Source organism: Charadrius vociferus, unplaced genomic scaffold (assembly GCF_000708025.1).
Source record: "Charadrius vociferus isolate BGI_N301 unplaced genomic scaffold, ASM70802v2 scaffold1041, whole genome shotgun sequence".
In the NCBI taxonomy this organism is placed as follows: domain Eukaryota; kingdom Metazoa; phylum Chordata; class Aves; order Charadriiformes; family Charadriidae; genus Charadrius; species Charadrius vociferus.
Window position 1 is genome coordinate 56015 of NW_009646843.1, and position 58557 is coordinate 114571.

The 58557-nt window shown below is 43.7% G+C and overlaps 2 protein-coding genes across 2 annotated transcripts; both read right to left on the bottom strand.

The window, feature by feature from the left end:
- Positions 1-27517: 27517 nt before the first annotated feature.
- Positions 27518-52769, bottom strand: LOC104293871 (T-cell immunoglobulin and mucin domain-containing protein 4-like). The gene is given in 15 exon segments (XM_009893412.1): positions 27518-27590; positions 28673-28703; positions 29183-29264; positions 29905-29960; positions 32653-32742; positions 33699-33996; positions 34069-34106; positions 35248-35592; positions 39553-39616; positions 45958-46089; positions 46844-46900; positions 47164-47243; positions 49111-49161; positions 50364-50708; positions 52721-52769. Coding segments are annotated over 15 exon segments (1791 nt in total).
- Positions 52770-57277: 4508 nt separating this feature from the next.
- On the bottom strand, positions 57278-58093 carry MED7 (mediator complex subunit 7). The gene has a single exon (XM_009893101.1). The coding sequence runs from the start codon at positions 58076-58078 to the stop codon at positions 57386-57388; it is 693 nt and encodes a 230-aa protein (XP_009891403.1). The 5' UTR covers positions 58079-58093; the 3' UTR covers positions 57278-57385.
- Positions 58094-58557: the final 464 nt, after the last annotated feature.

A 58557-nucleotide genomic window follows, 5' to 3' on the forward strand; every position in this document is an offset into this window, starting at 1 on the left:
CCTGTTGTTGTTACTTACAGCTGTGACTGGGTCACTTCTTAACCTCACCTTGGATAAAACCCCTAAATATCTTAGCTTTATCAGGCCAGCACGTTTATGTTTTCAACTTTTGTTGTTCTTTTTTAACTCGCTATGATTTGATGGATAGTTTTGGGCAGGTGGAACCAGCCCAAACGCTCCCTTCCCTTGCTGACTTATTTGGGATGGTGGAAAGAGGTCCCACCACCTCCCTCCTCCTACCGGAACACTATCTGATAATTGTATTTGCTCCACTAACTGCTACTGGCTTCCTCCCTCCCACTACCTCAACAGAGCTCACAAGGGAAAACAAAGCTTCATCTGGATTTTAAGAAATGTAAGAAATCTGGCTGCCCAGATTCTGCCAGGGAAATGTGACCTTGACCGCCCTATAGGCATCACCCTTGTGATGGGTCCTGGGGATCTTTTGCATTGTACCTCCAGCACATCAGCCCGGAGGAGAGGAAGCATCACTGTGATGATAAGAGGGCTAATTCCCATTATGTCCTTAGGGAAGTTAGGACAAACCTGCTGGCATGGACCTGTTGGGGGACTGGTGCTGTGGAGAGCTGCTCCTCCAAGCCAGGGTGCAAATGATGAACATTAAGTCTGAAAGGGTCCCCAGCATGGAGCCCTGAGTGCCAGACTGCTGCTGCTCAGTGTCAGCTGCGAGGCCAGTTGTGAAGTCCCGAGCCAGCCGAGCACACACTGTGTTTGTGCAAACACTGTGGAATTCTTCTTCTTTTTCCACCTGAAGCTCACTGCTTTTGCCAAAAAGACTTTTCTGATTCCTCTCCATGCCTCTCCCCCATAGCCATTACATGCAAGTTATTTGCTCTCAGTAATTGAGAAGGGATGGGCAGGGCAAGCAAGTCACTCACATTTTGTTCAAAATCCTTTTTGTGCCCTTCTGGTTTAGTTAAATTTGGTCAGGCTTTTCTGCTGCCCTTTGGACCATAGCAAATAACTCATCGCTTCAGATTTGGGACGGTTAAAAGAAAAGGAACAGTAGTGCCACCTGCAGCAGAAAGCCTAAAATGTAGGTCTCCTCCAGCCTCAGGGATCCAGGTCTGCAGGCTGAGTATCAAGAAGGAATTTTCATTTGGTCCACATATAGATCAGACTTTCAGGGAAACCATCTCATGCAAAGATAGCACGCTCAGTGCTTTTTAAACCTGCGGATCTCTGCATTGCTATTTTCCTAAAACGCTGGCTGAATGAAGGCAGACTATGATGCCTGCAGCAAATTCAAAGCGAGCTCCAGCCAGCCGTGCGCGTGCTGATTTTGGGTCGTGCCTGCCCAGACCAGCAGTGGCTTTGCCGGCACCCAGCTGCGCTTGGACAGGCAGCACATCGCAGCCAGTTTGGGGACAGGCAGCACATCGCAGCCAGCTCGGCCCCGGCAGCCCGCGAGCGAGCAGAGCCCCAGGGGCTTCGGCCCCAGCAGCTGGACCATCCCTTCTTCCAGCACCTGTGGGGAAACGGTGGGCCCTCAGTGATACTGTGAAGACCATCGCTTCTGAATAATTTCACAATGGAGCGAAAATGAGCGTGACCGTGAACAAACCTTCCCGCAACACTTTCCACAGGCGGCCCCCTGCTCGCTGGGGGACCTCCACTGATCACATCTTTTTCTCACATTGTCTCCTTAGGTCTCAGGTGGCTTTTTGCCATCAAGCGCTTATCTTTGCCCAACCAGATAAAGACTAAGATTAAGTCCCAACACTGCTCCTCCTGTACTGGCCTGTAGGACTGCAACTTCTGCCCAGGGCTTTCAGAAGAATAAGCAGTGATTGCACTTAGAGCTGCTACTGCCTTGACTCTGTTTAATATCAATTTGCTAATGTTAATCTCTTTAATTTAGCGAAAATAGACTTACACAGTAACACTTTAGTTATGTTTTCAATCAATCAGCAGGCAATTAATGGACAATCACCATTATCCTCTGCAGTCATAGGTAGCACAGAAGAACAGACACAACACAGCCACAGTGAGAAAAGATACCACTCTGACCAGGTTTTACATAACACAAATATGTCCTTTTTTTTTCCCTTTTTTTTCTGAAGTATAACAGTGCAGAGCACTTCTAAGTTGCCCAACATGTCCCAGCCAGCCCAGCTCCTGCTGGCTTTGCAACAAGACGTGGTCACAGAGAGAACCCACATGTGTTGTTACACAAGGTTTCCACAAGCAGCCCCTACAAAATAGTCCATGGGGTTCACCCCAGCTCCAGCATCTGATCACAAACCTCCCACACTGGTCCTCGGGGACAGCTTTCCACTAGTGCTGAGGCTACAGCCAACTGATTTCTAAAAACACAATTCACTTTTATTTACAGGCCAGCACAAATCCCCTTGCACCATTTGGGAAAGATTGGACAGCTCTCAGAGAGCATCTCCATAGAGCAAAAAGCCCTGGGGATGCGGCATAGAGGAGTATGCAGAGCAACATCTTCTGGGAGCAAGATGCTCTGATCAAATCACACAGGCAGGATTTATGCACAGAAAGGGTATGCCAATTAACTGCCAAAAAAAGCAACAGTAAGTTTCTGTAAAACATCTTCTATCAGAAAAATCGCATTTCATTAAAGTTCAGACCCTTCTGTGGACATTTGCTTGCTACTGATTTTTCATTAAAGGAAAACACAGGCCATCCCATAAACATCTTGGTAACATCTGTCTTCTATTCTGAAAATGTCAAGATGGAGCACTCCAACTGCTTCAGCAGCAGTGTGGCATGGCTTTTCAGTCCAATATTTATTTTGCATTATGGAAAAGATCAAATGTTTCAACTGACCAGCCAAAAAAACATAATCCAAAAATACAGCTTTGTGGGACATGAACTTTGCTCTTTAAAGCTCATTTTGCAACAGGAATAAGTATTCTAAAAACATACAATTTCCCAGGTTTGACAATCCCACTTTAGCCCATGCTACTAACAAGGGGAGCAAAACCATCTTACTGAAAGACAGAATCACTACACGAGGGAGGACACAAATCTTGTCTAACCACCAGTCTAGTTCAAGTTCATAGAAGAAGAGCCAAATAGACATAAGTCTTTAAAAACTCACTGAGGTCAATAATTCAGCCCTTGCTTCCTCTTATCTGGGAGATCAGGTCAGAAACAAGGAATCCAAGAGGACATTAAGTCCATTTTCTCTTGTATTTCAGGATCTAATACACCAGCATTTGACAGGTGATGGCATAACCTGCTGCCAAAAGCCTTCTTCAGCTTGTTCCAATGAGCTTGTAATTAGAAAGTTTTCCATAATAGCCAATCAAAAAACTACTGCAAATTAAGCTATTTTTTTCCTTTTCTTTCCTGAAAGGATCAGAAGAACCCATCCAGATTATAGCCCTTTTTTATGTACTGGAGGACTCAAGGTATACAGCTGGGTCCCTAAGACGACCCTTTAAATCTTTAACATGCCTTTCAAGCATGTGTATGGCTTTAAATGTGCCTTCCCCAGAAGCAATTCAAACAGAAAATTGCCTTGCCTACTTCACACAGCTGCAGAAAGGAAGACAGCCAAAAAAAAAAAAAATAGCACCTGAAGTGTTGCAAAAAGGTAAATACAAGTATGCCAATGGAATGAAAAACCAACACAAAGTCATTGCAGATTAGTGGAGCATATCTGCAAAGCTGATTTTTCTCTGAAAACTTGTAAGCAAATTTATGAATACCAGCTAGGCTGGAGCAGGCATGTGAATCCTGTTCTGCGCTGGCTCCTCCCAGAGAGGAGGTGCTCAGCAGGAGGATGATGAAGGCTGGTGGCTGCTGCAGAGGGTGCATTCACGCATCTTTTCGTATTTCTTGTTCTTGAGTCGTAGCATACAGATACTGCGATGGGAGTCTGCGAAAGACCCAACTCCCTCTGCCATGCAACCAGAAATCTGGCATAAAAGAAAGCATAAGACCAGTGTGCTCTTGTGTTTATGGACAACATCGTGAGTGGGAAGCTCTTAGACAGACATATTCTCAATCCTGTAAAGACAGAATATAATCATCTGCACTGCCTCCTCCAAGTCCAGTTCAACCACCCTGACTTCCCATTGAGCAGTGCTTCACTCCAGCATCAATGACCCAGTTAAACCTGCAAAGCGGGCAGGATCTGGCCCTAGGCAGGGAAACCAAGCCAAAAAGGAACAGAAGCATCAGAGTATCCTCCACCACCACGCCCCCCCCCCCAGCAGAAATTAAATCTCTGTCCGTCACATCTTCTCAGGTTTCATTGTCTTGAAGGGATGAAGAGGAAGAAACACTGGGATGGGTCTGGCAGCCTCCTGTTAGGGCCCTGTTCCCTCTCCTGTCCTCACTGAGGGTAAATTGCTGGAAGACCAATATTGTTTGGGTGCACGCTGGAACCCCGGGTTGGCATGAGGTACCCTGTGCTCTGCACTTCAGCAGCCTGAAGCTGATTGCAGCCCTGAGCCCTGGCTGCTTCCCGAACTCATTAAAGAGGGTTCCTGGGCCCAAGCGTGCTCGTGAATTATTCAAGAAGATAGGTGGGCTCCTGAGCAAACAAATAGAGGCATAAATAAGTGACCTTGAGCAGAGGCACTCTGTCACCTGGGGAGAGGTCACTGCAGGCTCTGCGTCCCTTATATGTGGGTATTAAAAAGATTAAAAAGGAATGTATAATGCCTTCCCGAGCAGTCTTCACTTCTTATGTTGACAATTTTCCTCCCAGCAAGGTACACTGCAGAAAACAGGAGCTTTCCATTTGCTGACTGCAGCAACAACAAACAAAACCTTAGTCGGGAGCAAAACAACCAGGGAGTTTTATACTTGCAATCCATAAGTGACTGTTTTTTTAAATCTAAAATATAGTCTTTAATTAGTACTAACCTAGTTACTTCCCTAGAAATAAGATGTAAGTTTGCTATAAATCTTTCAAATGCCCCTGAAAAAAAATTAATGCTACTGCTTTTTCCACTTAAGCCATCATTCTCAACTGAGTCATTATGATGTGGATGTAATCTGAGAAAGTCAATGCTGCTCTTTCGAGGGATGGCCAGGCATGCGTTTATCTTTCGTTATAATAGTAGAAGACAGTGGAAAAGTAGGTGGAACAGATGCGCTTATACAGGCTTTGCTGCCAGAAAATGGCCACCTCATCTCTCTGACTTCGGGATTATTCTGTGCTGCTTTCAGAGTCTTTGTTTTGACCAAAGTCATTAGACAGATCACTGGCACAGCCAGACATATCAGCAAAATAACTCCCTGACTGTCCCTCTCTTTCTTCTTGTTATGCATGTATTTTTCTTGGACTCCTTTACCTTCCACGGTGGTGAAGTGCCACCCTCTGCACAAATTAAACAGTTACACCCAGGAGTGCATGGTTGAATTATCTCACAATACCTACCTAAAGAGTTTTAAACCAAGCGAAATATATTGGTGGTTATTATTCTGAACACAAGGGAGCTGGTTCCTGAATTTTCAATCGCATTAAAGTGGAGAATAAAATTAATCAGGAATTGGACGAAGTGGAAGGTTGTTGATCAGAAAATTTCTCGTAAAGTTCCCATGTTAATTAAACCTGAAGACTGAAGAAACAGTTACACTTGGCTTACCTAAAATAAGAGTTTGTCTCTGTCTAGTGTTTTCCACCTGCATCGTTGGCTGTTGGAAACGTAGCAAAAGAGTGTCACCTAACGGCCAAACACTTTCAAGGCGCTGCTCTGTCCCTCCTCCCTTATTGTTCCTGGTATTCCCATGTTACCCCCTATCCCATTCTGCACGATACAAACAAAAAGACACTGCCTTTCCTTTCACAGATTCTATTTTGTCTTCACTGCAGAGACAGTGCCCATATGTGTGAAATCAAAACAACCACTCTCTTACTTTCTCGTCTATCCAGCGTGTGACATGGTCTAAATAACACACAGCTCAGCTTTCCTCTGCCCCAACCTGCGTGGCATTGCCAGTGCGTGCTGGTACATGCCACCACTGGGACGTCTGAGGCAAAGACTAACTCCTCCAAGGAGGGTGGTCTCCAGCCCATTTCTGGCTGCTACGGTTTAGTGCTTATGGCAAGACACTCCTGTGATCGCTCGGTGGATTTTTCTCCCCTTCTCATGAGCACTCTCCTCTAACGTATTAGCAGCTCTTGCTGCATTAAAGTCTTCTGAATTGTATGAGCCAACACAGACTTCTTGTCCTCATAACAGTCAAGCAAGGTGTGACGACAGCCAGATACTTCAAAGAAAGGTACAAAACCTCCTCAGTAGTCAATCCCTGGATAAGCCCGGTTCCAGGGGGGTTTCCTCCTAGCATCCCATAACTACAAGTGATTTATGCCGAGAAAGGCAAGACTTCATGCCTTCAGCACAGAAGAACAGGAAAGGCAGAGCCAAGCCTACCTTCACTATCCCAGCAACGTGCACTGAATTGCTACCTCTGCAATTGCAAAGTGAGATCTGAGGGGGTTTCGTTGCCTAATGTTCCTTAACCTGAACTGAAAGGGCAATGAAGGCATGCTGCGACAAAACCCTAATAATGTGTTCCCATTTTCTTGGTGCAGTTTTTGCTGCAGGTAGTTTTTGTAGCAATCTAAATATTAAATGCTTCAGCAGCCTATTCCCAGGAGAAGGTCAGTTCCAGAGGGGAATGTAGACACCGAATTCATCCTATCAATGTTTTATAACAAATGAAAAATTTGCAAATGTAAACCCCATACATAGCGTCTGAAACTATGATGCCTTCATTCTTTTGTGTCCAGAAACTGTATCATATTTTTGCAGAAAGTGGCTTTAGACAGAAAGCAGTATTTTTTGTCCTTCCTTGGAGGTCACTAAAACCATGAAATTCACCCAGCTATAGTTGCATAATTCAAGAATCTCTCAAATCTCCTATGATTTAAGGGCTAAATTATGCTATCTTTATTCAACAGGACTCTGCTCCTGTGACCAACTCCTTATTAACCCAGCCTCCGGTACTCTGGCTTTGGACAAGCCAATGCACAGGGGTTGGAAAAATCGCTGGGCAGAGGTTGTCTTTTCATTTATACTCATTTGCAGACCTACAGAACAACAGCACGATCAGGGCTCATTTGCAAAATAGTTAGCAACACCAGGAAGAGCAGGAAGAAAGAGGGAAGGGCAGGGAGACAAAGAGGCCAGGAAGGGACTATGAGACACCTCTTTGGATGCCTACCTGCCTGTCCGCTGAGTCCCTTCGCAGTAACCTGCTTCCTCCCCATTTTCACCCTCACCAAGTGCTACACCTCAAGAACTTCCTAGTTTAATCACTTAGTCCTGTTTTCTAGCACATTTATCATCTCATTAACAGTAAATGCCTTTATTAAGTTAAATATGAAATGCACACTAAGCTGTTCAATGGGATTTTAGGGGCATAGACAGGTTTCCTTCTTCCCTCCTCCAATCTTGTAGCATCCGTATTCAAATCATTCTTGTGTATATTCACGTAATTGGCTGGTTTCAATCTTTAATTAACTGTATTTGTATGGAATCTCAATTTCCTCATAAGAAAGTAATATTTAATGTAGTTTAATGCTAACCTGCCTTTTCATGAAGGAGATGGATGAAACAGCGCCTGATTAATTTTATCCATTAGTTCTCTGTTAATTTGAATCATGGAGAGGGGAGAGAGGAAATGTATTTAAGTGTCCGATCCCTCTTCACAGTTCATCTATTTTGGGTTTCCAGAAAGTGGGCCAAGAACATAAATATTTTCTTTTTATGTGATCTCTGACCTGAACCCTGCTGGCCTGTCCTGACCCTCATCAGGAAAGCTTGCCTTGCAGTAAGACACCAAAGAGCTTCCGTTTATTTGATTTCACCAAGAGAAGGTTAAGAGGTCACAAAAGTATCCATATGCTTTTCTATTAAGAAAGAGCTCTTTCATCTGGCAGACAGGGGCAGGATAAGACCCAATGGCTGGAAGCTGAAATTGGATCAATCCAACCTAAGTATGGGGAGTCATTTTCTGGTTATTTTTTTTTTTGCAAACCAAAGAGAGTAATTAACCATGGGAACATCTTCCATTAGCGCCCGATAGATTTTCTATCATAGGAAGTATTTGAATTAAAGACTGGGGATGTGTCCAGCTCAACCACACAGGAGCAAGCAGAAGGAGGAAGGTGAGTTTTACTCCCAACTGTGCCACTGGCGAGACAAACCCAGGATGTTGGTTCAACTCTGGTGCCAATGGTGTTTTTAAAAGCAAATTAAAAAAAATGAACTGGCTGAAAAAGAGGAGCACAAAACAATTTAAGGTTTAGAAAAGTAAGAAGGTGTAGGACATTTTAAAGGTCAACTTTGTTTATCAAAAAAGTCAAAGCCAGTCAGTATTGGAAGTGAGTGTTTTCATGGGGAAGAAATACTGGTGCTGGCATGAGAAAAGCACAGTAAAAAACTACAGCTTTGATTTGGATACAGTCAAACCATAAATGAAACAAAGAGAGGTCAGACTAATCCTGGTGGAGTTCCCACACCCCTGATCAGTATCTCCAAAGCACAATTGACTGCATCACTGGAAGACGGTTTATTCAAGATCCCACTCTTCTCGCAGGAGAACTGAGTCAAAGCTCACCTCACCACAGCACGGACAGGTGTACACCAGATGCCACCACAGCCCAGCAGATAACAACAGCACTTGCTGGGAGGTCAGCACTGGTGCACCAACACCTGCATCACTCTCTGGGAGTGCAGCCCTTCTTGGATGAATGGGAGCCAAAGTCCGAACAGGGCTGGCAGAAATTGTTACTACGGACAACAGGACCTCATTTCCATTCTGGTTAGGGATGCTGTACAGCTGAGGCCCATGTGCTTGATAAGGTGGAAAATAAAACAGAATTAAAAATTTGAGGGCTTTTCATTCTCCTAAAAAGGCTTGAGTGGATTATCTGCAAGACCTCTGTGTTCACATTATCAGTTGCAGGGAACACAGTAGAGGTGTTTCTGAGCAACGCTTATTTCCAGCAGCCCAGCCTCTCCCAAACCCTGCTGTGATGCCTCTCCAACAGCCGACCCTTTTCTATCCAGCGGTGGGATGGGGCAGTTGTTGGCATAGTCAGGTTACTGAAATCCTGGAGCTAAGGTATTGCCACGTCCTCAAAACTTGCGAAACAGGACGTGCTGGCCAAGCAAGGAAGGATTTACACAGCACAGTCCAGCTGTCCTTTATTATTGTTGTGAATCCAGAGGAAATGAGAGCAATAACTGCAATTTAGGGAGCTCACAGGATTTTCTAATTGATGGAGAGCAGTGCTAGAGGTACTGCCGTTGTTGCTCAGGCAGTCCAGCAAAAGAAAATGAGGAGAAATCCCGAGTGGAGACTGTTACTCTGCATCTGCGATGCATTTCAGGAAGGGCCAGTCAGATGAGAGACACCCTGAAGGGACACAGCTGAGCCTGAGAAAGCATCCTGCTGAGAGGGGTCGCCGTGCTGTGCTGCTCTGAGCACCAGAGATGATACAGCCCAGCTGTTACAAGTAGATTTGAAACTAAACAGAAGTGCTCTGCAGTCCCTTGCAACACCGTTTTTACAAGCCTGGGAACGTGGAAGAAAGGTTTCATCACCACTGGGGCTGATACATGTTCTCTAACAGTTTAAAATATTAAAAGCCCATCACAACCGATGAGAGGCAGCAAGTGGGTCATGCCCAGAGAGACATGGAGCAGTCCCTCTTCAGAGGGACCAGTGGTGGAGAAAGACGAGGGCTGTGCGGGCAGACAGCTGGAGGCCAGGTCGCTCCGCTGTGTCTGTGCCAGCAATGCCGGCTCACGTCTCTACTCAGCCCCAGCAGGAGCACAGCACTCGGCTTGCTGTTTGCTGCAGAGGTTTGCTCCTCACTAGGAAGCGAGAACCACTTGCTGGTTTCCTCCCATATTCTTAGAGACAAGTATCTGGGATTTGCTGGGCTTTGGGAAAAGGATTTCCATTTGTATTAAAATAACACTAACGAACCTCAACCAGGAAATTAGGTCCCACTCTCCCTTTCTTAGAGGGAGGGGAATCCCTGGCTTGAAATGTTTAATCAAAAATATATCGATGAAGAGAGAAAATAGGCAGAAGTCCAGTCTTAACACATTGGGTCTGTGTGGCACTCAGTCTGGGTAGCTATTTTCTTGTAAAGCTCCCTAAATGTCCTGAGTACCTCAGTCCAGTGGCTGAATGACAGCCTAGAGGTATGCGATAGCAGGGGAGAGCTCTCTACTCTCCATCGTAATATGTGAATTCCCATGGGATGACACCACACATGGGGTTTGTATCACTTGGAAAGTCAGAAGAGATTAAAAAAAAAAAAACTCCTGATAACATTTTGCAGGTAGTATAATGGAAAGAAAAGAGAAGGCACAAAAGAGTTAACTTCGGATTCAGGCAGAATATAACCAGCTAATGGACCAGTAGGATGTTGGTATTATCAAGGAAAAAATTAAGGTACCATCATTGAATAAACAAAGAGGAGTCAACCATACTAACAGATGCCACCAAATACCAGAGAGTCAGGAGACCGCAAAATAATGTATTGCAATATCAGACACACACTGATGACCCAATGCTGCAACACGAAATGGAGATGAATCAATACAAAGTAATGAGAGAGAATAATATGAGGATTAGTGAGGACAGAGGTGGATTCCTGATCCAAGATTTTCCCCAAAAGAGGTCTATGTGCTCTAAGAACTATAATAAATCTTTAATCAATACATCAAGTAGCTCACTGATTCCTGTGTGCATACATTCAGGGCTGGATGAAAGTACCTTCAGCATCTGAAATTTAGGCATAGCAGTTGCTGGGGTTGAGCAAAGGTGTGTGGCTACTGGGGTGGATCCAGATCCTGGACTGAAGGGCCTGGAAGAGGAGCATTGCGCAGGGATTAGTAGCTGCCTTGGAAATTATCTGGTCAAAGCTGAGCCATCCAGAGAGATGATCCACCTGCAATCTTCTTAAAAGGCAAAAGGGGCACAGGATCTACGTGGGTATAAGCTGCTTGGTAAGGCGTTCACAGAGACGGGAGAGGACTTTGTTCCTGGTCCAAAAGCTAATGTACTTGGTTGAATAGGTGTTGATGGAAAATGCAAAGCAATGGTGGGGTACGGTCCAGAGCCTCGGTCTCCTTTTCACTGGATCCTGCTTCTTTCTGACAGCACTTTTTCTCTCTCTGCCACCAGTGGGACCCAAATTTTTATTTTTTTTTTTATACTATCCTAGCTCCAGATGATGGAGGAAAGTGTCCCTACTCCAGAGCAGCCACTGGCTTGGCCACTCTCTTGGGAGAATGTGGGTTTAGACTCCCTCAGGAAAAGGGTGGAAATGAATTCCCGATTTCCAATGCACTCAGAGGTTACTTTACAAAGAAGAGATTTTGCCCTCAGCACCTCTCCTTCCTCTGGTCGAAAGAAAGCAGCAGCAATTACATTTTGTAGGAACTTGGTACCGAGGCACGGTGTCACCCTGGGAGCAAGTCGCAGGCTGAGCCCCTCGGAGGTGACAGCCAGCTGCGTGCCTCACTTCTGGATCTCAGAGGGGTTCAGAGATGGTACAGCAGGAGGAAAGCAGCCGAGTCTGTTAAGACTGTGGATTTTACTAACTCACAAGTAGAAGTGCCGAGAAGTAAAATTTTCTGATGGTTGGGGGGGATTTAATGTGGGAAAACAACACTGGTTGATTTTGTTATCATGTGGCAGCCTGGGTGAGGAGGAGGCACAGAAAACTTTGGCTCTCAGTTTCCAGCTTGCTTTGACCCCACTTGTGTATCAGATAAGGGTCTTTTAGAAAAACTTTCTGGAGTCAGGAAATTTCTATCTTATTTTCAAATGGAACAGACTTTGCTGAAAATGGCATGGATTTTACCAGGTCAATACTATTTATGAGTAAATAGGAGATGTTTAAATCTAGTTCTACATAAATAGCCCCAGCAGGAAAGTAGTGGAGCCTGCTAAAAAAAAGTAATCAATTTTTAATGCATCTCCATCAGAACATGTAGCATCGGCCAAGGAGATCTCAAATCCTTCCTGCAGAGGGTAGGAAAGGAAACCCACTGCACAGACAAGCACACGTTTGGGCAGATGTTTTCTAAAAGGATTCATACCAGCCTCTCCTGAAGCAAGGTTCACATTCAGTGCCAATATCATATGCAGTCAAGCGACCACAGTTTGGAAAGCGATCTTCCAAACTATGAAGCAGCTGGGCCAATCTGACAAGTGCGAGTGCAGCAACCGCTGCCTGCGAGGTGGCAGGGGGCACGGGGTGAGGGCACCAACCTGCTCTGCTGTGACCGCCTCACAATGCGCTGGACCCAAAATCCAGACCGCGAGAGGATAGAGACCAGGCGCAATAGCAATTTGGCAATTTTATACACACATGTTTATAGAAATAGAGGAAATGGGTTGCTCTAACAAGCATTCGGCCAAAGCCCCATCGGGCTTTCACAGCGAGCGCCCTGCGCTCCCTCGCTCTGCTCTCCAGCAAGAGAGGTTCCATCATTACCAAGCAGCTTTATGACCATCCAAAAGCCCTCAGATCTCTATCCCTTGAAATTCTACCCCTTTCAAGAAGGAAACAGGGAATAAACTAGCTTGGACGCTGGGCTTTACTACCTTGAGCCAAGATTCACATGATGCTCGCCTTTTAACAGCCTTTCCTTCCCTGGTTTTCAATTAACTTCTCTACACTGAAAATTGCAGTCTGTCGACTAATGCAAAGAGTAAACCCTTTCCTAGAGCTTTTAAAAAGACTCTCTCAGGCTCCCTGACTGCAGAGGGCTTTGAACTGTTTCCAGAGAGGAAAAGGAAAATCAAGTGAATTGGATGTTGGTGTCAGCAGTATTTCTCCCAGGCTCCGGCGCTGCTGTTCTGCTCCGGGCAGGAGGAGCTGTCACATTACAGTGGACTACTTCCAGACAGAATCATCAGTTTTGACTTCATATTTCTTTGTGGGTAGATGGCAATTTTTCAGACTGAAGGTGGGAGGTGGGTAGGTAGGTAGGTGCCTTTCTGTGACAAACAGTCTGAGAGAGGTGAGGCTTTACAAGAAGGTACTATGGAATTTTTCCAACTTGTTTCAGGGCAAAAAGATTCTGAAAGAGCGAAGGGGAACTGAACTGCTTTTGTAAAATCTGATGCTTCTTATTTTTTAAGCAATGAACAAATGGAGTTGAGACTTGAAAAGGATGCCTGCTTTTTCAGGAATTTTTTTGAAAACTAGATGTAGCTGTACTCCAGTAATTGAGACCTCCAAACAGTTGGTGAGAAATACAGGGTTTAAAGAGAATCCCCAACTCTGGGGACATGAAATGAGCTAAAGCAAAGTAAAAGCCTTTTGAAAATTGTAAAATTGGAGAAACTGGTGAAAGTGCATTTTGAATTGTGTTAGCAATTTGCAAGAGGGACCCGAAAGATAGTAGCTGGATATTGGGAAAAGTTTTTTGGTTTGTTTTGGGGGGGTTTTGGTGTGGTTTTTTTTAACTTTAAAAAATATATAGGTTTTATATATATATATATATATATATTTATATATATGGATTTATATAAGCATATGCACATATATAAAAATACATATAAAACAAAATATAAATTGTACATGACTTTCCAGACGTGACATTCCAGATTAATTTTTAATTCTCTCAGAAAGAGGCAAATAAGAATAAATAAATAATGGCTGAGGAAGCAAAACAAAGCACACTCAGAATCACTGTTGCCTCTGCAAAAAAAAAAGCTGTATAGAATAAACTTCCAATCCCAAATCAATAAAGCCAGGTTCACCATGGATCATAAGGCCTTTTGTCCTACACTCCAGCTTTCTGTGCTGAATATCCCTTTAAGAACTCAAACTATAGCACTCTCCTCTTGAATTTTGCAGTAGCATCACACGCAGAGCTCCAGAGGTTAGAAATACTGTCTCAGGGGCAAAATGCCATGAAATAAGATCACACTGCCAGACACGGCTTATAAACAAGAAAATCTGAATTCTCAGCAAAGCCTGGGATTTTTCAAAGCACCCATGCACACACGGGGAAGCCTACACACATTTGAGGCTCTGCTCCTAGAAACTCCTTCGCTAGAAAAGAAAATGCCGCAGCCATAGCACTATTCCCTGCATCCTTGCAGAGACACAGCTCTGAAGACTGCTCAAAGGAAAATGGCAATGTTAAAATCAGGTATATTTTCCCGTTTCTGTTATTGTTTGCTTCCAGATAAAGAAAGGTACTACAAAGTCACTTTGGAAGTGGCCTTTAATGTACCGCCAAGACTTCCTGGAGTTTAACTGGCCATTTCTTCACCGAGAGATGCTCCTCACAGTACCACACTGGGGCAAGGCAGTCTGAGCACCCCTCCCATTGCAAATTAGCATTTGTTATTCATTTCCCCATTTTACTCATTTCCCCATTAAAGGAGGCTAGGAATTTCTCCAAAAAAAAGAGGGAACAGAATAAGGAAAGGGAACTCATCGTCCCATCAGCCCTAGCAGATTCCAAGGAGCAGGGACAGAGATAGGTATGTATATACATACACCCATACATTTATATATATGTACATATATCCCTCCTGAGGGGTGACAAATTTCAGTAAAACAGTGACATATATATATGGTTTACTGCAATTTGCCCCCTCCTCAGGACATTTCCCTCTCCAACAGGAGGGGCAGGAGTCCTCCCATCTCCCTCGCTGCTCCAGCACCATGGCTCTAACCTGCCAAAAACTGCTCGCTGCCTTTTACGTAACTTCATTGGTCTGACTTCCCAACTGGTTAACAGCCCTTATCAGCAAATAAAAGCCTCCAGCAGCAGATGAGCAAAGTGATTGAGAAAGCCATAAAAACTGAAAGGAGAAAGCTGTCTGTAGTTAAAACAAGCCTCAGCTCCTGCTCCCCAGCAAACTCCCCCAGTAAATATAGAGAACTAGCAGGTTTATTACCCTCCCTTTGATTGTATGTCATTATTACAGCATTGTTTTCCCACATACCAATTCTTTCTTAGCTCCCACTTGCAATAAAAAACAGAGATTTGGGTTCTTTTTAAAGATTAATAGACACAGCTGCCCTCATACTCTAAACTTGTGAAGTGGCTGAATATCACTCTTGAAATTCCTCATTCAGGGCCCTGACAGTTATCTGCTGGGGCTGGAAGTCAACTAAGTTGTGGATTACAGCAGGTTGGATTACAGGGAAAGGGTTGGTGGTGGACTAGGAGCACTGCGGAGAAATGAGACCTGTTGAAGGACAATCCTTCATAAAGAAACTCCAAAAGTAGCAACCACTTTTGATGAAAACAAACAAACAACAAAACTAACAGCTGTTTCCTTAGAAGTTTTCAAAAGAAAAAAAAAAAAAAAGAAGTTTGGCACAGAATGCCTTGAGACGAAATTTGTCTGGGCTCCATTTTGCGGACAAGTAGGAAGCACTTCCCAAACCAAAGCATGAAATCATTACTCAAACACAACGGTTCATTCATGTGGGTGCAAACCTTCCCTTGGGGTTTGGTTTGGAGGTGCATGGGCTGGAGTGGCTGGGACATGCAGGATGAGGGTGGGAAGCCACATGCCCAGTGCTGTATATAAACAAAATATAAATTGTACATGACTTTCCAGACGTGACATTCCAGATTAATTTTTAATTCTCTCAGAAAGAGGCAAATAAGAATAAATAAATAATGGCTGAGGAAGCAAAAAAAAGCACACTCAGAATCACTGTTGCCTCTGCAAAAAAAAAAAGCTGTCTAGAAAAAACTTCCAATCCCAAATCAATAAAGCCAGGTTCACCATGGATCATAAGGCCTTTTGTCCTACACTCCAGCTTTCTGTGCTGAATATCCCTTTAAGAACTCAAACTATAGCACTCTCCTCTTGAATTTTGCAGTAGCATCACACGCAGAGCTCCAGAGGTTAGAAATACTGTCTCAGGGGCAAAATGCCATGAAATAAGATCACACTGCCAGACACGGCTTATAAACAAGAAAATCTGAATTCTCAGCAAAGCCTGGGATTTTTCAAAGCACCCATGCACACACGGGGAAGCCTACACACATTTGAGGCTCTGCTCCTAGAAACGCCTTCGCTCTGCATCCTTGCAGAGACACAGCTCTGAAGACTGCTCAAAGGAAAATGGCAATGTTAAAATCAGGTATATTTTCCCGTTTCTGTTATTGTTTGCTTCCAGATAAAGAAAGGTACTACAAAGTCACTTTGGAAGTGGCCTTTAATGTACCACCAAGACTTCCTGGAGTTTAACTGGCCATTTCTTCACCGAGAGATGCTCCTCACAGTACCACACTGGGGCAAGGCAGTCTGAGCACCCCTCCCATTGCAAATTAGCATTTGTTATTCATTTCCCCATTTTACTCATTTCCCCATTAAAGGAGGCTAGGAATTTCTCCAAAAAAAAGAGGGAACAGAATAAGGAAAGGGAACTCATCGTCCCATCAGCCCTAGCAGATTCCAAGGAGCAGGGACAGAGATAGGTATGTATATACATACACCCATACATTTATATATATGTACATATATCCCTCCTGAGGGGTGACAAATTTCAGTAAAACAGTGACATATATATATGGTTTACTGCAATTTGCCCCCTCCTCAGGACATTTCCCTCTCCAACAGGAGGGGCAGGAGTCCTCCCATCTCCCTCGCTGCTCCAGCACCATGGCTCTAACCTGCCAAAAACTGCTCGCTGCCTTTTACGTAACTTCATTGGTCTGACTTCCCAACTGGTTAACAGCCCTTATCAGCAAATAAAAGCCTCCAGCAGCAGATGAGCAAAGTGATTGAGAAAGCCATAAAAACTGAAAGGAGAAAGCTGTCTGTAGTTAAAACAAGCCTCAGCTCCTGCTCCCCAGCAAACTCCCCCAGTAAATATAGAGAACTAGCAGGTTTATTACCCTCCCTTTGATTGTATGTCATTATTACAGCATTGTTTTCCCACATACCAATTCTTTCTTAGCTCCCACTTGCAATAAAAAACAGAGATTTGGGTTCTTTTTAAAGATTAATAGACACAGCTGCCCTCATACTCTAAACTTGTGAAGTGGCTGAATATCACTCTTGAAATTCCTCATTCAGGGCCCTGACAGTTATCTGCTGGGGCTGGAAGTCAACTAAGTTGTGGATTACAGCAGGTTGGATTACAGGGAAAGGGTTGGTGGTGGACTAGGAGCACTGCGGAGAAATGAGACCTGTTGAAGGACAATCCTTCATAAAGAAACTCCAAAAGTAGCAACCACTTTTGATGAAAACAAACAAACAACAAAACTAACAGCTGTTTCCTTAGAAGTTTTCAAAAGAAAAAAAAAAAAAAAGAAGTTTGGCACAGAATGCCTTGAGACGAAATTTGTCTGGGCTCCATTTTGCGGACAAGTAGGAAGCACTTCCCAAACCAAAGCATGAAATCATTACTCAAACACAACGGTTCATTCATGTGGGTGCAAACCTTCCCTTGGGGTTTGGTTTGGAGGTGCATGGGCTGGAGTGGCTGGGACATGCAGGATGAGGGTGGGAAGCCACATGCCCAGTGCTGTGCACAGTTTGCATGGATCAGCATGGGAGGTGCAGGGATGGAGCGGTTCCCAGCTAGAGAAGCCAAGGAGGGGGAAAAAAAAGGACCTTTTGGCCAGAAAAAAAAACCCAAAACCAACAGAAACTTGGTAACTTTCTTTTGCTGGTGGCAGACAGTTTGGAAGCAAACCCTTGCAAGCAAGAGTTGACTTTTGTTTGGCTCTCCCAACCCCAGGGGGATCGGTGATTGCCCTTGCTCCTCAGCAAACCCGTCATTCCTGCACAACGTCCATGCGGAGGCTTCCTGTGGAGCTGCATCCCTTGGTGCTCCCTCGGCTCCAGTCTAGGCACAGGCTGACAATTTGTAAAGGAAGAGGACTCACTATAGCAAGCCTTGCTGCTCACAAGGTTTAAGGGGAACAAGTGTGTAACCCTTTCAGCCCCAGGGTAACACAAGGGGCTGGTAGGTAGCTCTGCCAGGGCAGCACAGGGCACCCTCATGTCCCCAGAGCTGCTGTCCGGTTTCAATGCTGGCCACGTGCCTGACCAATTCCCAGGACAGGGCAAGCTGGGACTGCTTGCTGGCTCCATTTTGCAGGGAGGGACAAGTGAAAGTAAGCCTAACATGACCTTCGCTGCCAGCCAGCGCGGGCTGTCAGGACACAAAAGAAGAAACACACATCCATGGAGCAGCAGCAAGTCCTCAGGCTCTAGGAGCTCTCTTGCCAACATAGAAATGCTTCATTTTAGCTCTAGTTATGATGTCTGCATTTAGTATTCATTGCCGTGTCACTGATCCTCATGAATTCTTCCCATGTGCATGTGCCTCTCTCATCCATTTCTATCAGCATCCCACTGTAATTTATTATTAGTTAAGAATTAATAGACACTTGGAAGTATAATGTTACATTTTTCTCTTATCTTCTGGTGCTCAGAAGCATTTCATGCAGCAGATCAAGCATTAAATCTGTCATGTAAACACATTATTTTGTCATGTAATGCATTATGATTGCACACTACCAGGAAAATGAAAAGCACTTAATGGTTTGTGTTTGATGTGTACTGTCAACAAAACTCAGGAAGAATTTATAAGGTGTTGTAGTTTAATGAGTACCTGTTTAATAGGGTTTGCCGTATCATTCAAAAATGTGGCTTTACAGGAGACACGATACAATGAATTTCGATGTGAATTATAAAGCCCAATCTAGATCTCCAGGCTTCTACACAGCAAAGATAATAAGATCCAGGGAGCTGTTTATAAGCAATATATCATGACCTTTTCTCGTTTTCTCTTGGAATATTCCTCTCTCCTTCATCAGGTTTTATGAAGCTGCAGGCATCATGTCTGAAAGTGCCATCCAGTATCTTTGTATTATAAAATTAATGTCTTTTGTAGAATAACTCAGCTATAGACAGGAAATGAATGAACTAAAGAGGGAAGAACAAGCTGATAAATATGAACCCTACCAAACACCCAGGCGCTGACAAGCCTAGCAAAGTTTAAAGGAAAAGAAACAAAGAGTTTGTTAATGGCTTGGGAAAGCTTCAGTGGGTGTATATCTAGGGGGAATCTCAACCCAGCAGACTCCTAACAGAAGCCCCCCACACCTGGACAGAGGTATCACAACAACAGCACAAAAAAGGCACAAATCGGAACACAGCTAGAATTCCTTCTCCCTTTCCTCCCCAGGATGCTGCTGGGAGCACCTCCCACAAAACAAAACAAGATGCGATGTGATATGACAAAACACAGAGAGAAGCCTGAAGACAAATCCCAGCCCTGCCATTACCCCACAGAAGAACTGTCCAAGCAGTGTTTAGGCTGCAGAAAGGGAGGCCCTGTAGTTTCCCAGTATCTTGCCACCAGTATTAAAATTGGTTGAAACCATTCTGGTGACACTGGAGCCACAAAACCTTCCTGGGGTTCATAGTCCATACATGCACATTGGACATCTCTCAACAAGCTTAATAAACCAGCTCCATTCCTCTTCAGCATTGGGTTTCATTCCCCTTGAAGACTGTCTGAAGGAGGCAACCACAGCAGAGCAGACTCCCAGGGAAAGCAGAAGCACTTAGTCATCACCTGTATCTATCTCCAGCTCACACAGCTGTGCCCTCTGTGTTCCCCATACCTGTGCTTAAGATGCAGTTATGGTACCAGTAAACCACCCGGGAAGGATGAACCCATTCCCCAGATTTGTAAACTAAGCAACCTAGAAAGAGAAGGGATCAAGCTGGTCAGAAACAGCACTGAAATTCACGGTCAATGGCCTCTCATTCCAGTTTTATGACTGATTCATTTAGCGGCCTTCTGCAAGTTCCAAGTCCTCGGCAGGCTCCAGTTCTCTACCATCTCCTCTGTGCTGTGATACAGCCACCACAGACCCTATAGAGATGCTCAGATCAATGATGCTGATGGTGTCCAGAGTATGACCATCAACACTGGAGATCCAGTGTGGAACAAGCTTGTCAGAAGTGCCGGTAGACTGAGAAAACTGGCATAACTCAGCAGGTTGATGACATCTTTGCCCACAGCTCTGCTTTCTGCAGAGATGATGCACTTTACCAGAGATCTTCACTTGATAGCCTACTGCATACTCTTAACTATTAGCAATGCAACTAAGAAAAAATTACTTTTAAAAAGCTAGAATGACACAAACATCCTGTCCTAGAGAAGGAGATGGAGACCTGATCCTACCTCAGAGACAATCCACTCTTATTAACTCCAGAGATAGCCATGCTCCCCAGCGCTGCTCCAACTACAACAGAGCCTGGGTGTCTGACAAGGCAATGAGGTTTTAAACACCCAGGACATTTTCCCCAACAGTGCTATTTAACCTAACTGTACTGTCAAAGCCACACAGCACACACAAAGTCTCATACTGTGAGTCCCTATGATATGAGTCCGGGGTCTTACACATAGTTAGCAATGCCCAGCTGAGTTCTGAAGTTCTCCCACAAAAAAAGCGTCTCCCACCTTCCCTCAGGTGAGCTGGGTCACCTTCTGGGACAGTCCCATCTTCACTCCCTCAACTGAGAGGGAACCAAAGGTAACCACACACCAAGTGGATCCAAGTTAGAGCTCTCCTTGACCTCATGGCACACAGTTCACAGGACAGAGCCCTAAAAACCTCTCTTCAGAGGGCCTTGGTTAGAATTCATCCAGACCAGATGCAATTAAATGCTCTAAGTTATTAATATTAACAAGATTTACTGCTCCCCATTTACAAATCATTTGCATTTTTATGCATTCTTTTAGCATGGATCATCACGAATTTCTTTGGTATTCATGAGGTTGCAATTTGTGTATTTCCATAATTACCTCATCATATTCTCCATTAGATAATGGACCAAGGGCATAAAACACCAAGCAGAATTCAAAAGCAGCATTGACTCACCACTCCATTGAGGGACTGATTTCCCCTTGTCCTTGAAGCACAGCTCACAGGAAAGCCCTGGGAAAGCTCTGCCCCGGCATGGGCTGAGGCTTGCAGGTTGAAATTATAAAAAAAACCCAACCAACCAACCAAACAAACAAAAAAACCCAGTGCTCAATCATTACAGTCTGTGAGAGTTTCCCTACTCCCCATAGTAAGGTCCATTGATAAGTTCTCTGCACAGCCCCCGTGGGCTTCAGAGGACTATACCATGTGCAGTACAAGCTAAGAAATCACAGTCATTTCAGTTCCACAGTTTTTAAAGTAGAACACAACTGAGAGCTGAAGGGCTTACACAAACACCTTCTGCACACTAGATCCAAAAATGGCTTTGACAAACAGTCCCCCACACCAGGATGCTGCCACTACACCCCCTAAGGGAAAGTTTGCATCCAAACCTAACCCAACCCAGACTTCATGGATAATTCACTAACACACTGGAGGGAGAGGGAGGAAGAAGAGGAGATGAATTTCATGTACATAAAATCCTTTTTGTGTACTTAGGAATGGATATGAACAGATTTAAAATTAACGAGCTTAGTTCACTGCTGGGCAAGTGATCTAAAACATCCAATAAATAATTCATCCCAGCAACATACATCACTGTGCAGTCTGGTCTGTGACGCAGACCGTGTCAAGGGGGTCTCACTTTGTGAAAGAGAGACAACTTAATTCAGTGCAAAGTGAATAATCCAAAATCCCATAAATGATTCATCACTGGATTAAAAGCTATAGATTTCTCCATAGAAATTCTCTGCCCTGCATTAAATATGCAGATGATTGTGTAGTGTGTATTAACTACTGGATGGCTTAGTTAAGAATGACACCAGCTCTGGTGCTTGAGAGCAACTTTGAAGCCATGAATCTTCATTAGATGTACAACTAAGCATGAAAAGGGGTTACCTTCAAGGACTCAAGGTTCACTAACATCAGCAGAACTACAGAGCATACACCAGTACATGCAAGAGGAGAGCCAGGCCTTAGTATATTTTGCTTTAGAAAACATAACTATAAAGAAGATTTATTCCCTGCTTTGGATTACCTACCCGACTCCGCTTTTCCTAGGTATTAAAAAGAAAAACAAAACAACAAACCATCACGCAGAAAACCTTTCCCTTTTTTCTAGTTTATATTTATATTTAAAAAAAAAACAAAAAACAACAAACCCGCAGTAGAACATGCAGCTTCTCTCCTTCTTATAAAAAAAACCCCAAACAAAACATTTTGGGAAGTGGTGGATTTCCCTTCCCCTTGGAGAAGGCTCAGTGCTTGAAAGACTAAAGAAAGTCAATGAACTTATACCAAAGATCATTTCCCACCACGCTCCTCCCCAAGCCTTCCAACAGTTTTTGCACACTACAGTTTGCATCCCAGTGTCCTTGTCAACTCCTACCTCAGCTTCAAACAACTTGGAGCTTGTAAGCCGAGGTTACCATGGGGTAAGAAGATGAGCCTTCCTACCGAAGAGTTCTCTGTAGGAAGCCCCACTCTAAACTCAGTGTTTCTCTTAGTTCTGAGCACTCCCCAAAGAGATCACTTGAAGAGCCCCTTGCCAAGACCAGCACCACCACCCTTTGCCATGAGCTTGAGAGCAGCAGGGAGTGGATGCTGAGGTGAGCTATGGGATGGTTAGAGGCTGACATTTCTTTTGCCAGGTCACTGCTGCTACAGTGTGATTGCAGGAAGTGCTGAGTCATAGGTTTTATGTTTTAAATTAGCAACAGAAACCAAAGCCATGCTGCTCACAGCTGGGCTGAGACACCAGCGGGAAGAGGAAACCAAGAAGTGCATGGCCATCGCAGCCTCAGGAGCAGAAGAAAACCAGGGCATTACAGAGACTGGCAGGAAATTGTGTTGCTAGAGGACACATAAGCTGGAGCCTGGGCCAAGCATGCCGAAAGCGTGCCTTGGAGCCAGCCATGAGCAGAGTTGCTGGCCAGGACCTCCATTGCTACTGGAGGAGACTGCATTTATTCTGCTTGGTGGCAGCAAATCTGCATCACCTTTACAGCCTCTTCTACTCTCTCCAGCTGTTTCTCTGCACTGTCTCTGTAGCTCAATTTTGCCATCTGCTGTCACATCTGCGGCAACACGTCCTATTTCCTCTTTCTACCAGGCTAAAATTTTCCACTTTTTCATGCATTCATCTCACACTGTGCGGTTATCTCTGCTCTTTCCCCAAGTCCCATGATGCTATTTATTCTTCTTTCTAATTTCCTATGTACTCAGCCACATTCTTCCCTTCTGCTTGCTCTTTCTTAAGCTCCAATTAAATTCCACCTTTGGAACCCAGAGATTTATTTATATTAACCTTAAAAAATGCCTAGAAAAGCACATTAAGGCTAAGAAACAAACCTGGAAACATAATGAAATGTGCTGCTGAGATGGAAAGAGAGCATCAGAGCAGTCAGCTCCAATAAAGTCTATTAAGAGAGGTCTCTTATTAATCTCAAAATGACATTTAATTCATTCCTCTGGTTTCTCTTTAAAGGATTTGTATTCCTAAGTCAGCACTTGCTTTTTTTTTTTCAGTATTTCCTCCTGTTTTCTCATTAGCCAATCCCACTTCTCAAAATATTCAGATCCCCTTTTTTAATTGCTTTTCTGTACCTCCTCCATCCTAATCGGGTAGTTCAGTCATTATCTCTTCACGTCAGACCTCCTTTACCCAATTTCATCGGTCATTTTGATACAGACAATTGTCCACAAAGTACCAGAGTCCAGTAAAAATTATCACTTGCACCAAAAGCTAAATCCTTCATTAATTAACCGCCTTGCTCCATGGAGCAGAGCCAGCCTCCCCAGATATAACACCATTTAGGCTTGACATGGACTCTGAACAAATTAAAACCCGCTTTGCTCTACCCACAGGCTCCCAGTGCAAGCCCATAAACGCTGCGGTAACTTCAGCAGGCACTGGGGGGGGTGTTAAACCTGGGTGATTTCGGGTCTTAGCGTTTGGCAGGGTGAGAGACAAGGTCTGGGGGGAACTGGAATTTTTGAGGACATGCACGGCAGCCTTAAAGCCAACGGCTTTACCCGTTGGCAGCTCTCGGGGAGGTACAGGAGGCCAGCGAGGGCAGGGTGAAGGCACATGTGGGCAGATCTTGCAGGATCTACAGCAAGGTCAACGGCCAACAACTCTCGAGGAAACCCGCACCCCACAACACACCAGCACGAGCCCTGCGGCGCTGCCAGGGGCCCGGCTGCCTTTTGTCCAAGTTTCCCCAGGCTGAAGCACTGGTCCCTGTAAGGTTTTGCAGCTAAAACGCTGTGTATTGCTTTAAGCTGCTTATTGGAGGGGTTTCTGGGCTGCAGTGTTTTATGTTTACTCAAGTGCACTTCTTCTTTGCCTTCCGAGGCAAAAGTCTTAAAAATAAAGACTAACATTTCCCAATGCCAATGACATACTCTCTGACAGTCTTTTCTTTCTAAAAACCTGCTGCTTTCATCCAGTTTTTCTTCACTAGACCTAGAAACTGCATTGTGGGCCTTCTGTTGCTTTTGGAAAACAGCACTTCTTTTTCTTCCAGCTACATTTTAAAAGGCTCCCTTTAACTTTTCTCTGAACACGCTGACAGCCAGGGTCAGTTCCTCTGAAATTACTTCAATGTGTTTTCATTTAAATATAACCCACATTCCTTGCTTCCAATCGCCACTCTAAACCCAAACCTCAGCCTCAGTAATTGGGGTGGATAAAAAGATATACAAAAAAAGCTCAGTGACATAAGTTACACTTAGAGCTTCCCTCCAGCATTTCTGGGCTGCGTTTCCACATGGCTGACCAGATCAAACTCACTTTGTTGGCTCCTATTTCTTCTGCCCTTGCGCAGCTCCCCAAAGCAGGGCCTTCAAGTCCAGCCAGCACCACAGCAAATGTGCTAGAACCTTCCCCAGCAAGAGACAGCCCTGCTCTAAGGAAGTCATTAGTGGAGAGCTAACTAATAAGAGCAAAAGGATTGGCCCAGCCCTGCCAATTGGAAGCTGCAGTTAAGATATTGCTGGCTTAATTAGCAGCTTTACTTGGGAGGGAAGAGGGGGGGAAAGCTTTTTTTTTTCTTTTAAAGGGGTACATCAAAACTGTTTGGGTAATTTTTCCCTTTTTATTCCTTACAGATTTGTGTGGGTTTGATGCCCAGAAGCAGTGTCAGGCGCCAGGCCCCGGGCTCAGCACATGCTGTGTGTTGGGGTGGCAGCAGCCGCATTAACCAGCACGGGACAGACACGGGTCTCAGCTGAGCAAACCCAACCTGGGAGCCTGCAGGCCACATCCTCCACTTGGGGACTTTCTTCTGCCTCCCCCAACGTGGCTAGACCAGGGTGCACAGCAGGGCGCTGAACCCCGGTGAGATTGAGAGGGAACGCAAAGAGGAACCTCCCCTGCCTCCGCCTAATTCATGGCCTGTGAGAAGATGCTGTAGAGTCAAAAAAGTCTCACCACAGCCCTGAGCACGAGTAGCGGGGAAGTCCAGAGCTGCCACACAATGTTGTCTTCTGATTGAATGCTATTTCTACAATGTGCTCTTATTTCAAGTTGTTGTTGCCCAGAGTTGCCAAAGCAAGGACTGGTGAACTCCAGGCAAAGGAGATAATAATCATTGTTGTGGATTTGAACCTTCTCCCATGCCGTTCCCGTAGTCACCACAGTGGAGTTAGTGAAGACCCCAATGAGATACGCAAAAGCTCTGCAGTGTAGCCCATAGATGATCCCCCAGCTTCCATGGCCAGTCCCACTCCACTAATGCCCCCACGCTGGTTACCAACTCAGTCTGGTTTCTAAAGCCCAAATCTCAACCCAGCTGAAGGCAAAAGCCCCCTCAGAAAGGGTACAATTTGTGTGGTGAAATGAGGGGCTTCACCCTGCCGTGCATTGCCGATTTGCCTCGCAGCCATTTGAAGGCTCCACTTTTCCCCGTCGAGTAGAAGACAAGGTCAGTGCTGCAGAGCTATCATTAGGGCAGCATTTACAGGACTCGAGGATAACAGGGAGGATTTTGGATTTCCCTGGACTGCGCAGTGCTGCTGGCAGCCCTGCCTCCTTCTCAGGCACCCCGCGGCCCCGTACTAACCACACACGTGCCCGTGGAGCCCACAGTGTCCAAACCACCCCCATCCTCAGGATTAGCTCTAAGCACAACACAGGGATATGTCTGCGTGGCTGAACAGCCACAGCCTGCTTGCCAACTCTGCGGTGCCAAAGCCCTGGGAACAAGATGGCAGGTCCTGCCGGTGCCCCTGAGGGTGGGGTAGGAATGTGGGGACAGCTTGTTGCTCCACAGAAGGACTGGGGACAAATTCCGTCCCCAGCAGCAGCAATGTTCTCCCCCACAGCCCTTCTGTTCCCACTAGAAGCAGCAGCAGGTGAATGCCACCCTTCCTCTCTTCTTCTTCACTGTTTTTAGTGTCCCCACAGCCTTTCCCTGGAGATCACGGGGTTTTTGCCTATACTGCTCAGAAACACGGAGGTGGCTTCACCCACCTCCCGTGGGCACCTGAAAGGATGACCAAGTTTCCAAGACGTGGCTTTGCTCTGCGTTGTGCTTCTCACCTGCAACTTCTCTAAAAGATAAATAGGCAGCACTGGTGAAACTGGGCATCCCAGTCTCATCCATATAAAACCCAGCTAGCCAGCACTATGCTACCCTGTGACTGGTGCTGGGAGCCTAAATGAAGCATCCTGGGGCTGCATGGTGCAGGTCTGCATTGCCAAGCAGACTCCACCACGAGACTTGCTGCGTTTTGCAGGTCATTGTCGTGAGGACCAAAAGGCAACTGCAAACAAACCACTGGGGATCCCCTATGCACGTTGATGGGGGACACATGGATTTACAAATGAGTGGGATGGGGGGTTGTTGGGGCAGGATAGAAAAATTTCCCTGCAGATTGGTCTTCTGGGCATTTTCCCACCTCTGGAAATACTGCACTACTTCTTTGGAGAGCTGAGACAGCACACCAGTCATTTCAGCACCTGGGGAATAACTAACTCCTGTCCAAATGCCTTAGGATATGGCATAAAAAATACAATTGCTCGCGGTAAATTACAAAGTTTATTAATATAGTCTCCAAGGGTCATTCAAACATGCTGAATCACAGGCAGCATTGGTACCCATTAAGTAATCTGCATTTTTGATTTATACTCACAGCATTCTTGCGGCTTAATTTTTCTCTTGATTATATAAAAGCAATAAGAACTTTATTTCCTGATTTTTTTATTCTTTTTTTTTTTTTTGGCAATTTGAAGTCAGTCAACATTCCATGTTAGTTATTCTTTCTTCTGTTCCTCAGAGTATAAGTTGTATTCGAGGAAGAGCTTTAGTAAAAGAGAAAACCAAATTCAATACTGTAACACGGTATTAGTAAGAATGCAGACGCCAGAAACACCGATGAATAATGTATAAAGCACCTTCTCAAAGAAGCTTCTTTATGCAATGAGCTTTAAAGGTGACATGGCAAAATTTGCACAAAGATTTTAAATTTTCACAGTTGAAGCTTTGGCCTTTGGTTTTCACCCATTGATATTTTAAGGGCTCATAAGCATCTCTCAATGCAGCATGAAACAGGTCCTTTATATTTTCCATGACGTCCACAGATGACGTAAGAGGTCTTCACAGGGAAAAAATGCTGTTTTCTCCTTCAGTGCCACTAAAAACTTTTTCCAGGTCTTCCGCTGGTCCAAGGCTGTAGTGAGAATCATAGATCAATACAGATGGGGCAAAAGCACATTGCTGCTTCAGAGCATCCTTTCTTATTTGTCACATTGACAAATTCCCATTGAAACAGAGACCAGAAGCTACTGAGTCCACTGACTTCAATGGTGTAATGCCCACTTTTTACACCAGAGAAAAATTGCTTTCATTTTCCTAATGGATAGGAAAGGACTGTTCAGACCTTACAATGACAGGTGTAGGGTAACCACCATGGGATTCAGAAAAGAGTCCCTCCTTGGCCCCCAACCCTCATCTCCTAGGTGGGGTATGCGGTGGTGGACCATCTACCATTGAAAAATTATTGGTCTTTGGCAAAGGAATGATACTTCACTGGACTACCCCATGATTTGTCTAAAGAAAATCCCTTTTTTCAAGGTAAGCCAGAAGACATGAACTTACCAGTTACATCTGCACAAGGTGACTCATCATACTCCCATATTTCATATCTGCCTCAAAACGATCACCTCGGCAATCACCTCAGATACTTCAGTGTGACCCAAGGAGCGTGTGAGAGGTGCAGTGGCCCCACGAGAGCTGTAAGGTTTATCTAGTGGTGAAAAGCTTGGCTTGCCACACTGCTGCAGTGTGCCCTTCGTGGGGCCCATTCGTTGTGTATTGGCATGAATTGCCACTCCATGGAGGACTGTCCATAAGTCCCTGATCCCTTTCTGAGCAATCATTTTGCCAGTTGATCATCACAACCATTTATCTCTTAATTTCTTTAAAATAAGCCCATCAGGGTCATGCCCTGGTATTTGATCAAAGAATAAAGCAGATTAGGTATTTCCCTAAGATGGGGTCACCACATAACAGTAAGTACCAGTTGCTAAAGTTCTCTAGAGCTCTGGGTGTCTGTTCATTGCCACATAGAAGCAGTATTCAGGAACCGCTGTTTGATTTTCTGGGGTGAAGTTATCTGAAGCTTGCTCGTAATACAATTTTGGTAGTCACCACAAGCCAATACTATACCCTTTACAATCAGTGGCCAATTCCTTCCTGCCTCTAAGAAAAATTACATTGGAACTTTTAATAGGAAATTAAAAAATGGATTACCTTTTTATCATAAACTTCTTTGTGTGTTTACCTAGAAGCAAAATAATATTAATGTCACAGTGGCAAAAAGCAATCTATAATTCTAATGAATCTGTCAAACGAGTTCAGAAGCAAAGATAGCAAGTTGCTGAATTTCTGTGGGCTAAGCAGGAAAGAAAGGATTTCATTCCGATTTAAGTTACACAAATGTCTGTCAGGAGCAATATCAGGAAACTACAGAACCACTTTACTATAAAGCAAGAGCCAACAAGACAAGCCAGACCTGCAACAAGTGAGTGAACAGGTTCTTTGCACAGGCTTCCTCCTGCTGCATCCCCACCAACTCATGCTCCCTGGTCTCCTCCTGGTGACACAGTCCTGGAGTAAGGACAGCAATCCCCATAAAATGAACAGAGTGCTGTCACAGGGGCCATGGCAGATTTACCAGAAGATTAACCAGAGACACAGAAGGACATCTGCACTAGGCCAGCGTTAGAAACATCGATCAATTATGTGCTTAGGGATACTTACGTTTCCAAAACAACGAGAGCATCAATATGAGAACAATGGACACCGCTATGAGACAGGCAATGAGAATGGCATAGCTGGGAAACTGGAAGGGAGAAGAGAATAACTGAAAAGGCTTTAGAAGCATGTTTACTTCAGACCTATGCACACAGGAGCTGGTTGCCCTAGTGGCTAAGAGCTCTGAAATACCCGCACTGGGCTGGAGCTTGCAGCACTTTTCTGAGCTTGCCAGTACAAAGTATGGAGAAGACACATCAGGTTGATCATGATAAACAACATGAATTACCTGTTAAGTACGTAATAAATCTTCTTCTGAAGCCTTTGAGCCTAGATTCATCCCACTTAACATGAACTTCTTAATAAGGTGTCTGAAGTAGGAGCTTAGTTGCCCTCATCCTTCTATTAATCAGAGACAGGGAAGCGTAACAACCCTCCTAAGTTGCCCTTTGCCCGATCACACCCCAAGCGTGCTACCTCTACCTGTCTGACAGGGCTGTCAAGGGGATGAGGCTTTTCTGAAGTGTCCAAACCAGATGGGATGGCCACAGGCTTTGCCTCTGTCCACTGGAAAGATGGCTAGATGGTTCCTGAGCTTCTAAACAAAAGTTCAAGCTACTGTTTGCAAACACTGTCCCTTTAGTATGAATACATTGAAAATCACTAGCATGTCCTGCTGTCCTTCTGGCTTCTAGCTAAACACTTCTGAAACTTAGAGGAAGTTTTACCTTATCTCCATTATCTTCATGTTCCTCAGCCTTGCCGTCTGAACTCGCTGAAATCCCTGAAAACAAAAGAGATTGAAATTATTACTGGCACGGTCACCTGAAGGAGTGAGGGCTGCTGTGGTTGTCACTACTTTAAAGCAAGGAGTAATGAACTCTCAGGGAATGAGGAGGACAAAATCTAGCCCTGAGTAGGAGAAATAAAACACTTTGCAACCAAAAGGGAACAATCTGTTTCCACCACAAGTGGTATATCAGGCAGTCATTGGGAAATATCAGTCTTCCTCAAGGAAAGAGGAGGATTCCCAGGGATAGCCCATGAAGCAAGACAGTAGAAACTTGTCTGCTGCAAAGGAGTTTTCATTTCTGCAAACATGACAAAATATCGTAGAAAGCAGGGGCAGTAAACAGGGTACAAGTCCAAGTGGAGGAACTCCCTCAGTTTAATTGTGGTCAGACTTACGTGTGATTGCAATTTTTGAAAGCTGCATTAGACTGAAAACCACAGGAAACATCTTCAGACAACTTACCACAGATTTAAGAAAGCTCTATGAAGATGATGCACTTCTTTTTCTATCTAGGGATATTACGAATAATTCAGTTCTAGTTTTCTAAGCTTTGGAAATAGGGATGAACTAAATGAATCCTCAAGAAGTCTTGCAGCAAGCTTTTCTGCTGTTAGCTTATGATCCTACCCTCTTACTTTTGCTAGTGAATTTAAAGTCACAAGAAGTTAATCCAGGCTTGGGCCTTGGCTCATCATGACCTCATGCTACAAAGTACTGAAGTATTTAAGTATTTGGAGCACTTGATTTGTCGCAGGAAGCACCCAACATTTAGCAGCACCTTAAAAACAGAGGAGTCACTCCACTTAGTGAATCAAAACTTCAGGTTGCATCCTATGACAGGAAAGCTCCTGTGCTTTAGGTCATGCCCTAATGTATAGAAAGACTGTGATGAGTAGTGCTTTCAAATGTTTGACAAAAGAACAACTGTGAAGTCTCCATCTGAGCAAAATGTACCAGGGACCAGATGAGTCATTTGTCAGGGCATGTACATGTAACACACTTGCGGTGCCCAAGACCGCAGCCAAAGGAAACTTTATATGCATGAGACACTCAGAATGTCACATGATGGTGGGGATGATCAAACGGTGACAAATAAGCCCATTAGAAAAAAAAAAAATTGCTTTTTAAAAAAATAATTTCAGGGTATGTTATTCAGTAAATACCCTAATGGCCCCCAAACTTCTCAGTTCTGATCAGCTCTCTCCCAGAGCTGAGTTGATTCATCTCCATGTACCAACTAACGTGCTTGCATTATATCAAAGACATGGACAGGACACAGGTAGCTCGTACGCCTGCAGCTGTAGTTCTCTCTCAACTATGGGTTTCTCTCCCAACTATGGGTTTCTCTCCCAACTATGGGTTTCTCTCCCAGCCACTGTGCCAGCATCAATACAGAGTTCAGCTAAAAATTAGCCTTCCCTTGCACTCCAACAAGGCTGAAGTTGGTCAATTAAGTGCATTACTTCACAGAGTAAAAGGAGACTGAGTCAAGAACTTAACTTGGCTTATGGCTCTTACTAGACACGGCACAATTATGCTGCAGCATTTTCACACATTATGACAGTTTGGCTCTCGGAAATAGCATGGCACAAGTGTTTGCATGGGTGGGAGTGTACGTGACTCACATAAGCGTGGTGTGTTTTCTGCTGTTATTGCTTTTGTGGTGGCTCTCTCTAGCCCACAGGCACAACTTAAGTTGCCCCCAGAATCCCAGAGGTAAGACCCTTTGCAAAACTCCCTGTTTACAATAGCAGAACACAGGCATTATCCAGAACTATATCAGAAAGATGACAAGTAAGACGGGTGAGAAACCCTCACAAATGCCCAAGAGACCAGTTTATTCTCTTCTGTTAGCCCTTTCTAGGGGCATTAAGGAACAGTTTCCTAAATTCTGTTTCTGCTGTAAGTCTCTAGGTCTAGCAAATAAGACCTGAAAAAATCTAAATACTGTGTTTTTAAGAATGAGGAGATTCTTGGCACTAGTTGTAACTAAAAGAACTCTCTTACCAGCCAAATATGACATGACATCCTTGAATTTTAGCTTTCCTTTTTTTAAGTCCTCATTTGAGGGCAGACTATCACACATGAATAACTTCAGCCATTCCACTTTTACACTCGATTGAGACATGAGGTGCAAACTTCATGTAAGTTTATGCATTTCTTAGATATGGTATGATTTTAGATAGCAGTTCATTTTCCCTTGACGGAATGACTGATAGTTGTGGTAATTGCCTCCTGCTTTCCATCATGACCAAGAACACGTGTTGAGCACTGGAGAGCTGAGCCTTGCAGCCACATTCAGTGAGTTTCAAAGCTCACAACACTCAGGGAGGATTTAAAATTGAAAGCTCAATGAACTCACAGTGATGACAAATTAGATATCTGAGAACTCAGCTTGGATGGCAACAAAGACCATTTCTTAACTTCTGTCAGACCTGAGATACCCAACAGTAGTGAGTGACTCAAAATCTACTTCCTTTGGAGGCTTAAAGACACGTTTTTCTCAGCTTTTACATCCTGATTACAAACTATTTCTGTGGGAACACCATATACATCTTACTTGCACTGAATAGCTATCAGTACGTTTGGTACACTCTTAAGAATAGTCAATACTTTTGTTTATGACAACTTCTTCATTTCTCTGAACATACAACTTCTGACTTTGCAATGTTATCCTCCTCACCTGCAGTTGGCACATCTTCCACCATGAGCGAAGTGTCAGCACTTTCAGTTCCCTCTGCAGTCAGAAGTGTACTTGGGAATTCGGTGGTCACTGAAACAAAGTAAAAAGTAATGCTGGTAAAGATCACTGATTAGGAGGACCTTCATGTGGCTTTCAAAACCACTTGCACAGTCCTGCATCTGCAAATAAGAGGTGAAAATGTGCACCTCGGTTTTCATGCCCGCAGCTCATCCTACCCAGGTAACAGATGTACTTTACTACCATGAGCAGTGGTTAGATGTTTAAACTGTTCAGCTGTGGATGTAATTAATTGTTTCCGAGTTTATCTGGCTGGAAGACAAGAGACAGTATAGAAAAGCTGTCCTCAGACATTCACGTCAGAAAGACCTTCAAGTGATAGAAGACCCCAAAAATGTACAAAAACCGGCCTTGTGTGCAGACATCAATCTGTGGAAAAGTTGTCACTGGTGTGGAAAAAGAGCAACCTAAGAATGGTTAGGATGATAATAGGTCACTCTGATCAACTAAATATTAATAATAACAGCAGCCTTCATATGGGATGACAACGTAAGTACTCAATTTTAAGCATGTTTCGAATTTTCACTGACTTTATTGCTCAAGCAGAACATGCTCTAAACTAACCTTTTCAGCAGACCATTTCAATTGTCTTTACCAAATCAAGAAAAAAAAAATAGTGCATAGTTGAGTGAATCTCTCCCACTCCACCCCAGGTGCAGGACTTTGCATTTATTTCTGTTGTACTTCATCAGGTTTCTTTCACATTATTTCTCCAGCCTGTTAAAACTCCTCTGAATGCAAGCCCAACCCTCTGCTACCTTGGCCATTCATCCCAGTTTGGCATCATCCACAACATTTGACCTGTGTCTCCTTAAACCTACTGAGGCATACCTAGAGTGTCTCAGAGAAAACTTCCCAGATACAAATATAAGTATTTGGAGAGTCTCTATGATGCCAGAGTCAGGCTAACACAGACCATCTCTGCTACACAGAGGAAAGAAAGGATTGGTGCTGGTTACCCTTTGTACCTCCAGGAAGAGGGACAGACTCTGTTGGGCAGAACATGGCATCATCCTCAGTCCTTGTATCAGCTGCTTGGAAACCAGTTGAAAAATCTGGGGGAACACTAGTTGTCACCACAGTTTCTGGAAAAATGTCATTTGCTGTCATGGCAAATGTTGGGGGAGCAGTGGTCTAAGACTCGGTGGTTGCAGTTGTTGCTTCGGGGACAGTGGTTGTAGGGAGGACAGCAGCCTCTGCTGTTGTTTGATGATCAGTGGTCGCAGTTGTTGCTTCGGGGAAGGTGGTTGTCAGGAGGACAGCAGTCTCTGCTGTTGTTTGATGATCGGTGGTTGGTTGGGGAACAAAAGTTGTTTTTCTAAAATGCTTAGGGGTAACGGGAGCCTTTCTCGTGGTGGTTGTCTTCACTGGAGGGGCTGCATGGAAATAACATAGCGAAGAAAAAAGCTAGACCAGAGCATTCACAACCGACCCTGAGGAAAGCCAACCTAGAAATAAATGAAAATTATCTAGCTGCTAAAATACTGAGAATGAAGGTGGAAGAGTCGCTATTTAAAAACATGGTTTAATTAGCAGAAAACATGTCCCAGCTAGAACAATTCCCAGATTTACAGATTTGCTTTCTTTTTTGGGGGGGTTGAGTAGGTCTCAAACATCTCCTCCTTGAACCTCTTACAGAAATGGAAGGGCCAGAGCCTTGAGTGGTAGAACCCAAAAACTTGCAAACTTTGTGATTTTGCTTTTCAATGATCTCATAAAAATAAAATAAATAAAATAGCTTCATTTTCAGCTACAATCTTCTTGCTAATCTTTTCAACTGGACCTTTTTTTATAAACTTTGTTGCTCTCAAAGGAGGAATTGACATGGAATTGCCGCATTTTTCCCCCACTCTCCTGTTATATCGCTTACAACAGGCATATGAGAGTGCTTTGTACATCAACACCATTGCACTCCTGAAGACCCTGTAAAAGTCAAAAAAATTTGTCTTTCTGCAGCGTGGAGGGTGGGTACCATCTTTTTTTCTGTGCTTTGCAATGCTTTTCAGCCTCTTCTTGACTTTCTAAGACCGTTATTTTATCCTGCAGCTTAGCAAAATAATAGGAAGGGGGGAAAAGTCCTTCAAAACTCTGAGGCAAAATTTCCAAACACATAGGTCTCCATATGACATAAACCAAATGAAAGCCTTTTTGGTGTTGGGGTGAACCCCTTATGAAAAACTGAATTTCATTCCAAGGGCTTTTCAAATGATAAATCCCTTTTTTAATTCCATCATCTTTTAAAACACCAAATATAGCTACACAATGAGCAATTAAATACTTCATTTGAAAGGCAAGAGAAGGGTAAAATTACTATTTTCTCATCAAAACTGCTTATTGAATGTGATTCAAATTGGCAACTGGTTGCAGACCTCTCTTGAAAACGACGTGATTTAGGAAAAACACTTTTTGCCAAAACAAACATATCAAAAAAGCACATATTGAAAACTCCAATTTTAAACTCCTATCCAGTGAGAGGTTTCTACCTGATGGCTGTATCACAAAGGTCCCCAAACTCACCTCTGACCACCTCCAGCCGCATGTTCTGTTTGATGTCGTTGAACCAACCTGGGATCTCGACGCGGCAGCAGTATGTGCCGGCATCTTCTGCCTTCACTTTTGCAATCGTGAGAGACACATCTCCGTAGGAAATATAGCCCTGGAGATTGTATCGCTGTGATTTTCTGAACGTCACCCTATTCCTAGTGGTGTGCAAAATTTTGTTATTGCACTTTGAATTTGGACACGGGCCTCTGCCCCAGCACATGTCGGAGATGTCCTTTTGTCGTGCCACCTGGTAGAAGCAAGGCAACTGAACAGCTTGCCCTATTACTCCTCTGACAACGGTTTCAGATGCGGTGTGGGCTGTCAAGGAAGAACAAGGAAAGGTGAGCGTTGGCAGTCTCCCATGCGTGACTCTACATGTGCAACACAATGAGGCAGGAAAAGAAATGCTCCTGCCTGCAGGATCCCCTTAGTTAGCCCTCCCCAGGAGCCGGTGGCAGCTAATGTCCCAGGGCACAATGGGTGACAGCCGGGAGCTGGCAAGGGTTGGCTTGCTGCTGGTGCTGGAGGGCTCCACGCTCTGGCCTTGGCCGGCTGCTGGAGGGCTGCTCACCAAATACATCACTCACATCAAACATGCGGTGAGCGAAGCCGAGGTCTGTCACTGGCAGCCTGGGCACAGACTAGACCTGTGCAAATGGAATTTGGGAACTCCACTCCCATCCCACCTCCTCTCCCAAGGGACTTTGAAAGCTGTTCAGAAACCTAGTGTGAAATACACCTGGTTTTCTCAGTCCACCATCGTCTCCTTCAAAAAGGAAATGCTGTCATAGTTGCCTTTCACTGACAGTTTCAATAGCAGTGTCCAAAATACCTATTCATGGGTGAAATTAGGGCCTAATTAAGCTGGCAGAGGAGTGGGATATGTCTGTGGAACCTGTTCTCAGAAAGTGCACTGCTTTTTCTCTTTCTGATCAAGTCCTGTCAACTATCCCACTTACCTTGCAGAGCACCGTGTATGTAGAAGCTTTAACTGCTAGTCTTATGCTGATGTTAAAAACAGCATATGTATGTTTTCCTTGTGCTCTTACTCTTAACAACCAGGTCTATTTGGTGTTTACCGCCAATACCCACCTTAGTATCTGGTTTGAATCTTTGCTACATATTTTTCCCTTTAACTGTCTATGGAGTTCCCAGATTGCCCTAAAAGGGATTTCTTCTTCATAAAAGGCACTATACAAAAAAGGGTTCCCATAAAGGAATAAATCTTTTCTGGTTTACATTCATCTAGTCTGTGTCAGTCCTCCTACCTTGTTGCCTTTTCCCCCCATGTTATTATTTACATATGGTGGAGCCGGAATGGAGGGACCTCGGGAGCATCCAGATCTGGTCCTCTGCTGCAGCAAGAGGATCATCCCGCAGATCTGACATCTCATGGCCAGCTTGCTTGCCGCCAAAAAGACTTACAGCAGTTGCTGCTATTATCACCAGCTTTGGCCCTGGTTTGCCAAACATTTCTATTTTGCCAGCTGTTTGAATGCCTTTTCTTTTTGGCATGACTCCCAGATAGCAAACAGATGCTTCCAACTGTGTCCATGTCTCTTTTGTTTTGTCTTTAATGGACTATTCCCCAGGTGAGGTTTTAGTCAGTGGCAGGCTGCCTCACGACTTGTTATTGGGATGACATTTCGGCTTCATTATTGCTTATCCCATTGGCAAGATAAGCCAACTCATTCAGGTTTCCACAGCTCCAAATGCTAAAAGAGTAGAGGCAGACAAAACAACACGCAATATGGTGTGAAGGGCAGAAGCTTTTGCAGTGAAATGAAGGTAGGATGTGCCAAAAAAAATGAATTCCTGCATACAGGATAAGGCTTTGCAAGATGGCAGCTTGTTTTAGTCCTTGGAAAGGGTGGTATCATTTGCCTTGTTACAGCAAAACAGAGAAAACAGCCTCTTTCTGTGACAACACAACAAAACATTTCATCCAGTCAATGTTGGAAGTATCCCTAAGGGAGCAAGGAGTTAGTCACTGAGCGGGTTAACACATATTTTCAAGCCACCCCAGCAAAGATGTGTGTAAAACCAAGACCAGCTTGAACTATTCCTGGAGTTACGGTCACTGCTGCTTGAGGAGAAACAGGCTTTTCTTCTGTTCTTATGTCTTCCCAGTCCTGCACAGCACAAAAGCAGCTTCATTAAGCAACCCCTTAACAAAGGAAAATTAGCCTACTCTTCTCCTCGAAAGCAGAGCCCTGAGCTTATTAAATAAATAAATAAAAAGAAAAAGAGGGAAGACACAAGGCACCAGGGTGTCTCCAGTGCAATTTCCCACCAGTATTGGTGCAAGAAAGTTACAGGTTTTGCAGTTTCAAATCCTCTTTTAATTTACGTGAAGCTAATGTTGCTAACATCTGCCTGCACTGCAGGTTGGTGTGGAAAGCTTCAGTACCGCAACAGCCTTGGTTCAACAGTATGAACCTCTGCAAGGACTAAATAACTTCCTTCTCAGTTGCAGCCTCTTCCAAAAGAAATAGTAAATAGGACTTTGAACATGTGTTGTAATTAGGAGGTTCCTGAGGCTGTTATATTGTGACACCCTAGTCTTACTGTGAGAGGAATCCTACCCTTGTCCATAGCAGTGACCCTCCTCAGCATTCAGGTTTGACCCACGGCACCCTGAGCATCAGCTGTGCCTGGGTAGTCCCGCTGAAATCAGTGAGGTTTGCCACTCTAAGTCCTTCATCCAAGTAAGAGAGACATGGACGTTTAATATATCTTCCAAAATAGAAAGGGATATTCATAATTGTTCAGATCATACAGATATACACATATTTATATACAGTCGCTCTTGAACCAACCCTCAGTGACAGTTGGTATTAAGCAGTAACTCCAGCAGTTGCTGTTGTAGTGGTCTCCTCTCCCATAGGCTGGTCATCGATGGACAAAGATGGCTGGTTGAAAAAGAATTTTTCTTTCTTGATCTGTTTCTGGAATAATTTTCCTTCTTTGTAGAAGATTCTTGGCACCTTCTCCTTATCAACCTTTTTTTTTTTTTTAATTTCTTCTTGAAGCTTCCATACTGATGAAATTGCAGAGAAAATGACTGATAAACAGAAAAGAAGCATTTAACTGCCCACTCTGCTGGTTTCCTGAGTCTCAAGACTACCCATTCTCAGCACTGAGCCGAGTTAAAGAGAAAGTGACAAAAAGTCATTCTCATCCTTCTGTAGCTCTGCATATAAGAAAGTGTTTGAAAATAAGACCAAATGGAGGCGAGTATTTATTTTGAGGCTGAAGATACGGCAAGGAAAGAGCCCTCCTGTTTCTTCTGCTGAGACTGGCAAAAAAATAAAATATATTATGGAATTCCCTGGGCTACAGCAAAGTGCCGGCGAAGCTCCATTTGCGCAGCAGACACTGTGGAGGTGGTTACCTTGCCTCAGCGGGGCATGGATCACCTCTTGCCCCTCAGCGTGTCCTGCTGCTGACCAAACTTTTCCACTACTTTTCAGATCAGTTTAAGAACATCACAGTTGCTGTAGATGTTATATGTAATATTTCATCCTGGCAGAGGTGAGCCAATTAATATTTAGTCACCTGAGACAGGATTTTCTGAAATGCCTAAGTGATTTAAAAGCACAGCTCCCATTAGGAGCTCATGCCCCGCTGAAAGCGGGTGAACCCACATTCCCGAGCCACCTCACGCAATTTGGAAACTGCATTGCCTAAACGCGCGTGTAGAAATGTAGCCGATATCAACCATGCCTGCAAGACCTGGGCTCCCAAGTTACTCTTCTTTGACTTCTGTCTTTTTCAGGATTCAGATTTTAGATGGATGAACTGAACACGGGAGTAAAAGGAGAGGAATCTCCAGCAGCGCTTTCCCATACTCAGTTCGTACCAGCAGACAGCCCTCAGAGTTTCAGAAAATCCTCTCTTTATCACATATATACATTCATTAATCTGCCAATATTTCAATTCCCTAGCTTGTGCTGTGTCAGCACTGTAGCGTGGTGGAGAGACAGATGAAGAAGCAAAGCCAGCAGTACACAACAGTAGTAAAGAAATCAGATAATCTGGGGGACGGGGGAATTAACCAAGCCCATACACACAGAGGAAACCACATACATTTTTAAAAAGGAAAAAAAAAAAAGTCTCGATCAGTATTAACTCAGTAAGTTAAGAAGACTTTTGAAGTTCTGTATACAGTTATGACCTTTTCCACTGTTTTGTTTTCACAAAACAAGTGTCACTGTTTTTAGTTTTACAAAATTTTTGTTTTCTCAGCAAGCACACAAAAAGCAGGCGAAGACTCACCTATAAAGATCTGTATCACAATCCAGTGAAACAGCGCAAAATGGGACATTTTAGCTGATGGAGACTCCGGTGCAGCAAGTGGAAGACGAGACAACTAGATCTTGTACTTTCCAGAGATGCTGAGTGAGCCCCACTGAAGTCTCATTTCTCCATTTCCAGATTTTATGTACTGCAACTGCTTCTTTCCTGCACTTCCGGAGAGAAGCCGGTCAAAAGAGGTGATTCTCCTGCTGCGTTCAGCGTTGGAGCGCCCTCACTTTGAGCACTGTGTGCAGTTCTGGGCCCCACAATTTAAGAAGGACGTGAAGGTCCTTGAACACATCCAGAGGAGTGTAACACAACTGGTGAAAGGGCTGGAAGGCACGTCTGAGAAGGAGCATCTGAGGGCTCTGTGTTAGTTTAGTTTGGAGAAAAGGAGGCTGAGGGGTGACCGCACTGCTCTCTACAGCTTCCTGAGGAGGGGAAGGGGAGAGGGAGGTGCTGAGCTCTTCTCTCTGGTATCCAGTGATAGGATGCATGGAAATGGTTCAGAGCTGTGCTGGGGAAGGTTTAGAAGGGACATTGGAAGCAGTTCTTTACTGAGAGGGTCATCAAACACTGCAACAGGCTTCCTAGAGAGGTGGTCAATGCCCCGAGCCTGGCAGTGTTTAAAGGCATTTGGACAATGCCCTTAACATGCTTTAATTTTTGGTCAGCCCAGTGGTCAGGCAATTGGACTAGGTGATCATTGAAGGTCCCTTCCAACTGTTCTATCCTATCCCATTCTATCCTATTCTTCTTCCTCTTCCAAGATGCAGAGCATGGTACTACCACCAGAGATTTCAACAGACGATTTGTTTTGCCTTTCCATGGAACTCTTAAGGCCTGTTACCATTCTGTGGTGCTGAGCAGCAAGAACAAGCTCTGTGCTCTTACGGTCCTAAATATTTGGCTTAGTCTCCACCTGTGACTTTGTCTTTGCTTACATTTTCTTAATCCCTTCATTTCACTTGATTCCACCATCTGCTTGAAGACTTCTGCTTCTTTCTTTCACCAGCTTCATATTTTCTATTTGTAAAGACAGCCTTGGAGAGACTCTCACAAATGTTTTCTCGCCAAAACAATGTCCTTCCCAAAGATCTGCAACACCAACGCCAAGAAATACTTTTTAATCTTTCTGACTTTTTTTAACTCTTTCTGACCAATGAATAAAGAAGTTCTCTGGAAGTTGTTCTCTGCGAAAGATGAGCAACAAAGCAAAATTAATTCAGGGCATTAAAGTCAGGAATGAAGAATTGCAGGGGGTTGGAACTAGATGATAATTAAGGTCCCTTCCAACTAAAGCATTCTGTGATTCTATGAGTAGTGAAGCCCATGAAAATACCACCCCTCTGCTTGGTAGCATTAAAAAAGGCAAATCAAATTTCTATTTTGGATACTATGTTTAGTTCTAGTCCCCTCAAAGCATATGTTAGATCCAGAAAGGGTTACAGGAAAGGCAAAAAGAATGGTGGAAAGTATGAAAGAGCTTCCACGGGAGGATTAGATGGGTAGTCCAGGATGGGTCAGCCTGGAAAAGAGATAACCTAAGGGGTACCATGAACAGGTCCACAAAATCTTGAGTAGCACAGGAAGGTTGGAGAGGGATTAGCTATTCAATATCCCCCCCCAACACAGCATCAGAGAAGGACTCTCAGATGGACTCTGCAGACCTGTTGGGCTCAGTAGTACATTGGAGTAGAAGGCTACCTCTCATTAGCATCCTCTTCTATCACACCACCGCTACGTTGCGGTGACAAGAAGTAGCCCCCCAATAGACGGGAGTCCAGCAAAGCCAAGGTGCCTGGTTTCTTTCACCAGCACGGTGCCAACTGGTGCTGCTGTAACCAACCTAGTGGCAGATTCAAGCAGCGTGAAGCTCAGAGAACTATTCTGAGTTTATTCTGAAACAAAGTGATGCTGCGATATTTCTCTGTACCTTCATATGCTTCAGTACAGCAAAACCAGCAACCAGTGGGGATAAACACAACAATACAGCAGTGTCTTATCATCAACATTATAAGGCATGTTAACCAGCAATCAGGAAAATACCTAGTTTGCTATATTCTACCAGGTACAGTTCATACAATGTGAAGTACTCACAGCCCCAGCTGTTCTGTGAACAGAACTAATGAAACCTGATGTGTCCAATATCCTGGAGAGCTTTTCCCTGCAATAATCCCAGTTTCTCCTTTGTCTCCCATCATTCACCATTAAGCAGTGGCTGTGAGCCCATGCCCAGCTGATGCCAGTGCAGGGAGCAGCTGAATCCCACCTGGGGCACAAATTTGGACCTTTATCCAGCTACCAGTTTCATGAAGCTTGTCAAAACAGGATTGGTCAGTATGTTGCAGGTGACCAGGGAAGGAAGAAGATGAACACTGCATCACGTCAGCTTTGTTTCTTTAGCAAGACTGGGATAAATGCAGCAGAGTGAATTGAAAAGGGCCATCCAAAATCCAGAAAAAATGTGCCTTGCTTTCTGCTTCTGTACTGCTATCTAGTGGCTTCTTGCAGGCAGAAAAGGAAAGGCAGGAAGCTCTCCCCCAAAAAAATCAGTTTGCAGCTCGTTAGCCTCATCACCGTTAATGTGCTGCCAGTTTGTGTGCAGCTGGATAATCTCGTAACAGGAGAATAGGCTCCAAGTGCCACCTGCACACCCCTGGGGCTCGTTTTGAAATGCCTGTTCCAAGATCCACTGACACGAGTGGAAGTCATGAAAAAGCACAGGGATCATCTGCCTGCGTGTATTTGTATGTATTATACTGTATATCCAAGGCAAAGTTCTTGCTCTGCATAACCTTTGCAGAGTCTGTTTACCAAGTAACCGCACAGCAGAAAGGAAATTTTACTTGAGATTTTGGTTATCAGATACTCTACGACTTTGTTTTGCATGAAAACTCTCAGATATAAGAATTAGTCTGTAATATTACAAAAAAAAATCCTTATGGGCAAGCAGTTTTCATAAATAGCAGTCTTCAAGGATGGTCCTCAAACTCCTTAAGAGCAGGAGTGGTTGGAATCATATAGTGTTGGAAACCCCACACTTGTCTAACTCTGATCCCAGTAGAGATTGATTTGGTAAAAGTTGCAGAAAGCAGAAACCGCTGAAGATGTTTTCTGAGATCTAGTTCAGAGACCAGCTCAGACTTCCTCCAACTCCGGTCATGGGCTACAGCCCACAGCAGCGACATGCTCAGCCAGGCAGCAGGAAAGCACCGTCTGCACTGGGGTCAGTAATTTTAATTTAGTAATTGTTAAAAATAGTCAAATACAGAAATACAGTCTAACACTAGCAGGTCCTTTCTAGTTTTGGTACCTTCTTACACAAGGCAACATGTGACACGAAGACAGAAAATGGCAGAGCTGATTTCTTCCACCGCCTTTCCTGGCCCAGGGATCTGGAATCACCTAATACCTGTGCTCCCACACTGAGCTCTTTAGTCAACCAGAAATTTACCTCCACATTTCCAACCTCTTAGGCAAGCTGCAACAGACAGCCGTAAGACAACACACAGCCCAAATGAAAACACAAAGCGCACCAGGGTCACCTATCCCAACTTGCTTTCCGTTTCTTCCTCAACAAGACGAGGAGCCTTTCCCTCCTTCGTGAGCCTTTGCCAGCACACTCACCTACAGTATCCCACCTTAGCCAGGCTCTCCAGGACTCCCAGGGGAAAACGCTGCCCTCCCCAGCCAGCTCAAGCCCTCCCATCTCTACCAGCTGGGGGAAGGACAGGGAACTGCTCCACTGAGCCCAGCTCCCCTTAAAACACAACCAGACTGCAGCCCCAAGTGTCTCAGCTGTTAACATAAACACCTACTGATTTTATTATTGATCCTTTATGCCCCATTGGGTAACAGCTTTGTTCTTTGCATGACTCCCTTTAAAATGATGCACTCAATTAAGACAGTTTGTGGTAAGCCTGTGAGCCTTCCCTGTGGCAGCAATGTCTGATTTATCTATTCTATATTGCTGCTTGGGATGAGCTTCAGGGCAAAATTTGTACTGACCAGTACTTTGTAAGAGTTGGTCTTTCTCCTGCCTGTACTACTTTTCTGCTCTTTCAGTAAGTCCCCAGCCTCTGTTTAAAAAATATGTTCTTAAAAACAATTAGGGAAAATTACTCTCCCACTTGAAGCTGATTTGGGTGAGTTGTGTCTATTTCCCAACAATGAGGTAAGGATTACACTGAGGAGCAATGAGGGAAAGGCACTGGGCCACAGATACTCCCACTTGTGAGCTAAAAGCCATCAAACCAACCCCGCATAAGACATTGTTGTTTGATACCTAGAGGGGCGTAAAGGCAGGGAAAACTTTCAGCCAAATTTTGTGCAACGTCTACTACTTTTTCCACAAGCTAAGAAAAGTAAGAACTTAATTAACTTCACAAAGTAGTTATTTTTTGCTCAGTTGTTTTAGAGGCCTAGAAGTGAAATTTTCCATGCTGAGGACTTCTCAGGGGATAGGCGGGCACGAGGAGAAAGCCACAGAAAAAGTGATGTATTTTGCAGAGGAAAACACACCTAGTCATAGTTCTCTGAAAACAATACCTGCAAAATACATCATACAGAGAACTATGACACCTAGTCATAGTTCTCTGAAAACAAGCTGTGAATATTCTGCACATTGAAGTACTGATCCTGTACGCTCTGAGAACGTCCTATGAGGGGCTGAGCATCAATAGTTTCTCCAAATTTAACTGTGGGCTCAGTACATTGCATTACTGAGCTGTTACCAGGACTGGGTATACTTGACCTTAATGAAAATTCAACTAAATGTACATTGCAATACTAGTACTACCACGTTTTTCCACGTGTCATCTTTGTCATGGCAGCTATGAGATTGCTTCTGCCCTCTGATGGCATGGACTCTTTTGTAGCTGGCAGACAGAATACACAGTAAAGACAAACTTTTAAAAAAATGTGTGGTTTTCCTTGTGTGACTGAGTGGCTGTTCTGGCACTTCCTCTTTTTTTCCAAGGAGGAGAGAATTTGAAGCAGATAATAAATATAATGGTAACTTTCTTTAGGGTTTCACAAGTGGATTCCGGAAAGTTTAATTCAAGCCAATAGGGTTTCTGTTTCTGGAACAGGCTGATAAAGTTTTTAATTAGAAGTGCAGCTTTTATTTGTTTTATTAGAACGATGTGAATAATGCTTCTCAGTCCAGTCACGTTTAGCTGCTGAGCAGAGAGAGCAGCTAACATTTTGCAAACTGTTCAATGTCCCAGCGATGGCAAAGGCAGGCATGCATACAGTCCTTAGTGTATTATATAAACATTTTCCTCTGCATGGGTCTCATCTTCCAGGGCACTATGGTTCCCTGCACGTTCTTGTCTCCAAAATGCAACGAAGCTGCACAGAAGAGTAAAAACCATGGTGTTAAACAAAAAACAGACAATAGAAACACAGCAGAAGAGCAGATAGCTAAATCAACCAGCTCACTGGAAAAATGTAAAATATGCAAAGACGCTTATTTAAACATGACGGACAATGAATCATTTTCTCACTTCTGAGACAACCCACACTTGAAGTTTGCATGCTGCCTAATGCAATGAACTGGCAGTTATACTTATTTTTGCTTGCTTACTAATAAGTAGCGGAATTTATTAATTTCTTTTTGCAATGTTTCCTATTCACTTGAGATTAAAAAAGAAAGTCAAAGTACGTGGTGGAACGGTCAGCACACTGACAACCTTTTCCTTCTGCAACCTAGTTTGACCTATTAGCTAAAGCAGGAACAGAATACTTACTTTGGAAAGTCACCCATCTTCTTCGTATTGTAGAAATATTCTGAAGACCATCCAGAATGAAAATAAAGAAAAAAGAAAGAAAACAATTTTCTTTAAACCATCAGAAGCAAGTAAAGTAGCAGATAAAAAAAAAAAAAAAAAAAAAAGATCAAGTATAAGAAACTAAATATGGGAACTTTTAGCAGATGTTTTCAGTGTAGGAAATCCCCATTATTTCCATGAGATCCAATTCATATAGCTTGGTCCAACCAAGAGCCTCTATGGAGAAAGTCTGGCACATAGAAAAATATTGGATATGGTTATATGAAACCAGTGCCTCTCCCATTGGGAAAGACTGGGACAACATGGCGACAATGGGTAGGAGGAAATGAGCGGTACAGGGAAGGTGGACTTGTATCATGCATCTCCTCATCAGACTGTGGGTCGACTGGTTACTAAGGAGTCCAAGACATAAAGCGATGGCACCACATTGGCACCTTGCTGTTCTGTGCCCCAGAGGCTATGCGGGGATCTGAGCACACAACCACAGCACAGGGCACAGAGTGCGGCCATCCAGAGATGTTAGTTCACTGCCCTGAAGCAGAAGATATATGGCACCTGCCACAGCTGTGATTTCATGTATTCGACCCACCTGTGAAAAGTACTTACGTCTAGTGAGGAACAGAGCCAAAAAAAGGATGGCTAGAAGTACCACACATAAACCGATGCCGATGTATAGCCAATTTTCTGAATTCTGCTGACTGGGATGTGATACAGACTGGTTCTGTCAAACACAAAACAGATGAGCATTAGTGGCGCTGACAGTGAGAAGCCCGTACAGTACCCAAAGCCCATTTGTGTATTTTGCAACCCTGCAGTAAAAGTGTACTTGAGAGCAAGAGCCAAATTTGAGACATGGGACTAGTTTCAAGCAGCATCACTGCAAGAGTTGTGTGAGCCATGCTGTTAAACACATTATTTCTTGAGATAGTCAAAGGAATGTGAAGTGATGACAAATCACATTTGTTCAAGTTTAATACTATTTGGTGAATATTTTATTTATTTTTTAGGATTAAATTATCTCCAGGTGTCCCACACACTCCCTTTTTGTCAGCTTGTTCAGTAGTTATTCAGGGCTTTATATCAATAAGTAAATATGCCTTCTCAGTGCCCTGGTCTTTATTTAGGCAAAACTTCTTCCTGAAGCCAGCCATGAGACATCCAACCTCTCCGGCCTGGGAAGACGCTGACGCGCAGTGTGGTCCCCGACTTACATTCTGCACACGCGGCAGTATGAACGCCCGCAGCACATGCTGCCTTGCAGCATGTCACAGCAGGTCTTCCCAAAGGCTAACTTGGCTGTCTTCTCTTCCTGATAAAAATCTGGGTGATGTTCCCGCCTGTCACTCAGCAATAGGTGCAGGAGGACTCCGCAGGACAGACGCAGAGCTGTTTGAACCCCGTTGCATGGGCGGTGCAGGTGCACTGCTGTCCTGTCGGGGAGTCCAATTTCCACTCTTCCCCATACCCTGCCGTACCTGCAGGTTTGAGGTTACCCCCGAGCAGTCTGAGATGTTTGAGCAGGGACCAGGGGCCTGAAAGGCAATAAACATGTTGCTAAAGCTCTTCCTGCATTAGTAGGAAGTGCTTTATGCATGCAAAGCAGGTTTTTCCCCCTCCTTTAATAATGAGCACATAAGCATTCTTTCATAAGCACGAAAGGTGCAGATTACAAAAAAGAAATAAAGTCTTTTGCAACCAAACTAAAACAGTACAAGTGAAGTGTGGGGACAAGCCAATATCCTCTTCTGTCTACCGACTTTGCCTAGGTATGCTATAGCACGACAGAGATGCTTACGGTCTGAGGAGCTTCGGAAGCAGAAACCGACGGCCACGTTCTTGTGATGGTAGAGGATGATTCACCGGTGCTCCCAGGAGCTGAGCAAAGGCAAGACAGACACATCACTTGCACAGAGAGGAATTCCTGCCTTGACAGGGAGGAATTTGTACTGCTGACGTGGGACCACCGCACTTAAGTATCTCTCTATCAGGAGTCTCGGCTCTGCGTACCATAAAGAGGTTGGTGTCTTCAGAGGGCAGCACAAAACTCTGAATATTGGAGTCTCTGCTGCCCTTTTCAGAGCTTTGAATTCCTTCCAGGAAACACTTAGGGCCTAGAAGGAAGGAGTTACCAAGGTAGGCATCTGGTTTTGGAGCCAAGAAGAGGCAGTGGATGCCGAAAGCAAACGTACTTTATCAGATGAAAACTGATTAAGGTTAGCGCAGGGCCTTGAAAGAGTAAGTGGTGCAGAGTCAGAGAAAGCAAGTAAGACTTTTAAAGTCTCAGACAGCTATACAATAAACAGACTGACCAAAGTGCATAAGGACCTGCAGCATATTTTGAGGTAATTTCCCAGAGCAAAGCTGTTTGCAGTATTTAAAATTCAGAGCTACAAACTTATGTCTTCTGTATCATCAGTCTCAGTTTCTCCATGTGTTGTCAGATGATGTACAACCCTCCTGAAAACAAAATCTCCTGTTCACATTATGAACACCCCAGCTCGTTCCTTTGACGTTTTAAATTGTTACGCTTATCCCAGAAACTTTATTTTGAAGAGAACATGATCATCTGCTTCACTGTTCTCTTCCACTGAAGATTCTGGAGTATTCCTACATCAGAGGCAGGCGGCCACCTGCCCTTTCCAGTCTCCCTCTGTGTGAACATGCACATACTAACTTGTATTCCAAAAACGTAAAAAAATTGTTCCACCAGCAGCTAAGGAAGATGTCACAGGGTTAAGAGAACCCGTGAGTTCCAAGATTGGAAGCCATGTTTTTTGCAACCAGAACAGAAACAGTCTGAGAAAGTTTTCACTTCTTCTTTCAAAAAGGAAATGCAACTGTTGTAACATTTTAGAGTTGTTTAGCTGGAAGCCTCTGAGATAGAGAGACAAATACAAATAGCATCCCAGATTTTTCTTTCAAAATCCAGAGAATAAGCTATTGTTACACTATGAGCTCTCTTGTGTACTGGAAATTAAAGTTGTCTTTTTCAGACTGAAAAAGATGCAGCTGAGTGAGTATATGATAGAAGTCTATAAACTCATGAGTGGAATGAGGAAACCAAGTGAGGAATAGTTGTTCACTGTCTCTTTCACTACAATGAGCAGCCTCACATTGTTAAATATGCACAGGCTGCAGAGGCCATGGGGAGCCTCTGAGACACACAGTATACCAGGGTTGAAGAATACTTTAGCGCTGTATCACAAAATTAATGTCCTGTTTCTACAATCCTCCTTAATCATCTGCTGTTGAGTGCTACTGGAGATAGGATCCTGAATTAGATGCACTTTTGAGCTAGCCCAATAAAACAGTTCTATGTTATAGAGCAAGGAATAAATTGGTTAAATAGTGGGCGCACCCAACTCCTAAAAACTTGTGTTTTACTGTTCAAGGGATTTACTGTTTATTTCCACAGGACAAGGTGAGATTTTTATACCACAATGAAAACAACATACCAAACGACAGCCACAAGAATAACAATGCTTGCAGCACCAATAAAACATCTACTTAAGCATAACACCTGGAAGCAAGCTTCCTCCCACCTATGCAAGTTCCTTCTGTTGGACTCTCTATAATGTCAGGCAGAATTTAAACCCAAGTTCTGATCTCCGGTTCTATGGTAATGTTTAGTATATTTTAGCCAAGACATTTCTATCATCTATCATTTTGTATCCTTCCTAAGATCCCCATTTGCAGCAGAGCTTATATATGCTATTGAGATTAGTACTTGGGTAAAAGTTACCTGAGGTCTGTTCAGAGGTGTAAGTGTGAGGACTTGCGGTAGAGATCCTAGCTGATGTTAAAAAATAAAACAAAACCAACATACATTATAATTAACCTTAGTGTGCATTTACATAGAGAAAAAGAGAAAATTCTATAATGAAAATTTGCTAGCATCAGTTACACAAGTACACGTCAGCCACCTGTTCCATAAATTATCATGCTTTTTACAAACAAGAGAAAAACTGAAAATCAAAAGAAGAGTTGGCAAAAAAAAAAAAAAAAGTCTATGCTAATTTTATGTCCCGGGGATTTACTGTAGAATCAAGCAGGGAAAATGAAGACCTGTTTTCGCAACTATAATGCTTTGGATAAATTAAGTAGCCTATGCCCATATCCTGGGCTGCATCCCCAGCAGCGTGGCCAGCAGGGCGAGGGAGGGGATTCTGCCCCTCTGCTCCCCCCTGGTGAGACCCGACCTGGAGTACTGTGTCCACCTCTGGGGCCCCAACAAAAGAAGGACATGGACCTGTTGGAGCGAGTCCAGAGGAGGCCACGAAGATGATTAGGGGGCTGGAGCGACTCTCCTATGAGGACAGGCTGAGAGAGTTGGGGTTGTTCAGCCGGGAGAAGAGAAGGCTCCAGGGAGACTTTATAGCCCCTTCCAGTACCTAAAGGGGACCTACAGGAAAGATGGGGAGGGACTCTATTGGGGAGTGTAGTGACAGGATGAGAGGAAGCAGTTTTAAACTGAAAGAGGGGAGATTTAGATTAGATATTAGGAAGACGTTCTTTACTGGGTGGTGACACGCTGGAACACGCTGCCCAGGGAAGCTGTGGCTGCCCCATCCCGGGAGGTGTTCAAGGCCAGGTTGGATGGGGCTCTGAGCAACCTGGTCTAGTGGGAGGTATCCCTGCCCATGGCAAGGGGGTTGGAATGAGATCTTTAAGGTCCCTTCCAACCTAAACCATTCTATGATTTTATGCTGCCCTTTCTTTTAAATTCTTCAAATGGTGCTTCTAAGAAAGCTCAGTAGTGCTGTGCACCATGAAACAAAGCACCACATCCTTGTTTTAATTGCAGTGACCATTTTGGGATTACAACAATGCCAGAGACAGCTTAATTTAAACAGCATCAACAGCAGATCTGCAAAGTCCTAAAGATCAGTCCTGTGGATGATTACAGAAATCATCTCCACCCCAAGCTTTGAAATCCAGACTCAACAGCAGATTTCCCACAATAGTACTGACACAAGAGACTGTCTCTGCACTCACCTTTCTCTACCACAACCTTGTGATTACTTATCTCATCATTGAACCACCCTGAGATCTCCACGCGGCAGCAGTATGTCCCACTGTCTGCTTCCTCGGCGTTCATGATTGTGAGGGACACATCGCCCATCGTCAGGTTCCCTTTCAACGTATACCTGCGGTTGTACTGCTCTGTCACCTTCCAGCCATTTGTCCAGATAATTATCCCATTACATTTTGAAGAGGGGCATCTGCCACGACCCCAGCACATTGATGTGATGTCTTGTGGGCTTCTAACACGGTAAGAGCAGGGCACAGTGATATCCTGACCAACCTTTCCTTTCACAAGTGATTCTGATGCTGTGGGGCCTGTGGACAAAGAGACAAACGTAGCTGTTGAGCACAGTGCATGCAAGTGGAAGCTTCTCATGCATCTCACGTGACCTGATACCTCCTATCTCACAAACACCACCAGCCATTGCTGGATCGAGTTTTCCACAAATGGATGTGAATTCCAGCAGGACCAACACAGTGAGGGATAATGATGGGGCCAGTGATCTATTCAGAAAGTGTCTCCAGCCAGAGACAGAGGAAACACACTTTCCACAGCCTCTGCGGGTAGGTAGAGAGGTGAAGAGAGAACAGAGTTTGCATCTGCACAACTTGGTGGCTTCTCTTTAGCCATGTTCAGTCTGTTAGCTCTTTATTTTTTAATCTTAGTTCAGATTTAATCCAAGCCACACATGAGGGGACAGTAAGACACTGACTTTCATTAAAACCACTGTGGGAAACTCTCCCTCCCTTTCAATGAAAAGCCACGAAATGGCAGGGTTCACCAGAATGATCACAGCTGAACATGTTTCCTTTTTTCCTTGCGTAATGACAGATTTTGCCTATTCCTACCAAGAGAGATTTTTCACAGGTTCTGAGAAATTTTATACACTCTTTTTTTACTACCTTATTTTTCCCCCCCTCAGTCTTATGCAGTTTTTAACTTGTTTGGTTCCCATTAAAAGTAATTTCTCATGTTTCCAGAAGGCTGTGACATGCTATTCAAGTCACAACAGTGAGACCTAGAGCCCATAGCCCATTCATCACAGTGAGATAGTTTCTTTTGCTCTATTTAGACCACTCCAGTCAATATTCCCTTAAGGAGGGTTTCAATAAAAGCTGTATCAAGTGCCAGCCAAAATCATTTGTGCTGTGGTGATCCAGTCAAAGCCATCCTGTAACCCCACTTTCTTCTAACAGGTTGCACAGTGAGGCTCCTGAGGTGCACATTCTGTCTGCTTGTACTTCAAAGAAAACTCTTTGCCATAGCCGTACATTTACCACTACACATTTTTTATCAAATTCAGTAACACGGGATCACGTGTGTAAATATTTTGATCCATCCGTTTTAACATTTCAGGGATAGAAATCACTGCAGCAAGTACACGCAACAAACTATCTCTATTAAAAGTCTAGCCCAGACTATAATTAGGAAGGGAGCTCCCCAGGGCCACTCTGTCAACATGCACCGGTGGATCCCGTGCACTCTACAGCTTGATTGCAATTGTCCCTTGTGAAAAAGCTGGTTTCCCCAGCTCAGCCCAGCCGTTTTCCTAACCTAAGCTATTATAGTTAAAAATAAGCCTGCATTCAGAGACTTTGCCACAACAGCGTACCAGAAACTAATCTCTGAAAGTAACGTATTTTATTTAATATAAAAAAGCAAGCTCTAAATGAATCTCATCATAAAAGGCTCTATAAAGAACTAGAGGAAATAATACCTGTAGTATCCCTTGTCTTTCTACTGAACATATTCTACCACCAAATTTTTGTGTCTATCTGCCCATGCCAGTACCACTCTGCAATCTGTTGTTTTCAGTGCTGTTACCTCTAATAATGTTTTCCTAGCATGACTGCTTTCTCAGAATAAAAAAGGAGAATGTATCAATTTGTCCCAATAAAATTTCATATTGGCTAAAAAACACCAGAGGCCACAGCTAACCTTTTCCCTGTCTTCCTAAGCGTTCACCTTCACAAAGCCTGTTGAAGTGAAATATCCTTGTTTTACATCTTTTCTAAAATGATTTTAAGTTCTCTGCTTATCTCAGATCTAAAAACCCCAAAAGAATATTCACTAATAAGACTAGCAGACAGCCCAAGAAGCAATGTCTTTGAAACCATCGTATTCTCAACATGATTTTGTTTTAAAAAGTAGATAAGACCACAAGAAGACTATTGAGCCACTGTGATAAGTTTGATTCGTAGCACAAACCTGCCGTTTCTGTGCTATGTGGCCACTTCGCATTGGAACATGAAATCTCTCTGCAACCCTCAGAAACATCGATGCATGTTACCTCCATCCACCTATTCCTTTAGGCCCACTTAGTTACCTGTAAACAGGAGCAGAAGAATCCACTTCATGCAGAAGCAAGAAGACATTGTAGCTGAAGACGAGGAACAACGCTCCTGTTCACCCTTTGGGCACTGACATTCACGAAAACTTATCTTCTTTGTAAACTTCTGGTTTTACTTCACAGTACGTCATCTTGAGAGGCAGCAGAGAATGCCCTTTAGTCTAATCCGGATTGCCTTTCCTGTGGTTAGGCTGTTAGCCTCGCACAGCGCAGCCGAGCCCCGCTGCTGGCAACGCACGCAGCTGAGCACTTGCTGACTGTGGTTTGACCAAAAAGCTAAAATACTTCGCAGCACTTCAGAAACCTACTTCTCTTTACTTTTTTTTTTTTAACAGATCTGCTTGATTACACATGAAACTGTTGTCAGCAGCATCAATCTGACATGACTATCAGTAATCCACTGCCCCACGCTGCTTCCCACACCCTTTTTTGCCACAGCAGATAAAATTTGGAGAAGAGATTACATAGGATATGTAACAAACTGTGGTAAACAAAAAGGACTTGGCAAAATAACAGATTCCTATGAAGAATTACTCAAGCATTTAATCATAAGTTTCTAGTTCTAATACTTAGAAGCAGCCCAGAGCATCTTTAGGCAAACGCTATTTTCTTTGTAGGCTGTAATTTGGCAGAATTGGAAAGCTGCCGTGTTGTTACACAGTTGTAGCCTAAAAGAGTTGCCATCTTTCATCAACTGACTGTTAAAAATCCTGTATGCATCTGGGCTTTCACAACAGAAAGTAACATACACAATACAGAAGTCACTTTAAAAGTAGTGTGGAAACCCAGTCCCAGGCTACGAGTCCCAGGCTCAAGGCTCGCCTTGACAAAATGTTGCTGAAATACGGCTTTTGAGAAATGGTGTTCCCCGGGCACTCCGCCTGTCCCTGCATTAGCTAGTGCTTCTGGAGGACACCTATCTTTTCATATGGTTTGGACTAGAACTGCAGCATTTGGTCAAGGGCCAACAAATGTTCTTTGCTGAAGTAACTAATCTACTTCACGGTGGTTTATACAGACAACATTAAATTGTAAGGAGTTACTTTTTATCAATAAACAGCAGAAATGCTTCCAAAAACATAGATTAAGCTAGAATCGGAACCAACAGAGCTGCCTGGCACTGACTACCTTACATGAGATCAGGGTCACTAAAGTGACAGTTTCTTTAAGTGAAAAGGAGGAAAAACAAGGGATGTAGTAGGAAGTAGCCAAGCGACAAACACTAGCAACATACCTGTAGGAAAGAGCTGAAAGGAGAGAGAAAGGGGGATTTTTGTATGCAGTGGGTGGAAGTAGGACTCTTAAGAAAATGCTTCCTCTTCATTCCTCTTGTTTCTGGGGAAACAGGAAGCTGCAGATAGCTGCTACAGGAACAACTCTGATCGTTAACGGCAGGATCCTGAAACTGCTCTGCACGAAGGGAAAAGGAAGGGCAACCTGGCTCTGGCAGAAGGCGGCTGATCGCATTCACCACAGCCGTGCCATGACAGCACACGGCACCAGCTGATAAACTCCTCTGGGTGGCTCAGCACACGACAAACACCCACCTGCAGACCAGAACCCGTTCCTTCTGCCAGTTACCTGCAACAACGTGCAGTGTGCATGGGTCTACATGGATTCCGCCCTGCACAGGCCACATCTGAGCTCTGAAATAAGTAAATAGGCTGAGAAAATGAGGAACTGTATCCCAGAGCTCTGCCTCAGTCCATACTACTCACTTCACCCAGACTGTTTCGTTCATACAACAGTTCAGGTGCTGTCTGCATCCCTGGGAAAGCTGTTCTGGTCACACAGTAAGAGAATGAGAGCTACAGGGCAACAGTTAACCCGCTTGCCTTGGATTTCACCTCAAACACAGACCACATGGAATGCCTTGACTTCACTTCTGAGTCTCTACATGCCTGTTTTCCAAGTTCCTGTTTTTTGTTTGTGCAAGAAATGAGCACCATTTCTGTAGAAAACATGCGAACATGATCTTTTTCACACAATCCTTAAAGTAGCTGCACATTTTTCCTTGACTCAGAGCATATAGTCAGATCATACTTTGTGAAAGCAAAACCAAACCAAAACATTAAATAGTGAAATAAGTCTAAAGCATTGTTGGAAACATTTCTTCATCGCCCTATTTTAAAGCCTATTTTAGAGCTTTTCTTCTTTTCCCCCTAGGTGATCAAAGCTACAAACTTTCACCTGTTGTCCAGTGGTGACACATTTGGCTTCTCTGTATCAAGAAACTTTTGGAACTTTTCAAGTAACTGTATTGCTGTTATCCCTGTGCCTGTTCAGATAGCATATTAGAAGGGCCGGGCTTTTTTTTTTTCCTTCCTCTTTTTTTCCTTTTTTTTTTTTTTTTTAATACAGCAAACATCCAACAAAATGCTGCTTAACACTTGATGTTAACTTTATCTCATCAAGTTTCACAAGGCATGTCTGATCCAGCACATATTGTATACATTAACATTTCAGGGGTAGAATACTTAAATGTTATCTCATCATCAAGAGCAGGTTAATTAACACAGTAGAGAAGACATTTATAATCAAATTTGCTAGTCAGTGAGTCACATCATCCTATGAAATGCGCGATGCCCATTTCCCTAGACTAACAGGCACTACCTTCACTGCAGCTACAGTCTGTTGTTTTCCCAAAAGCAAAATTGTAACAGAAAAAAGGAAAATTATCATTGCTTTGACCTGACAAAGGAGGAAAAAAGTCATTGTTTCAGCTGAAAAAGCCCAGGAAGCCTCCCACATCTTTCTAAGGGTTTGCCTTAGACAAAGAAAAAAAAAAACTAGAATAAACAAATTAGTCATGAAACTTTTGGAAAGTGAAAGCAACCTTAAGTATTTTTTTAAGTGACATGATCTCCGTTTACCTTAATGGTTTCTCAAAAGTTCATCGCAATTGTTAGTTGCTGCTAGTACCCAGCTTGCGCAGTGTTTTGAAACTATGGTACCCAGGCCTATGACTTTATTAAAAGCATAAAAATTAGGCAAAAATCTACAGAAATCCATTAAGCATCTATGACAGTTATTTTTGAATGGCAAAGTTAAAACACCTATGACAAACTGTAGTTCCACAGTGCATGACCTCCCTTATCCAGGAGGCACTGAATGTTTCTTCGTATCTTCCACATGAAACATTTGCGAAGTACATACCAAATTAATTCAGCTCACTTGCAACTATTTACCTACAAGCAATATAATTTAGACCTAGTCTGGGGAGAAAGAAGGAAACAGTGGTGGTTAAATAAAGGACAAAAGTGTCAAATTTGTAAAATTATTCTTACATTTCTAAAACAAACCCACCATGTTTCTACTTCTTTATTGTTACTTATGATGTCACATGCACATAAAATAGCAGATGATGTTCTCCGAGTCAAAAACTCGCTTCAGTGCATTTCATCTCTTTATCTGCACTGAGCTCAAGCCCCACCACACCCAACAGCTAAGTACTTTTGCCTGCCTATTTAAGGAACATTTCTGAAAATGAAACAGACGTAGCTTTTTACATCACAGTTAAAAACAGAGTTTGTGCAAGTTCCCTCACCCATAAAGTTTACCTGGTTTTTACCTGCCATACATATTTTAGAAAACATACATAGTACAGTGTTACATGGTAAAGAGACAGAAGTAGGATTTCCCTGAGAGGAAGGGCACGGTAAAGAAGCCACTCCTTCATGATCAAATCACTGTCTTCCTCTTGCTGCAAGGGCACTGATCCAACTTAAATGTTCTTTAAACATGGCTGATATTGCTTCCACTTGATGGTGGAACTTGCAGGTTCTTTCAAACTTGCAAGTTCTCAATTAGTATAAAGGCTAATTATCCAATCAGACTCTTTCCTGAGAAAGATGCTTAGCTGGGCACAGAGCCTACCTAAAAGGCAAATAGAAAGCATCTGCACTGCAAAATTACTCACTTCATGCATGTATATTAACTATGCAGGAAACATAAGGTAGTCTAAGTATCTACGTGTTAAAAAAGTAGGCATTTTTGTAAGCTCAAGACTGGTTTACATATAAGAAAATTGAAATCCAATTAATTTTAATTCCTTTAGTTGTTGCGATTCCTGACAGTGTGTCTCTCTAAGGCAAATTATACCACATTACAGCTGTAATAAAGGAATTCTTAGTTTCTTTTTCGTTCAGGTATGATACTACAAAACTAGAAAGTAATGGATTTTGCAGACTTGACACTAATTTTATTTTTAATATTGAATTACACATTTCTGAGAGGACCCACTGAAATTGTAAACAACTAGCACTTATTTGAAATGGAGGAGATGTCAGCTGCAATTCCTCTCAGTCAGACCCCTTACTTGCTTCCACACTATAAAGCAATTAAAAAAGAAGCATACCCTAAAAAAAAGAAAGTGACAAATGACAGTACAACAGGAAAAGCTCTTTAATCTGTGGCTACCACATCACATGATACATTTAACAAAAGTATACTTTTTTTTGTTTCTACAAATAAACACACAGCTCACAAAATATTAAACATTTTTATCTGCTTAATCACTCACAACCTCCAACAGGTGTACAATGTTTTGTCTGCTTGTACAGCAAACCAAAATACATCTACCCTCAGAATCCATTCTGCCTCACTATGACAAGCTAACAAAAAAAAAAGTGTTTGAATTCTTCATGTCATTTCATCAATAATGCTACACATAGCTGCATCTTTGTCTAGAACCTGATCTCTCGTGCCACCAGAACGCTCCCTCTGCTTTTCGCTCTGTCCAATACAGTTGCTGCCATCATCAGGATCCATTGGTTCCGTTTTCACTCTCAGTCCTCCCTCTGAATGAGGCAGATCATCAGGCAAGGAAGCCAGGCAGTTCTGAATCATCTCTACGACTCGCTCTAAGTGCTTCTGAAATCGCTCTGCTGTTTCCAAACGCTGACGTTTCTGCACCTCCATCATGACTCTCAGTGTCTCCCTAGCTTGGTGAGGGCGATACTCATTTATAAGATGATGGACGTGAACAAAAAGCAGTTTCAAGTCTTCCAGTTTCTCCTCTCGCTTTATACTCCCTGGACTCCTTATCAAGATATCCAAGAGGTCCAAAAAGTTGACCAGGATAGACATATTAAGCTTTCTTAATTCCTTCTTGTGATCAAACTGCATAGGATGTAGCCGTTCAATACCCTGGCTCTCCAAGGGTCGAATAATCAGATCATCACATTGAAACTGATTACCAAACATCATATAACTGTCTTTCACAGGTGGAGGCGGCTTTGGAGCCAGGCCTTTACGGATATTTTCATCAGTATATTCTTTTATATACTGCATTGGAGGTGGTGGAAGGGCACTCACTTGCTGAGGTTCACCCATTTTTGCAAGACGAAAATACCTATGGAACGTCCCAAGAAATACATGTTAAACAATTTGTGTGACAACCCTATCACACAAATAGAAACAAAGACAATATAAGAAAGCTGGCTGTGAGAAAATGAGCCAGAAGAAAGCCATCTTAATGTATAGAATACAGGAAACGCTCAAATAAATCCATGTTAGCTTTTCACTAAGGTATACTTTTAGAAGAATTAACTTCCCTAGATGCACATTAAGTATTCATTTCTCAAACCATGAAAGACCAGCCTGTACAAAGAGAGGAGAGAACCCTTCCCTAGTTGAGGCCTGGCCCGCTATCATCACGGCCCGCGAGAGGGGAAACCGCACAGCCCAGCGGCGGGCAAGTACCGCCCTTAGGGGAGGATGCGGCCTGGCGCCCCGAGTCCACAGCCGCCGCCGCCCTGCCCTGTTCTGGACCAGGCCCAGGCCGGGCCCGGCTCTGGGAAGGCCCAAGCCCC

Coding starts and splice junctions, on each gene's coding strand:
- MED7 (XM_009893101.1), bottom strand. CDS start 58,078: ATGGGTGAACCTCAGCAAGTGAGTGCCCTTCCACCACCTCCAATGCAG.